Here is a 62,664-nt window from a genome sequence, read left to right as displayed (position 1 = left end):
AAAACCTGGACGTAGTCTCCGTGACGTCCCCGCAGACTGTCTAAAACCTGGATGTAGTCTCCGTGACGTCCCCGCAGACTGTCTAAAACCTGGACGTAGTCTCCGTGACGTCCCCGCAGACTGTCTAAAACCTGGACGTAGTCTCTGTGACGTCCCCGCAGACTGTCTGAAACCTGGACGTAGTCTCTGTGACGTCCCCGCAGACTGTCTGAAACCTTTGGATCAGATCTTCTACAGACTGCACTGAGCTGAAGGGAGAAAGTAGTTCCCGTCCTGACATGTTGAGCAGTGACGTGTCTCTCTGGAGGACGGAGCAGCTCCACTTTCTGTTGTAGCTTCAGCAGAATCCGACCGTGGGAAAAAACGGAGGTTTATTCTCAGCAGCTGATTGGCCCGTCTGCTGTCAAAGAGTGAAAATCTGCTGTTTCACTTTGGACTTACAGGTAAAAAGATCTCTGGGCATCAGGTGAAGACTCGGCTGTGTCTTTGCAGAAGTGAAGAGTTTCTTCAGATTCAGTAGAAAACCTTCAGCTGTGTTCTTGGAGAGAAATCTCTCATCCAGCCTCATTTGGAGCAGTGCTGCGTCCCTGAGGCCTCGTCCTCTGCTGCTGGAAACTCTCTGAACATTCCGACGTCTTCACCTCTCTGGATGTTTGTTTCTGCCCAGGTTAGCTCGTCGTCCTCGAGAAGTTCAGACTTTTTACCTCCTGACGTCTGCTGAAGGTTGAGACGCTCACGGAGGATCAACGTTCTTGTAGCTGATGTCATGAATAGACAGCTGCAGTATAAAACTATGAATAACGATACCCGACCTGGTCGATGTTGGTCGATAGCTGACCTGCACCGTTGGACGGAGGTTCTCTGGAGGTTTGAGCAGAACCGTAAACAACACAGACTATTAAAGTCACATTTCATGATGTGGCTGCTGAATCCAAATGGAAAAGGTCCTGCAGGGTCTCTGCAAACAACAGATGAACTCAAGTTTTCCACAGCGTCTCTCATCCACCACCTGCTGCTGTTTGATTATCAGCTGATGGAGATGATCATCCACCGCCTGAACAGTAACACAGCCAAAGCTCTGAACGTCGTGCAGGTAAGTACAGTTCCTTCTAAGAAGTCAGCTACACATGACTAAATGCATCAAATCAGCATTGTGTAACTCGTCGTCATCATCGTGTTGATGCTGCACTGACGGTGTCTCTGTCACTCGTACGTCCAGCTCGGCGTCTGTCTTTCAGCCTTTTATTTCACCAAGCTCTCACCAACCACTAAAAGTCAGTCCCACATTTACTCTTGTCCGGCGGCTTCTTGCTCGCTCACTCTCTCCTTTTCTCTTCTTAGCTTCCTCCGTCAGCGTCCTCTTCACTCTCTTCTCCTCTGCCATCATGTCCGTAGAAGCTGCTGAGCCTGGTTACATCGCCGCTCTGGTCCAAATCTCCTTTGCCGGGCTAACATGAGCTAACAGCAGCTACTGTTTACTTCACTGTCCATCAGGAAACTCTGTAAATCACAGATTTAGACAAAGGTTACACCGTGTTGCTTTAAATAAAATAAATTCTCCCGGTTGGTGACTTCCTGTCTGCGGCTCCTACAGAAGATGTAAATCTTTAAAACGTGTCACAAACATAAAGCTTAATCATTAAAAAAGACTTTGAGGCATCTTCTGAAACATGTTGTATTATTTACAGTATCACACACTACACGAGGCTTCCAGGGGCTCCTCTGGGTCCTGGGCCCCGAGGTAGCTGCCTACTGAGCCCGGTCAATAATCCATCAGACCAGACCTGCTCTCCGCCCTCGCTGGGTTTCCTCTTCTTCCTGTTTCTGTCCTTCCAGGCTTTCATGCATTTTGCACAGTGTTGTCGAATGTTGTGGAGCTGTGGATAGAAAGTGTGAGCTGAGCTCAGAATCAAAGTTTGGGAGTCCTTTAAGGGAAACATGTAAACATTACAGCAAAGAACAGGAGAACAGGATCCTATATGGACCCTGCACAGCTGGGACAGTCATACATTATGCTCTGTATGCTTTCCTGTCATATATACAGTATATCTGCTACAGTGTTGGATGTTGATGTCCGTCTGGGACAAAGTGTCAAATAATGAAGTAATAGGTAGCAGCTAAAGTAGCTAACTGCTAACAAGGAAAGCCACCTCTTCACCAGCTAACAGCAGCTACAGTTCAGGGCTGAAGTAGCTTTTGTTGTGGAGAAATCACTGAAGTCAAAGGTCAAAGGTGAGGAGTTCAGAAAGTGTTCAGGAGTCTCTGATGTCTGATGCTGTATTATTTATTGACGCTTGGCCAAGGAGAATTAGAGACACTCTCAAAGTTCATCAGAAGTGCCTGAGTCGGTCTCACATTCTGCCCAACTCATCCTGGTGGATCGACTTTAAACCCCAAGATAACACCACAAATACTACACGCCCAGAATGAGTCACAGAGAATGTCTTTACCCATGGAGGTGTTATTGTCAGCATGTTCTAGTCTGGAGACACAGATGTCTGTTTACGCAGATTGGACCGTCAACAACAAGCTATCTATTATGTCTATGAAGGCAGCAACAGGTCTCTGTGACCCTGGACACCACAGTGTGGAGATAGACTGGCACCTACTGTTCCCAACCAAAGCCAAACAACTAATACTGCTGAGGACCTCAAGGCCCACACGGGACCTCAAGGCCCACGCGGGACCTCAAGGCCCACGCGGGACCTCGTTAACCTCAGGAGAGGAAACTCCAGGACAGCATTATCAGAGCCACAAATGACATTTTGATGAGAGCATCATCTATTTGACTTTAAATGGGACCATGATTTACTAAATGAACTTCATGTCGTTTGGAAGAAGAAACTAAAAAGAGACTGAGACCATAAAGTGACGAGGAAACTGTTTCCTGGTTGTTGGAGACAGAGGATGAAGTGACGGGCATGGTCAGATAAATAAAGAGGTTTTTGAAGAGTGAATCATGTAAAGTGAGTCTGACGCCCACTTTAAACATCCAGACTGAAACTCGGATCTGATCTGGACTGTTCATGAAGGCTCAAATCAAATATGTGTGGGTGTTAATGTACAACAGAAATGATTCAGCAGTGATCCTCGGCTCAGACCTCCCTGCAGCGTCGCTTCAAGGCGCGCAGCCTCGTCTGTGAGATGGAGTTAATTAAGGTGAAAGTCGTGGAGGAAAGAGGATCAAGCCTCGGCTCTCGGCTGCTTATCCGAGAGGTGTGAACAGGTATTTACTCCAGCTGGGAGAGACGCCAGCCCAAGAGCTACCATGCTAACGCCGGATTAGCAGCGGGGCTCTGTCAGCCCGGTTTCACCGGGGGCCACGTCAGGAGCCGACGAGTCCACTCGCGTTAATGCGCAGAGAGACGACGGCGGCGTCGCTGGTGGTTCAGGTAAAAGTGTCCACGCTGTGTGATCAAACAGAACGCCTGTGGTTCGTTCAGCACATCCGACTCTGAAGGTTTTTAAAAGTCCTTCAACTGACAAATAAAATCAGTTTGAAAGTTTTTACTTTAAATTCAAACACGAGACAAGATGAGATTATCATTTATTAAAGTTATAAAGTGTGAGTGATTACAGTACACGCAGTAACTGTCAACATGTTGTACTAATACTGCAGTACTCTATACAAAGTACATTTATGGAAAATAATATTTTACAGTATTTTTCTTCGTTTATTTTAAAATTGTACACAACCCTGTGAATGATTAACAAATTATTGTTCCTCATTTTTCTTTGCAGAAATCATTATATTATTTATACATGTATTATTATTGTATTTATTCATATTATTTATTTATTGTATATATTTTTCTTTTTACAGTGCAGTCTCCAGTGAAAAGATGTGTAACAACAAAAACACAAAAATAATACACAATATTCATATAGAAATATAATATATTATAGCATATAATGTAAGTAAATAGTGCAACATGTTAACATAATAAAATATAAGATATTGTTGGATATAAGACATATTATAATGTAGTTACATAGTAACATAATGTAGACTGTAGCACAGAAATATAGCTTATAATAACTGTGGAGTGTTTCACATGTTTTCATGCACACTGATGAATAAATGATCATGTGACTTAAACGTTGGCCGTCACTTCCTGTGAAGAGCTGAAAACTTCCTTTAATGATCGACCACGCGCTGCTGAACTTCACATGAACTTTAAATAAAACGTCACCTCATCCGACACGAATCCTCTCAAAACTTTCTGGAAATGTTTCATTTCATTATTTCATTTTAAATGTTAAAATAACTTAAACGAAGCTGAATGCATTCAAAAGAAATTCAGGACTCGAACAAACTGAATGTGAAGCAACAGTTATAGTTACAGTTACAGTTATATAATAGTACTAATAAACTCAGTGTATTTATGCATTCAGTATGAATAAAGACATTAGTGTGTGGTCTATAAACTGACTATAACCTTTATGTGATTATCGTTTATATTTATTTATCTCCATCTGATCGATGCATATCAAAGTTTAACCCACAGGTTCATTAACATTTCTTCTCCACAGACATTTTTAGCATGAATACATTTTGTAATTCAAGTCAAAGAACGAATGATGAAACTTTGTAATGGTTGTTGAATTCAAACAGAGCTGCGACTCTGCTGAGGCAATAACCAGCTCAGATTTACATGACGGACAGACTTCAAATAATGACTGTCTTTGTCAATCAAGTGTCACCTTTAAAAAGAGCCTTCAGTCACATTTCACTGACAGGAAGAATTAAGTGGAGAGGAAGGATGAGAGCGGCTCAAAATGAAATTTTCCTGGGCGATATTATCATCCTCCTGTGAACAGCGTCGCTCCGCCGGCTCCAGAGGCTGATAACAGCGACTCCTGCTTTTTAAAGAGGCAAGACGACGAGCAGAATACAACCGACACGGCCGCTCTTAATTCATTTTATCTGTCGGAGCCGTGGTTTGAATTCGTGTGTCGGGCCTCTCTGTGTTTCTCTTTGCATGTTCTGCGCCTGTAAGTCGCCGCTGAGGGCTTTGTGGAGGATTTAGTTAAATTATACAAATAGCAGCTGATAAAGACGCTCTGCAGAGTATCTGCAGCTTTAAGAAGTTAAAGAGGGAAAAGGAGATGGACTGGAGACGGATGGGAGGGTGGAGGTGGAGGGTGGAGGGTGGAGGGGGTTTGGAGCAGAGTTGACTTTGAAGAGCAGCTGGGAGATTCGGTTAATCCACTTGGCAGATTTGGTGGCACAAAGAGAGAAGAGGACGAATCCAGGCCGACTTAGTGAGGACTCAAAGATTACCACCTTAACAACTCATTACCGAGCTCCGGGCTGTCTTAAAACCAGTGAACAGAGTCAGTTTGAATCAAAGTTAGAAAGTTTGTGAAAAGATTAGATTTCAAACTTTCATAGAAATACCTGAAAACTACTGAATACACATAAACAATGTTTATTATAGAATTAATGTTAGTTATGAAGTTCGTCCCCATCACGTCATCGCATCAGTTTTTAATTTCAGGCTGAAGACTTGACTTGAGGTTTATTTGTGTGACTTAGTTTGAACTCACAATATACTTAAAGTACCCAAAAGTAAAAGTACTCTTTGTGCAGAAAAGTATATATCATATTATTTGAATTATTGATGCAGTAACGTGTTCATCACTTTAATGTTACGGATGATGAAGAACGAGCTCATTTTAACGACGTTAAGTCTTAATTTAAAACGATATTATTAAATAACATTTATTTGTTTTTTATTTTCATATTTTTAACTTTTCATTAAAGTTACCAAATATATATAATAAATATAAAATTATATATAACATATTGAAGTACAATTTTAATCAAAATATTAATACACAATTAAAGAAGTAAAGTACTTTAAACTTGTAAGTACAGTGAGCTGTAGACTGTAGGTTTACATGTTCACATAGATTACTGGTGATTATTGGTGATTATTGGTGATTATTGGTGATTATTGATGATTATTGATGATTACTGGTGATTATTGATGATTATTGGTGATTATTGGTGATTATTGATGATTATTGATGATTATTGGTGATTATTGGTGATTATTGGTGATTATTGATTCTTGCTTCGTGTTTCTGATGAACACAAACATCGTTTGTTCTCAGAGGATGAAAATCGGTCTCCATCAGTTTTTGGCTCCAGCGCTCGGGCCCCATCTGCAGCTTTTTTTCCTGACTAAATGATTTAGCGTGATTCTCGCGGCAGCACATGTTGGAGTCGGAGGTTTTGGAAGCAGTCTGGCACCATGTTGGTTTTCCCCCGGCGAGCTTGGCGACTAATGTGGCAGAGAGAGAACAGGATGGACGGGGCGGAGGGGGTTTGAAGAGGCGGTGAGGGGGTGATGCTGGTTAGCAGCGTCGCCTCCTGCAGCCAAAAGCCTCGTCCACATCAGTGATGATGAAACCGTAACGTGCAGCATACGGACACGGAGACACATGAGGGAGCTGATTGGTCACTGATCCCTCATCAACTCTGTGTGTGTGTGTGTGTGTGTGTGCACATGTTGTGGGGACTGTATGATTGATTAGATTGATTACGTGGGGACGTTGTGGGGACTTTTTTGGACACCACTGGTCTCCATAAGGTAGATCAATACATTTTGTGTTGTAGACTTGGTTTAAGGTTAAGTCTTCAGGAAATGAATATAAGTCAATGTCATGTCCTCTAAAGGTAAAGCTTGCAGACAAAACTCTGTTTACAGTCACATGACAATCATTGACTTTTAGACTTGGTTTAAAGTCAGAATAAATGTTCTGAGTGTGTCTGATTAAAGAAAAGGGTGTTAACAACCACTCAGCCAAATTTGAATGATTAAAAATATCGACAGGTTTATGACATTAGGTGTGAAGATCAGGTAAAAATTAATTCTCAGCTCCAGGACTGTGGGGGCGTGTCCTCTGAATGTGCCTCAGCGTGTCATCGAGCCACCCTTTAAGGACCGCCCACTAAATCCTGAAAACTGTTTGAACCTGTAACTCCACATCTCAGTGATAAATCGTTCAAAGTCTTTTCACGTGTTTTCAGCAACTACTGTCCAACATATTCAATGTGTTTGGAAATAAATCTCAGAATTGACTTCACAGTGACTTTAAGGTGAGGTTAAGTCAATGTAAGGTCCTCTGAAGTGATGGAAACATGACTGTGTGTGTGGACTTGTATTACTTACGTTCTGGGGATATGAATTTGAGACCACAGTCACATTGTCGGGACTTATGTGACTTATGGGGACACAAGTAACAACATAAAGCAAATCATTCAGTTTTTGGCTGACCTGTGTAAAGTCTTCAGGAAATGAATGTAAGTCAATGAGACGTCCTCTGAACTGATGATCAGCGTCTCCACAATTCACTTCATTTGGTTCAGTAACAGAGACGCTGATCATTTTCCTGGGTGTTAACTTCCTGTTCACACATTGTGTTTAATTATTGTTGTGTCACGAACACAAAGCTCATTAAGCTGCATTCAGACGGGATTTATCTCTCTGCAGGAGCTCCACTGATTTTAATATTAACGTGTGCTCGTGCTGAGTTTGGACGCATGTTTTGGTTCTTAAATTTGAAGAAGTTTAAACAAACTTTTCTTTTTTTTATTTCAAAGTGGATCTCTGAGAATTAAAAAGCCCGTCAGTGACAAAGCTGATTGATTTTCCTGCTGCAGACTCCCGCCATGCCGTCGACGTCACTTAACGACTAAAAATATAGAATATCATCAGACGCCTCCTTTAATTATACAGCTGCACTGATGGAAACGAGACGAAGGCAGCATGAATAAAACACGGAGAACGTCTTTTATAATCAAGCAGACAATAGACGTTTTTCTTCATTCACTGGATCAGAAACAATAAAACAGAAATACAGAGTGAGACAGCAGCAGCGTTTCATATCACGGCGTCTGCCTGCTGTCTTTAAGATGATGATGCATTCAAATAAGAATAATTACGACATGTTTTAGTCTCAATGGTTGAATGTTGTTTAAATTCAATTTCTCTTTATTGTGAAGTTTGTTTTTTGTTCACATGTGCATGAGGCTGCGCCTCACTTCCTGCTCTGTGTGCAAACAAACACGTCTGTCATCTCAGTTTGTAGTTTTTAACCCGAGGCGTAACTCCATGTCTGTACACAGAGAGAGAAAAAACTTCACGTGTTATGTTCGTCAGATTTACAAAAATAATTAAGAATTTGTCACTGAGGCGTTTCAGAGTTTAAAAAGCTTCTTTTTTCTCTGGTCGACCACATTAGTTACTGTCAACTGTAGTTTGAATATTTCACGTTCACCATCAATAAAATGTTTCCTCTTTCATAAATGTAGTTCGAACAGTGTGTGTGTAACCTCAGTGTTTAATTTGCACTACTCATTTTAAATGTATTTTATATTAAATATGTTATTCTATTTTTGCTTTCATATCGTTTTCTATTTAAAAAGATCTTTGTCAAATTACTGTGCACACATTTAACTTCTTTGCACAATCGACTGTAATAATTGAAATGCAGATTCAGCTCATTGGTTCATTTTAACGCTTACTGTGTTTACCGTGTGCAAACAATGATGTTGAATTAAATGAGATTTACAAGAAGGCACATGTGATCACTACATATTTACAAAAATCAGAAATCATGGTTTGTGTTCTCTCACATTAAAAGTTTCGTGATCACGATGCGTTCATACTTTTATTCAGAGCGGATCATCAGCTGTAAATGAACTCTGACATTCTACATATTATGATAATTAGGATCATCTTATTAATGTGATTATTCCGACTGGACTCTGCTGGTCTGCGTCGTCTTTCTCTCTTCTGCTGCTGCGGCCGTCTTCAGCCTCCTGCAGATATAAATTACATCCATTGAATTATAAAAATATCCATGTTTCTCAGCAGACAGACTTTCTTTTCCTCCAACACAATTAATATGACGACTTTGAAATAGTAACCAGAGTCTGACTTTCTTCCTTTTTAATTTTTTTTTTTTTGAGTCCATGTCTGATGTCACCGGTCCATTTTCCAGTTTCGCCGTTGCTTCCGTCCGTTTGCAGCAGAAGAATTAGCTGCGGGAGTCTGAAATATGAGTCCTGTAATCACTGCGAGGGAGGAATGAGGCCGCAGAGTTCACAGCTTCTTAATTAGTTTGCAGTATATGTGTAATTATTTCTGCATTTTTAAATTCACTTAAGGCGCCGCTCCCCTCTTCCTCTCTCTTCATTTTTAAGGATGTGGTTCAAGGATGTCCTGCAGTTACGAATCAATCCCACATTAGGCCTCAGAAAGCTCCAAGTAATTACACTCTTATTTTTTTTTCTTCCACTGAGGAATGAACGGACGTATGGATTTAAAACCAGACGCCGTTTTTAGATTTTCACTTTCTGTCTCCATCCGTTAAGAGTTTCTGGACGAGCTGCAGAGTTCAGCTCGGCATGCAGTGAAACATATATACATATAAATATATAGATATATACGTAATGACAGTGAAGTGAACATGTTCAACATGTTCTCAGGTCAATGAGCTCTGATAAACAGAAGACGGTGAAGTGAGTGAGTTTAAAGACTCATGTTGGTGACTGTTTATCATCAGTAAAATGTTTCTGCTTTCATAGACTTCGTGTAGATGTGTTGAAACTCGTCTCTGCTAAATGTTGACACACGTTTAATGTTGAATTTACAGGAAGGATAAATGTTTAAAAGTTGATTTAGCATCATTTGAAACTCATTTCTCCTCCTCCTGTATCTTCACACTCGTCTTCCTCACGCTTCTCCTCTGCTCGTGATGAAACTTCCTCCTCTCTTCTCTTTCTGTTTTTCTGTTCATTAATAACTGGCTCAGAGCGAGCAGCAGCTCCTGCAGCTCCGTACAACAACAGAAAAACACAAACAGCAAAACAGAAACTCTTATTATGAAGTCATATGAAGCTGCAGGCGCTGTGTGTGTGTGTGTGTGTGTGTGTGTGTGTGTGTGTGTGCTGTAAATGTAAATATAACAGGATGTATTGTGGAGTTCGTATCAGGTCGATATCTCTGGTCAAACTTTCTTTTCAGTTTTGAAATGAAACATTTTGGCGTCCTGCAGCTCAGACTGAATGTTAAACACGTTTATGATCTGTGATTTAAAATAAAAATCGTTTTGTTTAGTATCAGTAACTTCATCCTGTGATTAAGATTCTTAATTGGACACAAACACAAGACGACTGAGCATAATTAGAGCAAACGGACCTGAGACAGACAAACGCTGTGTGTGTCGTACACTGTGTACTACACTGTGTACTACACACACTGTGTACTTCACACACTGTAGAGAGAATTACAAAATAAAACAGGAAACATGAGACATCTTTTTCTTCTAACTGGTCACATGAAATGACACTGAAACAAAACGCAGACGGACTTTTCATCTTAAATTCCCAACGTAGATAAAAAAGAACACAAACTGCAGAAATCATCTTTGTCTGTCACCAAACACACTTTTTACAAGATAATCGTCATCATTTAAAGTAATCAAGTGATCCTGGATAATAAAACTATAATCTAAGTACACATTTTGTCAAATGTAATCTGTCTGATTAAGGTCTGACTGTAGATTATCCTGATGAGATGTAAATATTCTAACGAACCCTGTTTCTTTGTTCACAGTCGGTTCATACTGAAGTCGAACAAATATTTCATTTCCTCAAACAAACAGGATTTGTTGGGGACTATTTTCAGCAGTGGATGAATCCACATTATTTCTAATGGAGCTCTCTCAGGCTGTGACACACTGACAGATCTGTGAGTTTATTTTCATCTCAGAGTTTTGGTTGGACCCGTGTGCGAGGTGAGGTTCATCTCTCACTTTAACCTTGGACTTCTTTGTTTCCTCCTCGTGTCGACACGCTGACTGTAATGACGCTGCCAGTCATGTTTCCATCTCAGAAATGAAAAAACATGGACGGACACAATCGGTGGAGGCAGGGCGGAGGTTTTTCTGCTGCGCTCACAGAAATCCGTCTTTCTTCATGTCGCAGTAATCTCGTGTTTTAAAGACGTCCGTCATCCGTCGGAGGACGTTCCTGCTCAGACTGTGTTTCCCGCTCAGGAAGGATTTGGGCGTCACACACAAATCAATTTATTTCCTTTACACTCTTTATTATTTCTTATTTTTCTAAAGTCAAACTGACAAACTGTCACATCCGTCTGAAACTTTGAAGGACTGCAGAGTCATCGACATTTCTAAAGTGTAAGTTTTTCAAAATAAAACACTAAAGTTTTTATCTGCATACATCCAACCACTAAAAGTCAGTCCCACATTTACTCTTGTCCGGCTCCTTTTCTCTTCTCTTCACTCTCTGCTCCTCTGCCATCATGTCCATAGAAGCTGCTGAGCCTGGTTACCTCCTCTTCTTCTTCCTGGTAGTCCATAACGCCTGTTGGTACAAACACTCAGTTCGTCAGCTTGGCGGTGAGCTCAGAGCGACGGGTACCCGTCGCTCTGAGCTCACCGACGAACTGAGCTAACAGCAGCTACAGCTGTCAGCAGTTTACTTCACTGTCCATCATAAACTCTGTAAATCACAGACACCAACGCCGCTCCCTCGTGCTTAATGTTTGTCAGTGTTTTCACACTGAGCCCATTAGTCCAGCTCCTGTTCTGGCACGACACCGCCTCTGCTCCCTGTCAGCATTCCCCCACGACCTGATCTGATGAGTTTCTTCAGGCAGCAGAGGAAGTTTGGGTTCATGTTTAAAAGTCAAGCTGGAGGTGAAACATTGAGCATGAATTCAGAAGGACTTATCGCCACGTTCCCCATAGGGCTGTGCAATGAATCGAATTTTGATCACGATTTCGATTTTGATTTTGTTGTCAAACGATCTCAAAAATCATATAATCGAGTTTAAACGATTTATTTTCTGAGAGACGCGCATGCAAGCGAATGAGACGAATCCGACGAGAAGCAGCAGCACATAATGTGCAAGATTTGCTACAAGGCAACAGATGCTCCTCTTGGTAACGTCACAAATTTATTCAGGAATCTCAAACAAAAGCACAAAGTCACTCACGACGAATTAATAAAGAAACAAAAAGACAAAGCCAGTGCCACAACCAGCAAGACGTCAACGCAAACTCAGTCATCGATCACAGACACATTGTTTAATGCGACTCCTTATCCGACAAGTTCAGAGACATCAGGCTACGTTTACACAGAGCCGCGTATGTTGAGAAACAAATATTTCCAAAATAACATCGTGCACATAGCATCGTTTTCAAAAAAGTTTTCGTTTACATCAACCTGCATAAATACGCCATCGAGCACCGTCATAACCATGCCAAGCCTCTGGGCGGCTGCTTCATGATCATCGTCATAGCAAAAGGTAAACACTGGGCGCACTTTTAAAACTCGATTCGTTTTCAGAGGCGAATTCACCGTTTGCATGTAAAAGATACAAACGAAGGGAAATGTCTCCGTTTTTTAAAATACCCGTGTACGTGTAAACGGGGCCTACCAGCTGCCACTGGATATTTCTTAGCTAAAGATATGCAACATTAATACAGTCGAGGGTTTGAAGAAGATGCTGATTGCTTATTGATGCTTATTATTATATTTATTTTGTTCTATAAATACAGAGAATTTGCAGAGCAGCTGGATCCATAGTTTATTTTGGATACATTTATGTTTTTCTATGCCTTATTTAATGTTCCATAAAGTATATTTATTTTATTGGTTTAATGCTTTATACATTGCGAAACAGCTGTAAAGAACATATTTGTAGCCTAAATTTATTTTTAATTTGAATATTTTGCATAAAGAATCAATAACAGAGTGTTTTTTGAGAGACAGAAATGCTGAATAAATGCATTGTGAAAATCGAAATTAATCGTTTGAATAATCGTGATTTCAATATTAACCAAAATAATCGTGATATTGATTTTTCCATAATCGAGCAGCCCTAGTTCCCCAAAACTGTCTTGAGGTGACAGAGGACAACAACAAAGTCCTGTGGTACAAACACTAACACTCCCCCAGCGCCCTGAGCTCAGTGTGGCAACAAACTGAGATAACATTAACCTGAAAACATTTTCTTATAAAATATGATCCAGTTTCACCAGAATCAGTGAAATATTTGGTGTGTGTGACTTATTCTAATGCTGGTAAACACACATGGACCCAGATGGAGCGCTATCACCTGTTTTGAACACACATCCCGGCCTTATGTTCACAAGCGTCCCCTCTTGGATTGGTCCCTGTGTGTTTGTACCTGAAATGTAAATGCGTCCCCAGCTGTCTGTGTGCATATTGAAGCTGCAGACTGACAGAAGGTGAGTCTGATATTCTGCAACAGATGAGAAAGTCGCCGCCTCGCCGCGAGATGTGTGTTTTATCCAATCCTGCCATCACCTCCAACAACAAATAATACCTGAGCCTCGGCCACATCAGCAGCAGCAGCCACCAAATCTCATTAAGTCAGAGATGGCAGAGGCAGCAATTGTTTTTTATGTCGTCGTCCCTCCTCACACACACACACACACACACACACACACACATTTTTCCCTTTGCTGCAATGTCGGAGCATAAAAATAAAAGCCGGCCGAACCTCCTCCTCCTCCTCCTCCTCCTCCTCCTCTTCCTCCTCGTGTGCCGCCTCTGGCTCTGCGGCGGGACGTTCTCATCAAATCATTACTTTTATTAACGGTCAGATGGTTTTTTAATAGAATCGCTTTATTATGTCGTTTCTCATTTTCGCCCTCACGGTGAAATCTCATCCCTGCCCTTCGTTTTGTTGATGTTGTTCTTTTCTCTTTTCATATTTTTCTGGCGTTTATGGCTGCAGGGTGTCGACGCTGCCAAGAGAAATTTTTACATTTTGGAGGACGCCGGAGGAGGAGGAGGAGGAGGAGGAGGAGGAGTGAACAGGTTATTGGTTTCTGTTTGTTTCTGATAATTTGTTTTTAGGGAACATCCAGTCCTCTTTCTCTCTCTCTCTGTGAAGTTTATGTGATCCATCCTGATGTTTCCCCCTCCAGGATTTTATCTCTAAATCCAGGAAACATGTAACATGTCAGAATATTTTCAGGCTATTATCTCCAGGATGCAGAAAACAAACATCCTGAAGCAGCAGCTGCAGGTGAGCTCGGTTTATCTGACGAGCCGGAGGACACAGTGAGTACTTAAAGCCGTTACACCTGCACCGGATGTGTCACCGGTAGGCCGCGCCGTGCCGTAATGTGAAGTAACGTTTAATCTGAGAGGAACACGGCTGAGTCGGGAACATGTCAGCGTCAGCACATTCACCACAAATTGTTTTTCTCGGAGAGCGCAGCAAACATCCCCCACAGGTGTTTGCACTTCTTTTACCTGATTAGAGCTCCACGCAGGGCGGAGAGGGTGCAGCTCCTCCACCCACACCTTCATCTTTAGAAATGATGAGTGTGCTGATGTTCCTGTCTGACATGAAACAGTTTGAATCAACAAATAAATCATGATATTGTTAAGACTTCATTCATCCCCAGAGGGTGAATTCATGAGAGACCCACCTGTAAATAAAGTCATTTAATTACATTGTCTTAATTGAATTACTGTGAAGGACGTCACAGAGACTACATCCAGGTTTTAGACAGTCTGCGGGGACGTCACAGACAATTAAAAATATATGAAAGTCATTTGAGCTAACAAACAATGGACGCTCTCATCAGGAGGAGCGACGGCTCTAATTGGAGCGCAGGCTGATGATGTCTGTCCGGAGACGGATGACTGTTAGCTGAACTGGCAGGTGGTAAAACAGCAATTATAAAACTAAACTTTGTTGCTTCTCAGAAAGCGTGTCTTATTTGTAACGAGTGAAGTGATAAAAGAGGAAAATAATTGGATTTTTTCCCCCTTCTGCCGTTCTCGCCCTCCAAGTCTTAAATGTTTGGGGAAAAGGATCTTTGAACAAAGTTTATTTCATTCTAACCTTTGATTAACGGTTTCCCCACTCGAGGCCGCGCTGCAAAAGAAGCAAATTATTCTCAAGATCAAGCTTTTAGCCGTCTCATTATCTATTTGCCATCTCTCCTCCAGACTCGAAATGATGTGTCGCTCCTCAAAGTGGATGTGCTCGCGTCTCTTTAATGCTCGTTCACAGGCTGTTGTGTTTCTTCTGTCTTCCTGTCTGAACAACAACAAGGCGGCTGGTGGCCAATTAGAGGAAGTGACCGACCCTGCTGACGCGTGTGGACTCAGGCTGACCCGCCATCAGAGAGTTCTGTTAGGTCCAGTTTTTAAAGTCAGAACACAGTGCTCTGTCGTCTGGCTCTGCCTTACTGTCATTACAGAGCCGAGGTCAAAGGTCGGGTTCTGACTTAAGTTTGTGATTTTGTGTTTTTAATCATCTTTATTTCTCTTGAATCAAGTTTAGAATTTAAAACTTCAATTAATATTAAATTACATCTTGTAACTGCTGCGAGCAAGCATCAGCGTCTAACAATGAACACGGCGACAGAACCTCTGAACCAGCAGTGTCCAGTCTAACAGCGAACACAGCGACAGAACCTCTGAACCGGTAATAAGTTAATAGTTTCATGTGGTCGTGCTCCAAACCTTTCACAGATATTTTCCTGTCACAGTTTATATAAAGTTGAAACATGTTCATACTCTGTGTTTAGTTCAAAGTGTGGCAGCGTTTAGGCGGTCGCAGCGTTCCGTGTGTTCCAGATCAATAACGCTCAGCCGGCTGATCCTGACGAGATAAACTCGCCATCTGTGAACTCGGAGCGGCTCTGCAGATAAAGAGACTGTGACCTTTAGTGGAGGAAACACTCTGTCAGTGTTTGTCTTCATATCTGTGAGACACGGATGTTGTTTTCTCTGCTTAGAAAGAGAAAAATAATTACCGCCGTCGTGGCTCAGGGTCACACGCCGGCTAAACGCCGTGGCTTTGTCGAGCGTTTTAAAGCTAATGTTTACCGAGGCGGAAGGTCGCGGCACCCTGCTGGTTTCTGCGAGCGGGAAACTGACAGTCAGCTGTGATGAATGAAAACTAGCGGGGAAACTTTCAGCCTGTTGGAAGACTCTTATTGACACATTCATCATATTGATTAGTTGTTTGTAGATGGATAAAATAAAGCTTCATCCTAAATTATTCACAATATTAAAATCCATAATTCTTGAGTCTAGCATTGTGATTAATTAATGAGCGGCTGGGTGTGAGCTGAATACTCATCGTCTCAGACCTTGCTGCAGGTAGCAGCGGTGTTAATAATTCAGAGATGAAACTGGCAGAGTGAGAACGCTCAAATAAGAATAATAAAACTCTTCATTTCTATATCCCAGAGTTTCTTCATGCAGCTGCAGGTGAGGCGGCCGAGGCCTCACACATCATATCGCTGCAGATGAAATATTAAAGAGCAAGCTGGGATGAACACCCGGCTTTGTGTCAGCGCAGAGCGAAGCTGCCGGAGGAAACAAAGATGGACGAATGTTTGGAGAGCTGAAGCTCAGAGAGACGAGCACAGTGAAGAGTCCTGATTCATCACCGAGTGATCACATGATGTCTGCTGAACGTCGCAGCGGGAAAACTACAACTACAGAGAAAACTACAACTACAGAGAAAAAACTACAACTACAGAGAAAACTACAACTACAGAAAAAAACTACAACTACAGAGAAAAACTACAACTACAGAGAAAAAACTACAACTACAGAGAAAAAACACCCTACAGAGAAAATAAAACCACAGAGAAAACTACAACTACAGCGAAAAACTTACAACTACAGAAGAAAAAAACTACAAACTACAGAATAACTGGTTCAGAGGTTCGTTAAGCTGTGTTCACTGGTTAGACTGGACACTGCCCGGTTCAGAGTTCTGTTCATGTGTTACTGTAGACTGGACAATGCCTGTTCGAGGTTCTGTCGCGTTGTGCAGCTGTTAGACTGGACCTTGCCGGTTCAAGTTCTGTCGCTGTTCGTGTTAGACTGACACTGCCGAGTTCAGAGGTTCTGTCGCTGGGGTTCGTGTTAGGGACTGGACACTTGCGGTTCAGAGGTTCTGTCGCTGTGTTCGCTGTTAGACTGACACTGCGGTTTCGAGGTTCTGTCGCCGGTTCGAATGTTAGGCTGGACACTGCCAGGTTGATAGGTTCTGTCGCTTGTTCGACTTTAGGACTGGGACCACTGGCCGGTTCAGAGGTTCTGTCGCCGTGTTCGATGTTAGACTGGACACTGCCGGTTCAGAGGTTCTGTCGCTGTGTTCACTGTTAGACTGGACACTGCCGGTTCAGAGGTTCTGTCGCCGTGTTCACTGTTAGACTGGACACTGCTGGTTCGGAGGTTCTGTTCGGTTACAGAGTTTCCTGGTGGACTGGTGGTAAGTAAGTAATCAGAACTCTACTTCCTGTTTCATTTCCTTAAACGTCATTAATGGGTCGGTCCTTCCTCCTCCTGACGGTCGGATTTGAACAGGGTGCGTTTGATTTCTCTGTGCACGCCAACAAGCTGCAGCCACATGACATCAAAGTGCGAAGGACAGCTGTCCTTCCTGTTACACTGCCGCTTTGAACTGTGGGTAATTGCTCTGGGAACAATGTGAGGCTGAGCGGCGCCGGGCGAAGGCTGCAGCCCACACACAATGACGCACGTGAGCGCTCGACACGAGTCGTGACCCGGCTCGATTTCTGTCACAGCGATGACAAAACACACACACACGGCTCTGTAATGAAAATTCTCATTATCCCGACATTATCCCTCCGCTGTGTCTGCTCAACCTTCTGAAGGCACCCTGAACACAGTCTGAACCCCGATGGCCCGCCGACTTCCCCGGGTCCCGCCACTTCATACGTCCCCGGCATGATTAAAACGCCTCGTGGCATGGCGGGCAGCTACAACGAGGGTGACGCGCCTCAGAGCGAGATTAAAAGGCCGTTTGACTCGGAGGAGCCCGGCTGCCACCTCAGGTGTGTTTTTAAGGTGAGAGGCTGTCTACGAGGTTTGCAGCTCGCTGTTTATCCTCCTCCAGCTCCGAGGAAAGCCTGTCGAAGTGTCGCCTCGCTCGCAGCAGCAGAGCGGGACAGCTCTGAACTGTTCTCAGAAAAACATCATCTCTAACAGCTGCAGGAAACCCAGTGTGTGTGTTTCACCTGAACACGGCTGATTTTTCACCCAGACTTCTTCTTCAGTCTTTAAATGTGCAGACGTGTCTGTGGGCTGAGCTGACTGTAACTTTGAGTTTTTGCTGTGGTGACACTGTAAAAATGACTAAATTAACTTTACTTTAGAAAGTGGCAGCGTGCAGGTGAAGTTAACGAGTCTTTAAAGTGTGATCTGAGGTGCTACGCCTGGCTAACAGACGGAGCTAACAGGAGCTACAAACAGGAAGCACTCCTGACATGGACAGGTGTGTTGTACAGGTAGCCGTGACCTTTGACCCCTCCTTTAGGTTCCAGAGGTTCCTCTGCAGAGCTTCAGATGTTTGTGTTTGTCTGTCTGTTGGTGTGTTTGCAGCTGAACATTAACTCCGCCCGTCTCACACTTTCCAAGCGCATCTCTGCGGAAACACACCCGCCCGCCTCCCGCCAGACTCGATCCATTTCTGCTGCTGGCGCACAGAAAAAGTGAAAAATGAAGCAAACATTTTGGCTCCAAACGTCCCGTATGAAACATCTATTTGCTGGATGGCTCGTGAATTGAAAGCTTTAGAGTTCGGTTGTCTAGCAACTGTGGGCTCGGTTGCCAAGCTCGGCGTTACAGCCAATTATGGTGGGCAGGAGAAATCGGTGTCGTCCTTTTTATTTTTCTGTCTGTCTTTTCTCCAGAAGCAAATCAGCCTTCAGTGGAAGATCTAACAACACTGTGGATATCTCAGCTTTTCACCAACATGAATGGAAAGTGATCAAAACAGCAGCACAGTTCAAATCATCACATCTTTACATGGACTCCTGTGAGGCTGCGTCGTGTCTTATCATAGCATGAATCAGACCTTTAGATTCATGTTATGTCAGACGCCGCTCCGTCACGTTGGCGTCACGTGTCTCCTATTATCATATTCTCATTTTCTCCAAACACCATCCAGAAGTTTTGCTGTGAAAAAGAGGCAGAAATAGGAAAAGTGCAAACAATCCCAGAGTTAATGCAGTTTTTCACAATTAGATTTGAGCAGACGTGTCTTGCAGCCCCACCTAGCTGCTGGGGGGACACTGATGAAAACTAATGCTGTGATTCTGCTCACATATTGCCACCTGACTATTAGATTCTGCCCTTTCTCTTGTATGGGGGCCAATGTGCTTGTTGGTTAACCCAATTAGCTTTTGTGTGTTATTGCTTTACGTTCTCACCCAGAGGACAGTTTCAATAATCAGCTGAGGAGGAGGAGGAGGGCGGGGGTGAGGAGGGAGGTGGAGGGTTTGGGTGGAGGAGATGGGCCCACAGGGCCGTGAATCAGCTCTGTAGCGCAGAATGAGGCTCTGATTAAAGAAACACTGCGCATCTTTCCTCTGATAAACTAACTCCTGCTGACCCACACTGACCTGTGATCAGGTGACCCACACTGACCTGTGATCAGGTGACCCACACTGACCTGTGATCAGGTGAACGGTGTCTCTGTCATTCGTACGTCTGTTCTCACACTATGTAACTTTGGGCTCCGGGTCGGGAGAAGTACGTAACGCTTTACGGCACTAAGTCACACAGCAGCAACTATTTCACTGGTTCTGGTGAAACTGGATCATATTTTATGGAGGAAATGTTTTCTGGTTTTCCCTCTGATGTCCTCCGGCTGCTCCGCCTCAACTCTCTGTGATTTACAGAGTTTATGATGGAAACATTGATCAGCAGTGAAGCGCTAACTGTGGTTAGCTCGGTCAGCCGTGTAGCTAACTGAACTGACTCAGCCCGGGATGCCAGGAGCCAAACCCGGCTGCTGTGTTCACTGTTAGACTGGACACTGCTGGTTCAGAGGTTCTGTCGCTGTGTTCACTGTTAGACTGGACACTGCCGGTTCAGAGGTTCTGTCGCTGTGTTCACTGTTAGACTGGACACTGCTGGTTCAGAGGTTCTGTCGCCGTGTTCACTGTTAGACTGGACACTGCTGGTTTAGAGGTTCTGTCGCTGTGTTCACTGTTAGTCTGGACACTGCTGGTTCAGAGGTTTGGTCGCTGTGATCACTGTTAGACTAGACACTGCTGGTTCAGAGGTTCTGTCGCTGTGTTCACTGTTAGACTGGACACTGCCGGTTCAGAGGTTCTGTTGCTGTGTTCACTGGGAAACATGCTGCAAAACCAAAACTATGAGTTAAAAGAGCCAAAAGATCAACAGCTAAGTCAGGATACAGGTTCACATCACACATTTGAACCACAATTGATCAGAAAATATTGATTATTGCAGCTTTATTTGATGAAACCTGTCAGCCCTACTACAAAGTCAAATCAGTACTGATTATGTTTAACCCTGTTAATGATAAATCTGGTCTGAGCCGTCCAGTAATTACAGCTTTAGTAGAATAAATCCTAACACACAAAATATTCATTAGATTAGAGACAAGGTCAGAGTTTTTATTTTTAATTATGAGCACAAACATACGAATGAGTATCAGAATTAACAGAATAATTCACTGCAGCCGAGGCAACAAACAACAACTCCTATTATCCCTCCTGGGTTTTTTTCAACCTCCGATATTACAGTGGCCTTTTGTCAATAACACACACACACACACACACACACACACACAGGTCCACTGTTCAAAGTCATGGTTTGGGCCCAGAGGCAGGTCACCGGAAACTGCTCTGTTCAATAAGTTATTAATACTTGATGCTGGTGGCCGCTGTGCATTATTTAACAATAATGATAACGTCTGTTCCATTATAGATTAAAGGAGCTCGCCGCCTCCCTTCCTCCCTCCTCCTCCTCTTTTTTTTTTAATCAGGTCTTTCAAAAGACAAAAAATAGCCGCCCGGCTGCAGCGAGGCCACCTGACTGTGAGACACAGAGGGACGAGGACACGACCGACACCCAAAGGCTCACCTCGAACTCAGAGGGAAGGTTGAAGCGAGCTGGCTGCAGCAGCAGAGACTGTATATAAATACATATGAGTGAAGTGCTGCAGTCAGGAATGACCGAAATCCCAAACAGACACGTCCATGTGAGCTAGAGAGGAAGTCAAGGATTCATGGGGGACAGCAAGACGTCAGGGACAATCTCCATCTGTCCTCTGTACTCAAGCAGCTGGACCGACGATGATGAAAAGTCATGTTTGAGGTGACGGAGACTGCGTCCAGGTTTTAGACAATCTACAGGGACGTCACAGAGACTACGTCCAGGTTTTAGACAATCTACAGGGACGTCACGGAGACTACGTCCAGGTTTTAGACAGTCTGTGGGGACGTCACGGAGACTCAGTCTAGGTTTTAGACAGTCTGCGGGGACATCACGGAGACTACGTCCAGGTTTTAGACAGTCTGCGGGGACGTCACAGAGACTACGTCCAGGTTTTAGACAGTCTGCGGGGACATCACGGAGGCTACATCCAGATTTTGGACAGTCTGTGACGTCACGGAGACTACGTCCAGGTTTTAGACAGTCTGCGGGGACGTCACAGAGACTACGTCCAGGTTTGAGACAGTCAGGTCTACATACAGACTGTTTAAACAGTCTACATACCTACACATCATTACATATCATTTCGTGGTTATTTATTGATATGGTATGGTTCATGATGATTTGACATCCCCGCAGACAAACACACAGACCTGTGAAGTTGGATGTGGAGGTGTTGAGCTGTGATGGAGCAGCTCGGCTCACAGAGATGATGAGCAGGAAATATGAAATGATTGTGATATCTTCTTCAAAGAGAAAATGGCTGTCGTCTTCTCAGCGGTGAAGTGTCACAGATAGCAGAGAGAGCCGGCCGGCTGGTAATACTCTCCGGCCAGAGAGGCTCATTACAGAGGAGGTGGAGGAGGTGGAGGAGGTGGAGGAGAAGAAAAACATGTCAGCTCTGTCCCTTTGTAAAGGTAAAAACTCAGCCGCTTCCTCTCACCTCTTTTAACCCTGCGAGTCGTGGTCACCCTCTGCATGGCGTGAAGTGCAGTAATTGGCCTGTGTGTCGCGCTCGCGTGAGGCTAACGTCAGCCTGGCCCTGATTTGTTCGGTTTTATTCCACCGCAGGCGGAGAATTGAAATTCGTGCCCTTCCTCACCAGTAAAAGCTTTTTTCTCTGAGGATTAACTGCTGCCGGCTCCGTTATTAAAGAGCGAGGCCTCGCTCTGAAGTTGGGAACTGTTAACGTTATTAAAGTTATTAAAACTTGAGACATTCCTTTATAACACCAATGAAATGTAAACAAACACTGCATGAGAATAAACTGCTGCTTTCTGTTTCACTGTCTTCACGGGGATGTCAAAGATTTATGGGTCTGTCATCGACTGTGAGGTGTTTCCTGTCTGATGCTGCGTTCACATGGAGATGTATACATAGGTCCATAGAGGTGATGCATGGAGACGACCAGGACCCACTGAGTCCAAACAGAGTCCTGACCCGGAGCCCAAAGTTACTTTGTGCTGAATTGAATTAAGCAGATATAAAGTTCAACTTCTACAACATGAAGTGAACTGAAAACATCACATGATCATTTACATAAACAGTTAATTATTAAACTCATTACCTTCTCTGTGCTATTGAGAGACATGTAACAGCTTTGACAGCTCATCTCTGTCTCGTTTAAAATAACTTTTAGAATTTCTAATCACTGAATCTGTTTTTAAAAAGTACAAAGCCAACCTAATGTAATCTTCCTTTGTAGATACTGTGGAGTATTTTAATGATGTATCATATTTTAGAACTTAATTTGTGATTTGGTGTAATATTTTTTAAAGCATACAGATGCAGAGCTCTGTTCTCTCGTGCTGTCAGGTGATATTGGACTAACAGTGGAATAATCCAGGAGTTCATTTATGACCCGCCCAGCGTATGAAGGTGTATGAAGCCGTATGAAGCCGTATGAAGGCGTATAAAGCCGTATAAAGCCGTATGAAGGCGTATGAAGGTGTATAAAGCCGTATGAAGGCGTATGAAGCCGTATGAAGGCGTATGAAGGCGTATGAAGCCGTATGAAGCCGTATGAAGGCGTATGAAGGCGTATAAAGGCGTATGAAGGCGTATGAAGCCGTATGAAGGCGTATGAAGGCGTATGAAGGTGTATGAAGCCGTATGAAGGCGTATGAAGGCGTATGAAGGCGTATGAAGGTGTATGAAGGCGTATGAAGGCGTATAAAGGTGTAGTATGAAGGCGCATGAAGGCGTATGAAGGCGTATGAAGGCGTATGAATCCCTGGACTCTGCAGGAACACACCGGGCAACTCTCTGTTCAACTTGAGTGCAGCCAGTTCTTCCATTAAAGGCCTGTGTGCTGTTTGCTCTATAATTACTACAGCAGCTCGGAGCGGTCACTGCTAATGTTTAGAGTGTTAAAATGGCTTAAAAAGAAACGTACAGTGAGCTTGTGCTGCTGAAACGACCCTGACTCACATTAATAATGCACCAGCAGCACAAACGACTGAAAAGCGAAGACTTTACTGCCTCTTTGTATTAGTTCAGCTTTTCCTGGCTGCTGGATGAGGACACAGAGGAGTGTTAAAGGGAGTTAGACGTCCCTGGCATCATCGTCCACATGTTCAAAGTTTAAATTTGATCTTAAACGAACAATAAAAGTTTCCATAGTTCACTGATGTTGGTGAAACTGGATCATATTTTATGGAGAAAATGTTTTCTGATGTCCTCCGGCTGCTCCGTCCCAACAACCATCCGCAACAGGTGACCTTAACGACCACAGGTGCCCTTAATGACCCACAGGTGTCAATAACGACCCACAGGTGTCCTTAATGACCCACAGGTGTCCTTAATGACCCACAGGTGACCTTAACGACCCACAGGTGACCTTAACGACTACAGGTGACCTTAACGATCCACAGGTGACCTTAATGACCCACAGGTGACCTTAACGACCCACAGGTGACCCTAACGACCCACAGGTGACCTTAACGATCCACAGGTGACCTTAACGACCCACAGGTGACCTTAACCACCACAGGTGACCTTAACGATCCACAGGTGACCTTAACGATCCACAGGTGACCCTAACGACCCACAGGAAAGTAGTAAACTGCTGCCAACTGTAGCTGCTGTTAGCTCAGTTTATTAGCTGCTGTTAGCTCATGCCTGGTGCCTCGCAGTGCCACAGTAACCTGCAACGTTAGTTTGTGTTGCTCACTGTTTGTTAGCAAGGGAGATTTGGATTCGGTGGTGTAACCAGGCTCAGCAGCCTCTATAGACATGATGGCAGAGGAGAAGAGAGTGAAGAGGACGTTGTCTCTCTTTTACAGAAGCGTTGGACAGACCGATGAACCAATCATGGTCTATAGAAACAGTGGATTGTGTGCAGGTGTAGCTCTGGAAACTTAATGAGACTTTAGTTTGACAACAGGACGGTTTAAAAATAGCAGAAGTGAAACGTCTTTGAAAGCTGTGAAGAGAGAAGATGGCGTCTGTCTGAAAGCAGAGAAGTCTTTGTCTTCAATCGAACAGAAAGAGGCAAGCAGAAGACGTCGCCGTGAATGAAAAGAAACCCTTCAGACCTCTCCACATTCCCTTTTTTCATCATCTGTGAAGTCAGACAGTGAAAGCCCAATCAGAGGCGGCGGGGTTAAAGAATAAATTCAATGAAACAGAGTCACCATAAACACAACAATTACTCCTGACAGCGCTGATGGAGAGGCAGGAAGACACAAACGAGCAGCTGTTGGGGCTGCGCTCACGCTCACTTCCTGTTTGTCTTTGCAGTTAAAGTACTTCTTTCTTCAGCTGAGGTCTATTCAGCCTCTGTGGAAACGGGCATTTTGCCTTTTGTGTCTTGTTGATGACTTTGGAGGCGAGTTAATGAAGGGCGATGCTGAAGGCAGAAAGCAGCAGATGAGGAAAAATAAAGACCAGAGTGGATTTTTTTTTTTGCAGCCAAACGCAATTATGGGCTGTGGATTACTGCTGAGGGAGGCGAGTGTGTGTCGATGTGTGTGTTTCTAAAGTTGGCGCTGTTTTGTTCAGGTTTCTGAGCTCTTTAGGAAAACCATCCTGTCCCCGAGAGTTTCAACGTTTCAACAAATTCATTTTGACGTTTTCCTGTAATGATCCAACACGGAGACGCCGGATAATTTAACCACGCTGTAGATTTATGTTGTGACAATCGACTCAGACGAAACATGGCGACATCGCGATCGTCTGATGATGACTTAGCTTTTTAAAGTTGTCTTGGTTCATATGCAGATGACTGTCCTTTATCTTTCTCTGACCATCCTGATTCCTTAGATGACCTTTGACCCCCCTGCCGGTTGGTGAACATTGACATGTCGTGATGATGTCACTGGATTTTAAAATCTGTTCATCAGTCAGACGTTAGGTAATTGAATTGAAGTGTACTGACACCGTAAACGCTTCATAACTCCCCTTCAAACGAGCTCAATGATCCTCCTCAGACATACGGCGGCTCGTTGGGGTGTGACCCGCGATCAGTGACCCTGAAGAACAGGGCGAGGCTCCAGGTCTGCTCGCATGTTTTCCCAGCATGCAACAGGGTTATCTGGAGGCCGCATGCCGCCTCTTCTCCGTCACTGCCAGTTACTGACTTCATAGATTTACTCTCACTGCTCACTCTCTCCTTTTCTCTTCTTAGCTTCCTCCGTCAGCGTCCTCTTCACTCTCTTCTCCTCTGCCATCATGTCCATAGAAGCTGCTGAGCCTGGTTACCTCCTCTTCTTCTTCTTCTTCTTCCTCCTGGTGGTCCAAAACACTGCCCCGGTGCTCTGAGCTCACAGTCCAGCTAACAAACTGAGCTAACAGCAGCTACAGTCTGCAGTTCCAGAGAGAACAGTTACATCATGTTGATTTGTATGAACAGTTTCCTGTCAGGTTGGACTTCTTTTACACTCACATACATATAATGAGCCCTGTATGGTACACTGTGTGTGTGTGTGTGTGTGTGTGTGTGTGTGTTGGCTGCAGTAATGAATTAAACAGCAGGCTCATTACACACCTAAACGCACACACACAAACACACACACTCTCCAAACAGCCTCCAACAATGAATCCCATTCAGTGTTGATTTAATCAAACTCCGCTCGGCCTTTCGTCTTTTGTTCTATGATTATATTTTTCCTCTGCGGTGTGAACGGCTGCAGGCGACCGGCGGACGGATGGAGAGAAAAGCCGCGGTCAGATAAATAAACGGGATGAAATCATCTTTTGTCGCAGATTAAATAGCAGCTACAGCTCGACGGCTTCTCATTGTGAGCTTTTTATTTTTGATTCATTCACTTCAGCTCATTAATCGTTGATGACAGAAAATTACAGGCGTCGTTCATTAAAGAGGGTTTGAGGAAGGAGAGGGCGTTCAAACAGCGAGTTAACCCTGAAACAAACACAACAAGGTTCACTCAGCTCGAACGCCATCATCGACAAAGCCCTGTCGTACTGCGGCATCATGGGACGTGAGACTGGTCCAGGATATGTTAGTGTAAAAGAGGCTAACCCACGATACGTCCTCTTCACTCTCTTCTCCTCTGCCATCATGTCCATAGAAGCTGCTGAGCCTGGTTACCTCCTCTTCTTCTTCCTGGTCGTCCATAACGCCTGTTGGTACAAACACTCAGTTCGTCAGCTTGGCGGTGAGCTCAGAGCGACGGGTACCCGTCGCTCTGAGCTCACCGCCAAGCTGACGAACTGAGCTAACAGCAGCTACAGCTGTCAGCAGTTTACTTCACTGTCCATCATAAACTCTGTAAATCACTCTGCCATTATGTCCTAGAGGCTGCTAACGGACAGTGTGCAACACGAGCCAACGTTGACTTTGAAATGGAGTACGCCAACATCGGCCGACACCCAGTACAACACAGTTCAAAGTCAACTCTAAAGCAGGGGTCTCCAAACTACGGCCCGCGGGCCACATCCGGCCCGCCTAAACAATTGGAGTGGCCCACTTAACAATCCCAAACAATCCCGCTAAACATGGCCTATTTTTCAAAATTGCATTTTCCTATTATAAAATATCCACACTTAATGTTTAAGCTTGGCACTCTAATTAAAATCTACCTTATTTACGAACTGTTTCCAGTACTAGCTAATTTTCATCACAATTTCACACAATGGTATACAGTGGTTCCTCGTTTATCACGGGGATACGTTCTAAAAATAACCAGCAATAAACAAAATCCGCGAAGTAAGTTTTACAATTATTATCCATGTTTTAAGGCCGTAAAACCCCTAACCACACACTTTTATACACCTTTTTACACACATTTTGTACAGTACTCCCTTAGTTAATCAGGATGCAGAACACAATGCGCGTTCATACTGTACAGTATGCTGTAAAAAAAAAGCATGCAAAATTACACTAAAAAAATCCGCTTAACAGCGAGTCCGCGAAAAGTGAACCGCGTTATAGCGAGGGCCGACTTTATTCCGACGTGACTTTGCTCCTGATCAAGCGGCCAGCGGCATGGGCAAGGCGAGCTAACGGAAGACAGTGCAAGCAAAAGGCAGTTTGTCTAATCTAAAAATACAGTGGCGGTTTAACAGAATTTAACAAGAATTTAACAAAAATCCCCGGCGCTGGCTGGCCTCCGCCGGGCGCATTTCCTCTGGCTCTAGTTTGGCTTGGAAAGGCTCGGGGGCGAAGGTGGCTCACGGCTCCGGCTGCGAGCTTTACAGCGCCCTCCCGCCCGGACCTCGACGCTTCCCGGGGCCGTGGACTTGCACCTAAAACACACTGCATGCGGAACGGCGCCGTTTTAGGTGTTAGTGCTCACTGCGCCCTCTCTGGGGCGCCCCCAGCGCAACTGTCGAATCGCAACTTTTACTTCCTCCCGCAACAAAAATCGCAACAAAAATGTAAAAAGCAACTTTCACCGTTTTTTTGAAAACCTCATGCAACATCAGGCCGCAACTATTTCAAAAAAGGCCGCGAAATCCTGGTGGGACTGATATCATTTCAGTTATAGACTGACCCCGGCCCCCCATCACAGAAAGGCAAGCTGATGTGGCCCGCACCAAAAAAAGTTTGGGGACCCCTGAGCTAAAGCATGACAGATATATTTTAGCATATTGTGGTTTTAGCTGGATAACGTTAGCCTGCTAACTAACGTAGCTAAGTCTTATGTGGCTAACGTAATTCAGAGCTGATCTGGCTGTAAATGGTTTGTTACTTTCTTGACTGGCATTGCGAGGCTGCACGCATTAGCTGACAGCAGCTAAGAAACTGAGCTAACATTAGCTAACAGCAGCTACAGCTGGCAGCAGTGTACGTCGCTGTGCTCTTTAGCCTCTTTTAACTCCTAGTTTTGGTTTTGCAGCATGTTTCCTGTCTCGTTTAGTCTCGGTGTCTCCAACAAGAGTCGCTAATCTTTTGCACGTTAGCATCATGTCGCATTCAAAATGTGCTAACGTGCTAAATATTAGCATGGTAGCAGGTTAACGTGCTAAGCTCACGTGTTCGGCTCCAGGATGCAGTCCGTAATAAATGTTAAATGTTCCGTATTAAACAATATAAATCAGCTTTAATGGCTTCCCTATAAACACAGCACCAACATACGTGTTCACATTAATCACACGTATGTGTCGTTGTCGGCGTGTGAAGTGGACTCGCTGGGTTTCATTGTGTATCCACGGCAGCTGAATTTTAATTAGCGCCACATTCTTGAAGATCCACATTTTAATGAACAAAACCTCGCGCGTGTCGCCGCCGCCGCTCCTATCAGCTCGCACCGATCGCACATTAGAAAGAGGAAACTTAATTAAAAAGATATCACAAAAGGCTGTCGGGCTAAACTCGCCTTTTCAATTACACTTTCTTTGTAGGTTTAAAGCTCTCAATCAGCAAGTATCCCAGCGGCCGCCTCATCCTGAGCGCTCGCTCGCTATCTGCTGTTTTCCTGCTGATGGTTCAATGACCAGAGATCTGCAGCTGGAAACACTGTGTGTGAAATACAGTGTTTACATGACGGAGCAGCAACGCTATGAATCAAGGTGGTGTGTATCGCTGCTTCTCTTCAACTTAATATGTTCTATAACAACACCATTATGCGAATGATATGAGGAAGAGGTGCACGAGCTGAATTTGTGTTTTTACCGTTGAAACTGTTTAAAGGTCCACTCACACCGGAGGCGTACGCGTCGCGGAGCGTCTCAGCAGCGTCTCTCCGTGCCACGCCGCGAGCATTCCATAACGTTTCTATTTTTGACACGAGCCGCTGCTGAACCTCGTAAATTTAAACCAGACAGGAAATCCCACACAGAATCAACGTAATAAACTTCCGCCCCCTTTCAAAATAAAACACAATACGCAGTTCATGTAGCTTATCACAACTTCACATCAACGTTACGTCATGACCGGTGGCACCAGGTGATCAAAGATCGATCAAAGTGTCTCAACATGGACGACGAGAGACTGATTGTTGAAGTGGAACAACACACAATCATTTATGACACAACAGATGCTTTTTAATCTCCTCCACCTCGGAGAAGCAAAGTCAGCTGTTTGTTGTTGTTTTCTTTATACACAGTTAATCGCGGGGTCTCACGTACGTCCAGGATTCTCGCGTGGTCCCGTGAGCCAACACGTGCCCAGTGTGAGTTGACGCCGGGTAAAGGACGCAGCTAAAACGCTGCTGTAACGCCTCCTGTGTGAGTCCCGTGTAAGACTGCGTCTGTTTCCAACTTACACCTGTAAATATGATGCTGGGTTTTTATATTTAACGGAAGTTTAATTTTTTTTATTTAAAATGTGTGAACATCTGTAGTAAATTTGTAATTTCTTTTGGTTTCTAAGTTAAATTCCAAATGTTCTGTTATCAAGCATCAACCTCCATGATGTGAAGTGAAGCCAAAACCTGCAGTTCCTCTAACGTCCACTTGAGGCTGGCTCCAGAAGTGAGTCAGTCTCCATAAGTCCCCATGTCCAAATGTCCAACTTCACAGCAGAAATAAACATGTTTACAGCCTGGTACAAAAAACAGTTTTGGTCTCTGTAGCTAATTTCCCCGTTCATGACAACTGTACTGAGGGTGAATTTATATACAACTCACCTGTTCACATTATATTAAGGCTTAAAGTTATGCAGGGTTAAGAGCGGGGACGCTTTGATTGACAGGTGGGTGGCTTGTTTGAGGCGTCATTCAGCTGCCTCAGGTCCACCGATGATCCACGCCTGATTTTTATATTAGAGGCAAGACTGCCAAGATGGAGATGACCAGAGCTCTTCCCTGCGGGGACGTCAAAGACTACGTCCAGGTTTTAGACAGTCTGCGGGGACGTCACAGAGACTACGTCCAGGTTTTAGACAGTCTGCGGGGACGTCACGGAGACTACGTCCAGGTTTTAGACAGTCTGCGGGGACGTCACGGAGACTACGTCCTGCTACTGATCAATGTCTCCATCATAAAGTCTGTCAGTCACCTCGGTGCTGTAACGTTGCTATTGTTTGAACCCGGTCCGGTCCAGATTAATCAGCTGAACTCTCGTCACTGATCACAATTAAGAGATGAGAAACTTCTGAAGCTTCCTTCACTTGTTTTCTCTCTCTCTCTCTCTAACGAGGCCTCTCTCGTCCCTTCGTCTCACCTCTCTGATATCCTCTATCTGTGTCTGAGTCACACTGGGATAATTGTGCACCTATAATGGAGAAATTAGTCGGCCCTGAAATGAGCTCCTCTCTCTCTCTCTCTCTCTCTCTCTCTCTCTCTCTCTCTCTGAGAGGCTGAACGCCGCTCGCCTCGCTCTGCCACATCAAACCCTGACGAGCTGCAGAGGAGGAGGTGGAGGAGGAGGTAGAGGAGGAGGTGGAGGAGGAGGTGGAGGAAGGATCACTGCTGCGAGGCATCCTCCACAAATCAGCTTTCACTCTGCAGCTTCCTATCTTCCTCTTCCCTCCACTGCTCCTGCTCATATTAGAATATGACTTTAATGTCACACTGCAGGTGTTTTATAACAAAATGAAATAAAGACAGAGATGCTGTCGTCTGAAGAAAGTCTTCATTTGTTCGTTTGTATCAAACGTGCTGAAACATTTTACCCTCTTGAACCTTCAGATTTCCTCCACGTGAATATTTAATATATTTATGCCCTGATCGGCTGAACGACGACGATCCACGCGGCGTGGAGCATCTCTAACGTTTGTCGCTCGACTGTGTCGTGTGTCAGATGCTTTATGTTATTTCCATAAATCCTGGAATCCAGAATCCAAACCCGGCAAGCAGAGGTAGTCTGCTGTGTTCACTGTCAGAATGCTGGTTCGGTTCTGTTCGGTCCGGCTGCTAGCTCACAGTGCTACTGTTCATTTAGTCATTTAGGAAGAAGAAGTGTCTTTATGTTAATCAGGTTGGTGTTTGTCTCTTTGTGCTTCACTAATCCATAATTGGTTTCAGATTTTTATCCCAGTCCGTCTCTAAAAACTGAATTTCTCTCTTAAATGTTTGGCTGATTTTATTTGGTCATCAAACTGAATATACATCACATACATGAGCATATAAAACAGAAAGAAAGATTTACTCTGCAGCTTTGGTCTCTATTAGATTTCATCATTTCTATCAGTACTGTTGACAAACTGCAGGTCAGTGCTTCACTGAGTGGAGATGCTGAAGCTGAGTTTAAAAGCAACGGACAGCAGGAAGTACAGACATTACAAAATAAAACAGGAAACATAAACTGTGGTGGATGTTTACAGCTCGGTGAAGACATAGAAACATAAATACAGAGTTTAAGTCTGCAGCCAACGAGTAGACTATGTTCAGAACTAAATGATTTAATACTTTTGGCGGCACACAAATCATTTCTCTTAAACATTAGAATCAAAATAAATAAACGTCAGTGGGAGAAATCTGAACCTGCTGCATGTGTCGGTCCATGTACAGCGTGTTCAGAGCAGCTGATGGATCCAGTGAAGCAGATTTATCTGTTCAGGCAAAGAATGGAGATAATAATCATCTCCGAGAACTAAAAGTACGGCAGACTCTGCACAAACGTTCAGCTCAGCACAATAACACATCAAACTGTCTTCACCTCGTCAAGTTCTACAAACCTGCGTTCAGCTGGAGAGAAGCTCTGCAGCAGCTTCATCAAACCAACAGAAGAACGTCTTCTAAATGGACCGCGTCCACACTCACACTGCTGAGCCGCATTATACAGAGACACTGACTGTCCCCTTAAAGACGTGAGGCGTTAAGTAACAACCAACATTAAAGACAACTGCAGAGACCACGTCCAGGTTTTAGACAGTCTGCGGGGACGTCACGGAGACTACGTCCAGGTTTTAGGCAGTCTGTATTTGAAAGTGTAAAGGTGTGCTGTGACATCACTGATGTGTATTTGAAAGTGTAAAGGTGTGCTGTGACATCACTGATGTGGGCGTGGTTTGTTCCTCTGCTGTTTCTTTCTTCACTTGTAGATTTTTGTGACTAAACAGCAACAACAACAAAACTCTTTCTTTCTTTCTTTCTTTCTTTCTTTCTTTCTTTCTTTCTTTGTCTCTCGGCTGTTTCCTCTCCACTCCTCCTATTACAGAACTCTCCCAGGATGCAATGCAACATTTGTCTCCATTAGTAATGTAGGTTATGAGGAGAGAGCCGTGCATTGTGGGTAAAGCCCCGATGAAAACTTCTTGGAAGCTTCGTGCAGGATCCAATTAAACCTGGCAGCAGCAGTGTGAGAGCGAGGGAAGCCGCAGAGAGAATCCCCTCGCCGCTCGGAAACAGCTCGCACTGCTGAGATCAGCAAACACGATAAATCACAGCGTCTGAGCATCGATTAGCTCCAGCCACCATTATTCTGACCGCGACTCGGCGAGCAGGGCGCGGTTACATAATCAGCTCCGCCGGAGAGTTTGAGTCCACGTGAAGACACAGCCGGAGAGAGGGGAGATAAATACAGAGCTAAACAGAAGAGTGTGTGTTACAGGACCGACACACACAACCACCTCAGAACCAAGAACTAACACTCACACAACTATATCACACCTGACACTTCCCCAGCGTTTCTGTAGCGTTGACAGAACGTTCCAAAATAAACATACAACAACATATTATAAACATGTTGAAGTGTGCCGTCCCTTTAAGACATGACGTTTGAATGATTCATCGCGTGTCCGCAACAACATGAGATGGAGGACGTCACATGTCTGAAGCTGCAGTCTGCTGACCTGGACTTCACCTGAGAACCAAACCAACACTACAGCACAATAAACTGTCTGAGCGTTATTTTAGCGTTAGACGAGCGTTATTTTAGCGTTAGACGAGTGTAGGAATGAGGTGAAACGCCTGCAGGATATAATAATAATAAGACTAATGATAAGTAACACTAATCTGAAACGTGTTGATTGGAGTCACGTCCTCTGTACTCGACATGTTCTGTGTGAAACTCTCACTTTGTCTTTAGCGTGTTGTTTAAAGTGACGAGGACACGCTGTCACTTTTCCAGCAGAGTTTGTTTGTGTCGGTCGGCGTGGACGTTCTGCCTGCTGATCGTGGATATAGATTGAACCATAAAGGTGTGTGCGAGTGTGTGTTTGGACCCCCTCCCCGTCCTGACAGACCGTTGTGTCGCTCCACCAGCTGACGGGTTCAGCTTCCCGCTCAAAGACGAACCCCTGAACAAGGGCGAAGCGTCGCCCCATTTTAATCTTCCTGCGTGCTCTCGTCGCTCGCAGATGAACAGATCTGCAGCGACGGCGTCACGGCGAGCTGCAGCCATGCGTGGACGATCCTCTCTGAAACATACTGTATGTTAGCATGCCAGTCTGAGGGATTATGATGAGGGGTCACTGTCAGTGTTTGTCAAGTGTTTGTTCCTGCTGGGTTGGACAGCGAGCGCCCATCCATCAAAGAACACGGGGACACCAAGAGAATAAAAGAAAGATCATTAAAAGAGACATTATCGAAGGAGAACAGCTGACTCCAAGAGACACTTTGGACAGAAATGTTAGTTTGTTTTGAGACTGCAGACAGAAAAACTGAAATTATAGATTTACTTACTACATAAATTACTTCCTCCGTATTTTATGTTTTCAAAATGATTTGTCAGCTCATTTAGGACGTCTTAAACCTGGACGTAGTCTCCATGACGTCCCCGCAGACTGTCTAAAACCTGGACGTAGTCTCCGTGACGTCTCAGCTGGTTCCTGAAGAGCTGTTGTGATGCTCACGCCACACCAGACCTGTCCACATACTTTTGTCCACACTGCTCTTACAGCTTTTCTTCTTTGGGGGTGAAATGCGGCTTTCTGTGTGTGTGTGTGTGTGTGTGTGTGTGTGTGTGTGTGTGTAACATACAGATGCTGTTATTAGACCTCTGAGGATGAAAACAGGATGTATCAATCTGCAGGAACAGAGCTCGCCACCTTTCCTTTTCTGCCGCCACCGCCAACTGATGGGGCCGGTGGCGTGAACCCGTTGACAGGTCAATTATTCCCCCGGCTGAATTACAGCATGTAATATCTGACCCAGCAGAGGGAGCAGAGATGGAAACACCCCGTGGGTAAAATATGCCACTTCCTATATATTGAACCCTCCACCTCCCGTCCACCTCCCGTCCGTCCACCTCCCGTCCTCCTCCCGTCCTCCTCCCGTCCTCCTGTCCCTCCTCTCTCCTCTTTGAAAAGAAATCAAAGTTCACTCCTGGATTTACCGTCTGACGGCGTGTTCATGAGCGTCAAACTCTCATCAGTCAGCGTCGTTGCTGCTTTTCTGTTTTTCTTTCAGTGTTTGTCGAGTCGCAGCGGATGATGACGGCTGCAGGCGGAGAGGTCGAAGGTCGGAGGAAGAAACAAAGAGAAGTGATTGTTCTGAGATGTGTCGCCCGTTAAGCAGAGCCTGAAAACCATGATGAAGAGAAATAAAATAAAACATTAAAACAAAAAAGTTCAAAAGTTTTAGTTCAGCTCCAAAATATGCTAAAAAAATTAATCACATATTTTAAAAATGTTTTGACAAACTGGACGTGTGTTTGAAACATGTGGCTCTTTAATAGAAGACGCAGATGGAAGTTGCATTATGGGAGATGCAGTACCTTGTAGTGTCCATAGAGGCTGCTGAGCGCGGTTACATTGCCCGCTCACCCAGCTCTGGTTCTGGCACAACACTAACTCTGCCCTCTGTCAGCATTTCCCCATAAAAAAACCTTGTCATGGTCGTCCAAAACCCCTGAGCTAACATGAGCTAACAGCAGCTAACAGACTGAGCTAACATGAGCTAACAGCAGCTACAGCTGTCAGCAGTTTACTTCACTGTCCATCATAAACTCTGTAAATCACAGAGAGTTGAGGCGGAGCAGCCGGAGGACATCAGAGGGAAAACCAGAAAACATTTCCTCCATAAAATATGATCCAGTTTCACCAGAATCAGTGAAATAGTTGCTGCTGTGTGACTTAGTGCCGTAAAGCGTTACGTACTTCTCCCGACCCGGAGCCCAAAGTTACATAGTGTGAGAACAGACGTACGAATGACAGAGACACCGTTCAGCTGATCACAGGTCAGTGTGGGTCACCTGATCACAGGTCAGTGTAAAAGTGAAAAACATTAAATCTGGATACATGAAATTGAAACACCACAGCTGATACACTGACTGCAGCGTTTCCTGAAGTGTGGAAAGTTTCTTTGTCATGAATAAAGTGGAAAAAAACAACAGCTGTGTTCAAACTAAAAGCTGACGTCAGCTCAAGAAACTCGTCGTGAACTCTGAAACTCCTCCAAAGTCAGCGGCGGTCCTGCAGCGCGGCGCCGCGGCCCGGCTGACCGCTGACAGTTTGAGGGGTTCGGCATGGTTTCCCAGGTAGGACAGGCTGAGGCCGGGGTGGAGGCGACCGTGTTGGGGGTCAGTGTGGCCAGCTGGGAGGAACAAAGGCTTCAGATGGTCGATTATTAAGATTATTTATTTATTTCAGTCTCCTGTCACTCGGTTTACAGAGAGGAGGAGTCCACGAAGACACTGAATCATTATTATTAAATTCAAGTCGTTTACACAGTTGTATTTTATGTTTATTATTTCTTCATTTGCATGTTAAATAGTGGCACTAGTAATATGACAGACGGTGAACATGAAGATGATAAATATATAAAAGCAGCAGGAAGACGTTCCAAACTGAAACACGATGCTGGACGGATGAAAAGTCTCCGTCCTCCGTCCTCCGTCCTCCGTCCTTCTCTCTCATTTCATTTGAGTGTTTCTCCCTGAGTCACTGCGGCAGGTCGAGGCAGAGACGTCGTCTCCCTGCAGAGTTCATTTAACGGCGGTCATGTTTTTAAAGCTCCTTCAGAGCAGCCGTGTGAAAGACTCAGATACTCTGCCAGCCTTTCAATGCAGCCGCACATTAACAAGAGTGTGTGAATAATGAGCGCCGCTCTTCTCTGCAAACACAAACCAGGAATTCACGTCAAAGACTCAGCTCCAGGTTCAGCTCCAGGTTCAGCTCCAGGTTCAGCTCCAGGTTCAGCTCCAGGTTCAGCTCCAGGTCTCAGTCTTTAAACTCCCTGAAGGACCTGTGGCTGTTCACTGAACATGAATATCACTCTTCATCTGTTTCCTACAGATACTCATGAACCTTAAATAATATCACAGCAGAACATGTGATGGAGGAGAACATACCTCAGTACTGACGATCACTGGCTAGATGTTGTTAGTGCTGCGTCATGTTTCAGGTCCTATAGATGTTGTTGTTAGTGCTGCGTCATGTTTCCGGTCCTGTAGATGTTGTTGTTAGTGCTGCGTCATGTTTCAGGTCTTTCTCCTCTCTGCTGTGTTTGTTTGGACCTGCTCACCTTCACAGGTGGATTGTGGGTCAGTTTCTGCTCTGAGATTCACTTTCAACTAAATAAGAAGAAACTGTGAATTTAGAGACGAAAAGCCTGGAGGCGTGAAAACAGGAGTGCAGTGTGTAGAGATGCAGCCGTGGACGTTCAGTCCATCTCACGCTTCTTTTCCAATCACTCGTGAACAACACCCCGAGATACTTGAACTCCGTCGCTGGTGCAGCAGCTCACTCCAGCCCAGAGGGTGTGATTCAGGTTTACCGTTTACCGGCAGAGACTCAGACAGGTGCTGACTCTCTTTAAGTCCACTGATAACAGCTTCAGTGCTCTTTGTTTTTTCTTTCTGTTGAATCAAACTTGCTTTAAAAAAGAGTTTAGAGACAGATGAAAGCAGCTGATGTTGGACGTCATCACCAGGCTCCTCTCACCGCGATACCAACGAACATGAAAACATTTCAAACATACACCCATCATGCATGTTAATGGACACCGCAGAGACTGTGTGATGAGTAAAATAATCAGATTTCACGCGTGTTCGTCCTGACACGCTGCATCACGAGTCGATTTAAACGCAGCTGCAGTGATGCTGCACTGACCCATTTATGTTAATGTATTTATTCTACTGCCATCAGAGCCACAAATGAAGATTAATGACACAAAAACAGAAGAAGAAATGTTACAGAGCAAACCTCCATCATTACAGTGCACTGTGTGTGTGTGTGTGTGTGTGTGTGTGTGTGTGTGGTTGGAGATAATGGTTGGGGGCTGCCTCTTTAGCTGCAAGCAGGAAACCAACAGCAGAGCGTTTGCACTCATCGAACACACACGGACAGTAATAACATGGACTTTACACTCTTCTTTATCTTAACACACACACACACTAAAAAAAAAACAGTGGTGGGTTAAAAAGTCATTCTAGTCCAAGACAGACACGTAAAACACTGAAACGCTCCGACTGGCTATCAGGCGACATGTCCGTCCCAAGCAGTTCCTCTAACGTCCACTAGAGGCTGGCTCCAGAAGTGAGTTAGTCTTCATAAGTCCCCATTTAGAGCACATGTTCAATGAAAACATGAAGACTTGCAGTCTGTGTAATAAATCCTCTTTATTGACTGAGACACAAACTAAATGTTGTTTCTTCATTGAATCTCACATATGTACAAGAAAAGAATGAATCATCTCCTTATTGATTCTGATCATACAAACTAAAGTCATCATGAGCAGTGATAGCCTCCATGGCTAAACAGACACAGGAAGGAGCGCCACCTACAGAAACTCAAACATTTACACAACCACCAATGAGAAGAGGGCAAAGTACCGCCCACAGTGTTTGATTGACAGGTGAAGAAATGCCACAACAATCAGCTGTCAGCAACAATGATGGAAACAAAACAAGCTGAAGACATGAAACACAGAATTTAACCCTTCAATGACTTCTGTCTATTTGACTTCACACAACTCAGCAGAGGATCCAGAATAAACATAAAGTCCAGCATAGAGAGGCTGAGTGAACGTGGTCTGGACTCTGTGGAGGAGAGTCATGGTTTCAGAGACGCTGTAGAAGGACAGAATACCTGCACTGTGATCCAGGTACACTCCAACTCTGGAGGACCGAGGACCTGAGACGGGAGTTTGGACTTTGTTGTAATAAAAGTTATAACTGTTTGTGCCACAATATAACGTCCAAGATTTGTCATTGTGTCCAAATCTACATTCATCTGATCTCCCTGCTCTGCTGATATTCTTGTATGCGACTGCTACATGAACTCCTCCTCTCCTCTCCACCTCCCAGTAACAACGTCCAGTCAGTCTCTCTCTACTCAGGACCTGAGACCAGTCAGTGAATCTGTCTGGGTGACTAGAATAAGACTGAGGTTGTCTCATTCTTGTCACTTTTCTGTTCCCCTCAGATAATAACAGCTGTGTGTTTGCTGTGTTTGGATCCAGTGTGAGTTCACGTGAATATTTTAAGAACTCAGCTCTGGTCTTGGGCTCTGGTTCTGGTCCTGACAGTGAAACATGGACTTCAGTGTCTGTCAGTGAGATGTTTGTCCGTTGGTCCCTCAGAACGTCCTGTAGTTTATCTCTGAGCTCTGACACAGCAGCTGTCACATCCTCAAAGTCCCTCAGAGGACGGATATTGATGCTGGATGAGTCTGTAGATTGGCTGAGTCGTGACAGTGAGGGGTAGTTGTGTAGAAACTGGTTGTGGTCCTCTGTGTGTGAGAGCTTCTCCAGCTCAGCGTCTTTCCTCTTCAGCTCAGTGATCTCCTGCTCCAGCTTCTCCTGAAGATCTTTGACTCGACTCACTTCAGTTTCCTGCTGGGATCTGACCTGCTGCTTCACATCAGACCTTCTTTTCTCCATGAGACGGATCAGCTCAGTGAAGATCTTCTCACTGTCCTCCACTGCTTTATCAGCAGAGCCATTGATAGCCTCCACCTCCTGTTGGAGCTCCTTCACATCTTTCTCTCTGTCCTGGATTCTCTGCTGGATGTTTAGTCGACTCACCTCGAGCTCTCTCTGCCTCTCAGTCCTTTCTGCTGCAGCTGAGACTGTGTCGTGGCCTTTATGTTCATCCACAGAGCAGAGATAACAGATACACTGCTGATCAGTACGGCAGAACATCTTCATCACCTCATCATGACGAGAGCAGATGTTCTCCTGGAGCTTCTTGGAGGGCTCCACCAGCTTGTGTTTCTTTAATGGAGCTACATCATGATGAGGCTGGAGGTGTTTCTCACAGTAAGAGGCCAGACAGACCAGACAGGACTTCAGAGCTTTCAGTTTTCTCCCAGTGCAGACATCACAGGCCACATCTTCAGGTCCAGCATAGCAGTGATCAGCAGGAGCAGCTTGGAGTCCAGTCTTCTTCAGTTCCTCCACTAAAGCTGCTAACATGGTGTTTTTCTTCAGGACAGGCCTCGGTGTGAAGGTCTGCCTACACTGAGGGCAGCTGTGGATTCTCTTCTCATCCTCTCCATCCCAGAAGTTTTGAATACAGTTCATGCAGTAGCTGTGTCCACAGGGAATAGTCACCGGATCCTTCAGTAGATCCAGACAGATCGGACAAGAGAAGGTTTCCCGGTCCAGTTTATTTCCTTGCTGCGCCATTTCTCCTCTCCGCGTCGACGACTGTCTGAGTTTGACTTCCTCAGAAATGAAACTAGTTTGAGCTCTGATCTCAACAACATGCGGCCTGTCAGCTGACACGTCAGCACATGTTGGTTCCACCCATCTTCAAACTGTAGATCTGAGGGGGAGGGAACAAGGAAACATGAGCAGAGAGGAGCTGGCTGTGTTTGAGAGCAGGAAGAAGAGGGAGGGCTTATCAAGAGCTGAGTCATTCCAGGAAGAGGAGCTTGTAAATGATCTGTAGAGTTCATACACTTTGATCGCTGTGAAGAAAATAGTTCATGTTAAAGTTTCACCTGGAAATGAGTCCAAAAGAAACCAGAAGACTTTTCTAAAACACGGCTGATCTGAAGGTGAAATAAAGGTAAATCCTCCAGTCAGTGACAATCATCAGCCCAACAACCACTAATAAAGGCAATCATTTCATCTTCTTCATCTTCAGTGATGAAATCCTCGACTGTCTGTAAAAGGTGAGCTGTCAGAGACGAGGACTACAAACACAGGAGCATCACCAGCTGCCATTTTGTCACCTTTGTTCTTTTCTTTGGAAACCAGTGAGTTCAAATGTATTACACACGTTTACTGTAAATATTATACAGTATGTAAAGTAGTTCAAGTTTGCACAACCACAAACCTATACAGCAACAAGACTCCAGAGGGTGAATTTATATACAACTCACCTGTTCACATTATATTAAGGCTTAAAGTTATGCAGGGTTAAGAGTGTGGATGGTTTGATTGACAGGTGGGCGTCATTCAGCCGATCGATGATCCACGTCTTTGCAAATTTTTAGATTAGACTGGATTATCTATCATTGTATGAAGTGTCACTGAAAATAAATATTGTTGACATGACGATGAACTACAGTTTTCTTTCTTTGATTTGAGTCGTTGACTTCACACAGTGCAGATGTTGATACAGTGACAATGCTGCTTCAATATATTATTATATAAGTATAATGCAACTCAAACACGAGGATGCTGCGAAGCCTGAACTGTCTCTATCCGGACCTCCTAAGATCAGAACTTATTATTATTATTATTATTATTATACTACAATACAATCATAAATTTAGCAAATAGTGATAACATCTCTTAATACTTCATATGTAGAGGTGAACGTGTATGCATGAGTTCCATCGTGTGGATGAAGCAGATCTCATTAATGCTGTTTGAGGATTTTTTACAGTGTAAAAATAATGGCGTCTAAAAATAGAAGACATTTGGCCCGGCGCTGGTAAAACGCCTCCTTTTAAGTGAATCCATCTGGGAGGCCGGATTCTGCTGCAGTGTGCATGAAGAACAAAAGAGGTCCATGACGAGCGATCAGGGACCTCCAGGAGCCACGGCCTGCTGGGACTGATCCCAGAATGCACTTGGGTTGGCGAAGGAGGGGGGAGTTATGGGAAGAAATGTTGTTGTTTTTTAGTTGATGGCCAGCTGCTGAGAGCGGGAGGTTTCTCTGGGAAAGAAGAAGAAGAGTCTTCTGCCTTTTTTAGGGTCTGAGTGGAGAGGCCCAGTGTGAGTGTGTGTTTATGTGGGAGAATATAAATGAGCTTCTTCCCACGGGACGGCGAGCTGTGCCAATTATTTCTTCTTGGGAAAACACTCGTGGAAAAAAAGATGGAGAGACAGACGGAGAGGGAGGCCGAGATGAAAAGAGATCAAATTTGGCCTTTTTGTTCCCACTGATTCGCCGCAGAGCGCGGCTTTGTGCCGCAGCAGAACACACTCTTTGGGTTCATTACTGTGATGGGAAGAGATGATGCACTGACACACACTCACCCCCCAACACCCGCTGAAGTGTCCTCGAGCAAACACAATGACTCCCATTGTACGAAGCTCCTGACCTCTGAGCTCCCCGTGTAGGAAGAAAGAGTCTAAAGTCCTCCATGGACACGCAGCAGCAGCCGTTAATAATAACAGTATTAAACTCTGTGGGTGTATTAATAGAGCCACCGTCACATCTGATTCTATTTTTTGTCCCGGTGGCCCAAAAATAATTTCCCATGCAGACCTCTGACTGCAAACAAGGCCAGCTGCATCTGAGCCGGGTTTAAACTTTAAAGAGTCTCTCCCAGATTCATGAAGAGTTATTTACACGCGCCATGTCATCTGAATGTAAAGTTCACGACCTGACCCGGTTGTATCTTTTGTCATCCTTGTTTTTGCTCTGTACAGTTATCAGTGACTGATGCGTGATTGCTTCCTCATATTTACGTGTCTCCTGTGAGAAGAACATGTTGCGGACATTGATTGGTGTTTAAGCAGCTAAAGCAGTCCCGTTGACTATAGAGCGGTCCTGTTAGCTGAGATCCAACACCATTGAGACCAGTTAAAGAACACAGTGCAGAGGTGGTTTTCTTGGTGTCCTTCCATAAGTAAACTCTGAATGCCTGCGTTGGTCTCAGACAGTATAAAGGATGGATGGTTTCAGTTGCTGGGTCTGGCTGCCACCATCCTGATCATTTTAGTGAAGTGAATTCGAGCTGCAGTGATTTGTTGGGCACTAGGTGGCGTAACAAACAAAGTGTACGTTCCCCCTCAGACGTTCCCTAAGTAACCATCAGCTCCATCACCGTCGCTCTCACCTGGAAATAATGTGGAGCAGTCACAGTGAATCAAAGAGTGAATCAAACCTTAATGATAATGTGATTTCCTTGAAGATAGCGATTTATTGGAGCCAATGTAAATGTGATTTATGTGGTGTGGCGCGGTGAATATGATCCCACATCATTTATCTTCAAGTGTGACTATTTTCCATCCATTAATTCTGCAGGAATGAGAAAACAGTCTGAGAGCGAGGAATTAGATCGGAGTGTCAGGAAGCAGCCGCAGCAGTGGGGGGTTATGGGAAATAACATAGGCGCCAAAATGGTTCAATTAGCCTGTCAGTTTATGTCTTAAACCCGAATAATTTTTTCATAATGTGCATAGATTATTGTGGTTTAATGCCTGCACTGATGCACCGTGGGTAACATGGAGGAGATGTTGCAGCATGAAGCCGAGCGGCTGCTCACACAGGAGGGGGCGGGGCGGGTTCAACTCCACCGAGGATTACTAAACACTCTACAGCTGCAGGAATGTAAATTTAATCTGCAATCTTCTTGTTATCCAGCCATCAAAACCCAACTGCAACACAGAATGTATCGACTAACAAACGTTGAAGTAACATGACTGCAACGCTTTGCCACCACCAACAACTATTTCACTGATTCTGGTGAAACTGGATCATATTTTATGGAGGAAATGTTTTCTGGTTTTCCCTCTGATGTCCTCCGGCTGCTCCGCCTCAACTCTCTGTGGTTTACTGAGGTTCTCTTTGGGAGTGACCAAGATGGATAGGATCAGGAATGAGTCCATCAGAGGGACAGCACATGTTAGAGGTTTTGGAGATGAAGTCAGAGAGGCCAGACTGAGATGGTTCGGACATGTCCAGAGGAGAGAGAGTGAATATATTGGTAGAAGGATGCTGAGTTTTGAACTGCCAGACAGGAGGAGGCCTAGAGGAGGTTTATGGATGCAGTGGAAGAGGACATGGAGGTAGCTGGTGTGAGAGAAGAGGATGCAGAAGACAGGGTTAGATGGAGGCAGCTGATTCACTGTGGTGACCCCTGATGGGAAAAGCCGAAAGGAGAAGAAGAAGATGATGGACAGTGAAGTAAACTGCTGACAGCTGTAGCTGCTGTTAGCTCATGTTAGCTCAGTCTGTTCACCAGGCTTCACTGACTGTGAGCTCAGAGCACCGGGAGAGTGTTAGTGTTCTGTACCACCGGCATTTTGGACCACTGGGAAGAAGAAGAAGAGGTTTTCAGGCCCAGCAGCTTCTATGGACATGATGGCAGAGGAGAAGAGAGTGAAGAGGACGCTGACGGAGGAAGCTAAGAAGAGAAAAGGAGAGAGTGAGCGAGCAAGAAGCCGCCGGACAAGAGTAAATGTGGGACTGACTTTTAGTGGTTGGTGAGAGCTTGGTGAAATAAAAGGCTGAAAGACAGACGCCGAGCTGGGCTGACTGCTGCTGGACTAGGCAGTGATATCAGCTGCTGCTGGGACCTGGATGATGATTGGCTGCTGGGGACCTGGATGATGATTGGCTGTTAACACAGTGGGTGTTACCCCGAAAATACACAGCATGCAGCACGGCTGCGTACTCTGCCATCCGCAAACTCACACATAATCTGTTTGTGATGCTCAGGTGCGTCTCCGCGGCCACAGAGCGTCGCGAGAACACACGAGATCTCGTGAATTCACGCATAATCACGCGATATTTCCGGCTGTAGTCTCTCTGACTCCTGCGATGACATTCCACGCCGCATCTTTTTTCTGGTGTCCTTATAAAAAGGATGTGAGGTGTCATCAATGATTACACCTGAAAACCCCTCACCTGTTGACTTCAGGTCGGCCCCGCCCATTATGACGTGTTCTTGTAATGAAACTCGATCCACGGTGATCACAGAGTATTTTATTTTGAAAATCAACCAGGGTTTTATTTTGTATTTTGTAGCTGATTTCCTTCCCCTCACGGTCTGCTCTGTGCTGAGTTTATGCTCCGTGCTCCGGCTCCGTGAACAACAGAAGCTCTGTGTGTGTTGCGGAGGGTGGAGACTGTGTGAGCTGACACACTGACTAACATGGAAACGGATCGTTCCACATCCAGTGTGTTTTAGCCTTCACTGTTTCCACATTTGCAGCGATCCTCAGCATCAGTTAAATCTTTAAAGAGCCGGCTGACGTTCATGTTTCCGCTCTGAACAGTTTGACATGAACGCAGCATGATCCTCGACCGGACGCGTCCTGTTGTGGTGAACACTCGTGTCTTTAATCGTGCACTCTGTCGCCCACATGCTCTCAGAGTACAGTGGAAATGATTATATCACATAGCTAATTTATTGTCTGGGCTTTTAAAAGTTAGAGAAGCTTCTCACACACACACACACACACACACACACACACACACTTAATCGATGTTGGAGCTTTTAAAACTTTGAAAAGCTTCTTTTTGTTTGGAGGCATCGTGCTTTGTGAGCGGCAGCATCAGCCTCGGGCTTCACTTTGTAAAACAAGCCGCTCCCTCCGTGACCTTAACCTGCAATATTTACCCAGAATGCACAGAGTTTGCCACAATAATAAAAAGTAATCTCAATCCAAATGTCAGAGGCGGCGGGTGGAGAGAGGTGGAGGAGGTGGAGGAGGTGGAGGAGGTGTCTCTTTTAAACGGAGGAAATGGTTGTTGGAGCCCGAGGCGAGTGTTTGTGGCGCTGAGGAAGTGAGACGTGTGTCACCTTTAATGAAATGTGTGTTCTCATTATCTTCAACAGGAAGCTGTGTGTGCAGGTAACTGCTCTTCAAACTGAGTCGGGCTGAGGACTCACCTGGGCAGGTTTGTTAGAGCTACAGCTGCTACAGCACAAAGATCAGGGAGTGTCTCTTTGGCTGAAGCAGCTAACGAGAAGACATGATGGGACCCCGTTAGTGCGTTAACCTGCTGGTAACCAATCAAAACACGCGTTTCAAACTGTAAACCTGGAGGTCCAGTTGGAGAGTGACGAGAGCTTTGTGATGTAAGAGGCTCAAACTGCAGCTTGTAGAGCTTTTATTGTGAAAGGCTCACCTGTGTTTAATCAGCAGCCTGATGAGCCTCACCTGTCAGGTCACAGACTAACACACCTGAGAGAGACCGACTGCAACAAAACCTGAAGAGGTGTTTGATTCCAGTCAAAGTTTCATTGTTTCTTCTTTGTCTTGAATATTTGTGTTTGTATGAAGGGACGGTACCGGCTCAGCTGTCAATCAAACACTGACACTTATTATTTCTGATATTAGACACCAAACTGAACTGTTGAGAAACTCTGTACATGTGACGTTCACACGTATTAAAGGGATTCAAGACAGTAAAATACAATCTGATAATTATTATACTGAAAAAAAACAAAGATCCATCACACCTACAGCGAACTGCAAATCTCAGCAGTGACTTTTATTTCCCAGATGATGATGTACTTTTCTTTCTTATTACTTTTCTTTTTTATTTCAGTTTTATCTTGTTATGTTTATCTTGTCAGCCAGCAGCTGATATCACTGCCTAGTCCAGCAGCAGTCAGCCCAGCTCGGCGTCTGTCTTTCAGCCTTTTATTTCACCAAGCTCTCACCAACCACTAAAAGTCAGTCCCACATTGAGGCCCCGTTTACACGTACAGTGGTCCCTCGTTTATCGCGGGGGATACGTTCTAAAAATAACCCGCAATAGACGAAATCCGCGAAGTGAGTTTTACAATTATTATCCATGTTTTAAGGCCGTAAAACCCCTAACCACACACTTTTATACACTTTTCTCAGACAGGCAACATTTTCTTACATTTCTCTTATTTAAACTCTCAAAGTTCAAACTTTCGCAGATTTAACAAAAATAAGTACGATACTGTTTTAGTAAATGAAACCAGAGATCAAAACCTGATTTCAAGCCCAAACATTTTTAACAAATTTAATTTTAATGATCAATCTACGAGGTCTGACACATCAGTGTCACAGTTCCTCTGACGGTGCCGAACACAATGTGTGTTCATACTGTACAGTACACTGTAAAAAAAAAAAAGCAAAATTACACTAAAAAAAATCTGCGAAACAGCGAGTCCGTGAAAAGTGAACCGCGTTATAGCGAGGGACGGCTGTACACAGGTATTTTTAAAAACGGAGACATTTCCCTTCGTTTGTATCTTTTACACGCAAACGGTGAACTTGCCTCTGAAAACCAATCTTTCTAAAAACTAGAGTGGAGATTCTGGAAAACTCCGGTTTTGCGTTTGTGTGTAAATTTTAGGGTTTAGAGTTTTAGGCAGCTGATGCACAAAAAGTGCGACCAGTGTTTACCTTTTGCTATGATGATGATCATGGAAGTGTTCAGAGTAGCAGTCGCATTTCTTCTGGTGCAAACACTTTTCATGTGTTTGCATTTGCATACACAGCTGATGCATCATGTCGATGACCAAAGACGAATGAGGGCTCAGAGGTCAGCACTTCTCCGACCTCTTCTAGGACCCAGTCGCCGTCCCCGCCGGTTGCTCCAACGTCGACCCGGGCGGACTGCTGTCTGGTGGGATAATTTTGATGCCGCCTATAGGCTTGGCGTAGTTATGATGGCGCTCGATGGCGTATTTATGCGGGTTGATGTAAACGAAAACTTTTTTGAAAACGATGCTATGTGCACGATGTTATTTTGGAAAACAGAGGGAGGGAAATATTCGTTTCTCAACATACCCGGCTCTGTGTAAACGTAGTCTTACTCTTGTCCGGCGGCTTCTTGCTCGCTCACTCTCTCCTTTTCTCTTCTTAGCTTCCTCCGTCAGCGTCCTCTTCACTCTCTTCTCCTCTGCCATCATGTCCATAGAGGCTGCTGAGCCTGGTTACCCGTCGCTCTGAGCTCACCGCCAAGCTGACGAACTGAGCTAACAGCAGCTACAGCTGTCAGCAGTTTACTTCACTGTCCATCATAAACTCTGTAAATCACAGACACCAACGCTGCTCCCTCGTGCTTAATGTTTGTCATCAGTGCTTTCACACATAAATGAACCAAACTTTCTCGCAGACCTCCGAGCTCTCGGCCGTGAAGTGAGGAGTGTTTTTTTTCTTACTTAGTTTCACCTCCTGCCAGCAGCTCTGTGAGTCTCTCTCTTCAGAGGCAGAAGAATCATAGAAAAGGTCACGGGTTGCACGATTGGCAGCTGGTATTTGCGCCGCAGTCAGCCTCCACCCCGTCCACGCCGGCCCGACGTGTTGCCGCGAGCCGGCGCCGTGACACGAACAAGCGCTGACTGCTGTACGCAGTGTTCTCCTGCCTGACAGGCGGCGCTGGGGGTTTGGAGGACCGTGTCATTTAACACAAAACGCCGGCGCCTTCACTTCCTCTCAGCAGAGGTTTGAAGCTCACATCACATCGAGCTGCAGACAGAACAGAAAGAGAGAAAAGCACTTTCAATTACTGACTGAATGGCCAACGATTAGAGGCTGTCCAAATGCATTACGGGAAATATCTGGAGAATTGATCATCGTCCTGTGTGCGTCAGACGGTTATTTTTACCTGTTTTTCACAGTTTAACCGCTCTGTGATCACAGGAAATTGTTCATTTCATGTCGAAGGTTCAGAAGATGTTGGACGGTGAAATCTCTTAATAACAAGTTTGAAGTCTGGAGTGTTCCTGGGCCCTAATATCCTTTATACAACGGTGGGGTTTAAATGCAGAGCTACCCGATGGGCTGGAGCTCACAGACGTCCAGGGCTGGATTCTCTGAAACTTTGAATGATGTTCTGGATCCATGGTGAAATCATGAATTCATGAAGTCATACCAGATCCTGTTAGCAATGAACCTTGTGTATATTTAACATGAAGGTTTATGAGTTTGAGTCTGACTGTCTAAAACCTGGACGTAGTCTTCGTGACGTCCCTGCAGACTGTCTAAGACTGGATGTAGTCTCTGTGATGTCCCCACAGACTGTCTAAAACCTGGACGTAGTCTCTGTGACGTCCCCGCAGACTGTCTAAAACCTGGACGTAGTCTCTGTGATGTCCCCGCAGACGGTCTAAAACCTGGACGTAGTCTCCGTGACGTCCCCAAAGACTGTCTAAAACCTGGACGTAGTCTCCGTGACGTCCCCGCAGACGGTCTAAAACCTGGACGTAGTCTCTGTGACGTCCCCGCAGGATGTCTAAAACCCTGGACATAGTCTCCGTTGACGTCCCCGCAGACTGTCCTCTAAACCCTGGACGTAGTCTCCGTGACGTCCCCGCAGACTGTCTAAACCTGGACGTAGTCTCCGTGATGGCGTTGGGCTTTATTTCATGTTTATAGTAAATGTGGGGTGTCATTGATTATCAGCGTTGGAGTCGTAGGTAAATGTTTGGGGTATCAAGCCAAGCTCGGATAAAGATTGGAACCTTTTTCTCAAATGTCAGATAAGGAATTTCCCAGCATCCTCTGCCAGCACATTCCTCGCCTCCCTCAGGACGTTCCTCTTCCTCCTCCTCCTCCTCCTCCCCTCACTCTCCTCCTCCTCTCTCCTCCCTCCTCCTCCTCGTCCTCGTCCTTGTCCGTCCCAACGCTCGTCCTGACATTTCTTTTCTCCGCTTTCCTTCCTTCCCTCTCTCCTTCCTCGGGGCTTCTCGTTCTCTCCAGCCCTCGTCGCTGCTCCCTGCCCTCACAAATGTCATTCCCGCCGGCGCCGACCGAGCAGGCGTCACTGTCAGTGTCTTTCAGCGCCGCGAGGAGACGCCGTATCCGCGGACGGGACGACACATTGAGGGGGGAAGCTGAGCCGCGTGCTTCAGATCGCCTGTAAAACTCAATCAAACCACCACGCCTCTGAAGAGGCAGGGAGGAGGCAGCGGTGGGAGGGGGGCAGAGGCGTGGTGGGGGGTGGTGGTGGTGGTGGTGGGTGTGGGGGTGGTGGTGGTCGTTGTATGAACGGAGAGTCAAACGAGAAGCAGCATGGCAGCTGGCGACCGGCCTTTTAACATCAACACATCCTCCCAGTAAACAAAAAGAGACAAATGTTTGGTCACATTGAGATGGCACACACACACAAACACACACACACACACACACACATGCACACACACTCAAACACACACACACACACCACACAACACACACACACACACCACACACATCACACACACACACACACCACACACTCTGTGTGAGTGTGTTAAACGGCTATTTGCTCTGCCTGCCTGAGCCAATGGGATTCAACCAGCCGTGGAGGTGTGGCACACAGCGAAGCTTCGACCACGATTAGACGAAGAGCTCAGAGCTGAGCCCAGGGATTACCTGTGTGTGTGTGTGTGTGTTGTGTGTGTGTGTGTGCGTGAACTGCTGTTACTCCTATGTCTCTGACATTTTTCACTGATTCAGATTCTGAATTTAAACAAGATGAAACATTGAACATCATCAGTTAACCTCTAATGACAACACAATGATGACCATGTCCCCGCAGACTGTCTAAAACCTGGACGTAGTCTCCGTGACGTCCCCGCAGACTGTCTAAAACCTGGACTAGTCTCTGTGACGTTCCCCCGCAGACTGTCTAAAACCTGGACGTAGTCTCCGTGACGTCCCCGCGGACTGTCTAAAACCTGGACGTTATCTCCGTGACGTCCCCGCAGGACTGTCCTAAAACCTGGACCTGTAGTCTCCGTGACGTCCCGCCAGACTGTCTAAACCTGGACGTAGTCTCCGTGACGTCCTCGCAGACTGTCTAAAACCTGGCGCGTAGTCTCCGTGCGTCCTCGCCGCGTCTAAACCTGGACGTAGTCTCCGTGACGTCCCTGCAGACGTCTAAACCCTGGACGTTAGTCTCCGTGACGTCCCCGCAGACTGTCTAACCTGGGACGTAGTCTCCGTGACTCCCCACAGACTGTCTAAAACCTGGACGTAGTCTCCGTGACGTCCCCGCAGACTGTCTAAAACCTGGACGTAGTCTCTGTGACGTCCCCGCAGACTGTCTAAAACCTGGACGTAGTCTCTGTGACGTCCCCTCAGACTGTCTAAAACCTGGACGTAGTCTCCGTGACGTCCCCGCAGACTGTCTAAAACCTGGACGTAGTCTCTGTGACGTCCCCGCAGACTGTCTAAAACCTGGACGTAGTCTCCGTGACGTCCCGCAGGTTTGTGAAGAGTCGTTGTGACGCTCAGTGTGGTGGCTCTGATCGTCTCCAGCTTGGCAGTCCAGGTAAAGCCTGGTTACGGTTGTCCGGCTCCGGTTCTGGCATGACAACTGCTGCCAGCCGCAGTTCGTTGACTGTTTGTACCTCAGCTGTTTTGGACCATCGAGATTTAAACCACGGTACGCTGGATGAATGGAGATCGGGTAACGTTGTGTTTCCTGTTGTCTCACTGTTACTATGAATAAATACTGTCGGCCAGACACAGAGACAAATGTTTCCCTCCTCTCCTTCTGTCGGGGACCCTGAACGCCTCGCGGCAGCGAACGCCTCCTTCATGAACTGTGAGCAGGAAGCCCAGGTGGCGTCCGTCTCGAGCCTCACGCTGTGATATCCGTCTTCCTCCCTCCCTCCATCACTCTTCCTCCTGTTGTGGAAAAATAAAACCAACTGTGACTAACGAAGTAAACTCCTCACCTGAGTCGACGGGCCTCCTGAGCGCCGAGCTTCATCCATCCAGAGCCGGACGTCACCGAGACAAACAAGACGGAGAGCGATGCTTCAGCTGCTGCGTGACAAGCATGACCGATGACGGACGAGTGGACGCTCGGAGGATCCACATCCTCGTTTTTACCTCTCACAATCCGACGATGAATGGATGTGATTTGTTAGAAAACATTAGAAAAGTTGGTGAGAGGGAAAGTTGTCAGAGTGAGAAGCACCGCTGGGATTTCTCTTCTACCTTTACCTCCCTTTTTTATTTTAGCTGTCAATCAAATCAGAGCTGGAGGTGAGAGAGGCGGGAATCTTCTTCTTCTTCTTCTTTGGTCTGTATCCAGCACAAACACATGGCAGCTCTCCATACATCTGAGAGACTCTCCTGGGAATGAAAAAACAAACCGTGCTGGGTGCCGACGGCCTTCGACCCCCTGAACGCTGAATCAGCATTCACGGGACGGGAGCAGATCAGGTTGGAGCTGAAGTGACCGTCTGCCTCGCCTCCAGCTGCTTCCATCGCAGATCACAGGCTGCCGGATGGATAAGAAGCTGCTGTCTTTACATCATCGACTGTATCAACAGTTTGTGAGAGGCACTGAAGGAAACAAGTGGCTCTGGATGTTTTACAGCAGTCTGCATCTCCACACTCAATGAACACAAAGTTTTCTCCTTGCTGAGATTGTTTCGCTGTCGACAGGTTTGTTCATATGCAAAAAGAAAAGTTCTGTTTCTTTTGTCCCTGTTGGTCTCTCAGGCTGAATTATATTTGAGCTGAACTCCAGTTTGTTCCCATCGATGTCCGAACACCTGCAGAAACTATAGACCAGGGTTAGTTCAGTTCTGAGAACCTTCGCTCACAGCATCATGTTTAAGTTGCAGTATCATTTAGTTCTATTATTGTATATTACAATTATTTTATATATATTGAAGCAGGAAATGTAAAATAAACTCAACATGTTTCTGGCTCTGCGGTCCGCCTACTGACCTGCTATAGACTAAATCTTAATTCGTGGACAGTTTGCTGTGTCATCGTATCTTCCTGCACGGCAACATTTGTGACGTGAACGGAAATAAAAGAGAATATTTAGATTTGAATCCAGTAAATGTACTTCACTGTCTGCCTGTTATTTCCTCGCTAACACACACACACACTGATTTATTATCAGCACCTTCTGTTGAAGCAAACGTGTGGACGTTCAGTCAGGTAGGTTGGACTGACCGGACCGGACCGGAGCTGGGTCTGATTGTATTGAGCCTTACGGAGAAGCACGGGGCCTGGTTCACGTGGTAACATTGACCTGTTTGTTCCTGTGTTCTCGTCACATGACAGATCTAACGTGTGTGTGCTGAACACGCTGAAGTTATTGACTCTCAACAGGAAGTGTACTGAGTGAGTGTTGAGCTCTAACCTGTACAGTAACACGGTGATCGCTCATTATCCTGAAAACTCTGGGCGTCTCTGCTCTCGCTGACACGAGGACACTTTCACTCCGTAATAAAGCTCATCACGGCTGGTAATTGCCCCTCATTACCTCGGCATTTATCTGCCTCCCATCTCCTTAACAGGATAAAAATCAATCAATGGGCTGCTCGTCTTTTTGCTTCGCTGCTGCAGCCGCAGAGAGAAGATGGCGAGTGGCAGCGGCAGCGCTGGCGACGGCGGGTTATGAGGAGTGGATTAGGGCCGCCGCCCGGAGCTGCTGTGATGACACCATACAATCCTAATGGGCTTCTTCACGGCGCGCTCACCTAATCACCCATATCAAAACCTCTCACAGTCGAGCCGCAGCCTCTTATTTATTTGATTTCTCTCACATTAAATTATATAGGATTTAGAAAAGGGATTAATTTTTACCCTTGTAAGAAGCCTTAGCCACTTAATTAGGGCTGAAAATAATACTGCAATTATTTTTGCAGAGGTTGAGAATGGATTTTTTTTATGGCCTCAGAGTATTTAGTTAATTATAATGTTGCACTCTGACTGCTAATTTCTCCTCAAACTTTTTTCTGTTGTTGTGTGACTGAAGAGTTTTTTCCACTGAGCGAGCGAGGCCATTGTTATGCAGACTGTTGTTTATCAGTGCTGCTGCTATCAGTAACACAGCTCATCATTCACTGCCATATTGTTCCAACAAACAATGGATCTGTGTTCGCAGCGTGCCGTACAGAAATCTGATTTACAGATCAATGGACTCGATGGTTTTGTCTTCCACACAATGAGCCGTGATGAGACTGTGACAAGCTGAAGGTGGAACAATGGCAGCCGGGAGTTTTCTACTTTACCTGTGTGTGTGTGTGTGTGTGTGTGTGCGTGTGCGTGTGTGTGTGTGCGTGTGTGTGTGTGTGTGTGTGTTTGGCCTTGCAGCTTCACACACAACAGATCCATTCAAAATGTTTCTACCAAGTTTAAACCCAGTTTGAAGGCTCTCATTGTGGCATGATGGACGCCATCTAGTGACCATATTTAGACGAGAGCATGGAGCCGGTGGGGGACGTTGATGGACATGTCGCTTTGCTAAAACTAAACAGTAACTGCTTGTTGTGGAGAAGTTGCTGAAGTCAAAGGTCAAAGGTCAGGAGTTCAGAAAGTGTTCAGGAGCCTCTGATGTCTTATGCTGTATTTTTTAGACACTCTCAAAGTTCATCAGAAGTGCCTGAGTCGGTCTCACATTCTGCCCAACTCATCCTGGTGGATCGACTTTAAACCCCAAGATAACAGCACAAATACTACACGCCCAGAATGAGTCACAGAGAATGTCTTTACCCATGGAGGTGTTATTGTCAGCATGTTCTAGTCTGGAGACACAGATGTCTGTTTACGCAGATTGGACCGTCAACAACAAGCTATCTATTATGTCTATGAAGGCAGCAACAGGTCTCTGTGACCCTGGACACCACAGTGTTGAGATAGACTGGCACCTACTGTTCCCAACCAAAGCCAAACAACTAATACTGCTGAGGACCTCAAGGCCCACACGGGACCTCGAGGTCCACACGGGACCTCGTTAACCTCAGGAGAGGAAACTCCAGGACAGTGCTAACGGACTGGGAGCTCCCAGTACCAGCGGCTACAGTTAGGGGCTAAAATAGCTGCTAACAACAAAGAAAGACATGTGTCCATCAGGAAACTGAAACTGAAACTGACGCCATCTTGGGGTTTTTGAACCAGAAGTGACCATATTTGGACGAGGGTTAAATAACTAAATAGTTACCTGCTAACGGACTTTTTCATTTTCTGAGCTCCCAGTCCAGGCGGAGTCAGCTCATAAGACTGCTAAGTTAAATAACAGCAGCTTCAGTCAGGAGCTAACTCTGTAAGTCAGTAAAAGTCATCAGTGATCAGTGAGCATGCTCAGTCACTGGGCCGCCTGCAGCTGTACATACAGACAGAAATCAGCTTTACAAGCTGTTATTACTGTTGTTATGGGATTCTCTCAGCAGACGAAGCCAGCTACTGATTTAGATAAAAATACATTCCTAACATGAGCTCATCAAAACGGTGCAAGAAACCTCAAAAGCACTTTTGATGAGGCGGTTAAAAGTTTGATCAGAAGTCCTGGAAGAGAGTGAATAACGGAACATTTTGATCCGACACATGAAATAAAAGGTGGAAAATAAACCGGGACAGAGTTTCTTCATACGACATAAAAGAAGAATCAAATTGTGTCTTTGCAGCTCTGAAGTTTGGGATGTTTTTTCTTTTAAATCTGCTTCCAGGTGTTTGTCTGCATAAATGAATAAATGAGGTTTCTCTTTGAGGTAGAACACATCTTTGAGTAGACAGATGAGTGGAAATGGCAGCTTTAATTGGCACATCCGACTGTTTTTGTTCTGGATTGGCAGTCGAACGTGATGGAGTAGAAAGCGTCTCCGACGTGATGACGGGTTGATGTGAAGCCAGCGGTGAGTCAGGCTGGGAGCTCGGTCCATTACAGCTGCTGTTCGGAGACAAAATGCTGCTGTCAGGTGAACAAAAAACCTGGACCGCATCAATCAGAAACCTTCACTGACTTCATGCTTTCTAAAGCTCGGCTGCTCTGTGTGCATCTGACAGCAGCTCAGCAGATCTGTTTGGTCAGCAGCGACTCTCCTTCAGCTCCACACAGCTCGGAGACGTTTGGCTGGACGTGCAGGACGCTCATGTTCAGACTCTGAAGCTGGAAACAGACCTGACAACACATGCAGCTCGCTGTGCACTCACACTGATTGCATTATTTAACACATCTTCTCCACTTGTTCGTGCACAGGTCAGAAAAACTGAAGAGAGAACTGAACAGTGGTTTCCAATCATGACAAAGACTGGTAATGGTTTGAGTTTGTCCACATGAAGAGACGCTCAGTATACAAAGAGTTTACAGACACAATTAGAAACTAGCAGGTGGAGAAAGTGGAGTGACAAAAGCAGAACTGAAGGAGAGAGACACACTGTCCACATCAATCCAAAAGCAGCTCCGAAAAAAAAGAGCCACGAAGAACAAAGAGTCCGTTAGTGTAAGTGCTGCTTGTTGATGGCAGAGGGCAGAGGATGAAGAGTGCTCTGAAGGAAAGAACAGACTGTCTAAAACCTGGACGTAGTCTCCGTTATGTCCCCGCAGACTGTCTAAAACCTGGACGTAGTCTCTGTGACAAACATTGTCATGTCAGCAGTCCTGCAGGTAGTAAAGACGTACATGCTGGTGAGGAGGCGGTGTGAGGTGATGAGTCATTGTAAGAGTGTCTGTCTGTCTGTCTGTCTGTCTGTCTGTCTGTCTGTCTGTCTGTCTCTTCGTCTTTGGGCTGATTTATTTAAACATCGTCTGTTTGGTTAAAACGTTTCGTAAGGCGATTTAAAAAAAAATTGCGTTTGTGCAAAATTGAGCTTCACAAATAAAGTTGAAACTGAACTTGAGCGCCTCGAATCATGAAAAAAAACTATAAACTTTGATTTGCAGTTGTTTTGCTGGAAGCAGAAACACAGCAGCTATTTTCTCTGATATGTATTTTGGAAGTGATACAGGGAAAAATGATCGGGTGTCAGAAAACTGATTCAACAGCAAAACAACAACAACAACTGAGCTTTTCACTTCATGGAGGGAAAAATAAAAAACCGAGAGACGCAGGTGTGTGTGTGTGTGTGTGTGTGTGTGTGTGTTTTGTTTTTTGGGTTCTGATGCTTTATATGTTTTCATCTGCTGCTGATCCTGACTCAAGGTGATAAACATGGAAATAAAAACCTGCCTTTGTATGCTTTCATTTCCTGTTTTGAAGCAGCAGAGGGAACACTCACGGCTAAAAAACCAAGGGCACATCACACAATGATGATGTGCTCAGAGTGCGTCTGACATCCCATTAATGGCTGGAAAGCATTTATTATCCACAACTAGATTTTTAATAAACTTTCTAATGGGAGGAGTTTGAAATAAAAAAAGTGATTCATACACAGGGAACTCTTTTCAAGGTTTCAAACCGCCGCCTCCATCAACACTCTGTAATTAAAAACTAAAAAAGAAAATAAAGTGAAAGACAAACAACAACGAGGATGTGTGGACACACACACACACACACACACACACACACACACACACACAGACATGCAATATGCAGATGAGTACACACCTGTCTTACCTGGCGTATCCTTCACTGATGGCTGCCGTCATCTCGTTTGAGCAGAATGACACAAACAGAACTCAAAGTCTCTTTTCATGTTTTCTCACAGAAACTTCTTCCTTAGCTCATGCTGCCCTGTGTCGTGCCAGAACCGGAGCTGGGTGAGTAGGCACTGTAGCAGCCTCTATGGACATGATGGCAGAGGAGAGGACAGCGAAGAGGACGGTCACTCTTTTAATTCACAGGAACTTACAGAAGCTCTGATTTAACTGGACAAATCGGTCTGAAAAAGACAGAAATCCATGTGAATGTCACGTCATAATGAATAAACAGCACTACATGCAAACATAGAGGAAACCTTCAGAGAACTCCCATCAAACATTAAGGAAATATAAATAGACATTAATAAAAGATGTTCCTAAATCCTGGAGCCCACCGTCTAACCACAGAGAGACAGACAGGCAGACAGACAGACAGACAGACAGACAGACAGGCAGACAGACAGGCTGACAGACAGGCAGACAGACAGACAGACAGGCTGACAGACAGACAGACAGACAGACAGACACAGACAGACAAACAGACAGACAGACAGACAGACAGACAAACAGACAGACAGACAGACAGGCTGACAGACAGACAGACAGACAGACAGTCGGTTCATTTCCAGCGTCCAGCTGAGCAGCAGCCGCTCCGTCTTCCAGCTCCTCTCACATTATTTTATGGCACTGGGCTCGGCGGGAGCAGAAAGCCTCAGAGCCAAACTGTACCTACTGCTGGATGAATTTCCAGCTCTGAAAATATTACATTTCCTGTGTGCAGAGATGGAAATCAGTATTCTAACCCAAAGCAAAAATATGATTAATTGCTCCCCGCCTGAGTCCAGGCATGAGGGTAATAAGCCCGACTGGAGGAGTTTCTCTTTTCAAGCTATTCAGCTGTGCTCGCATATGTGCAAATACATTTTTTTAAATGTATGCACTACATTAGAAATATCCACAGAAAATTGAATTTGGATAGTTACATGTGTAAGTACCAAACTCATTTCAGATGAGGCTAAATGAGAGCAGAAAGCAGCGCCGGCTCTTTGATACGCTCAACAAATATCCTCCTCGGCTTCTGACGCCAAAGTCAGGGAATCTTTTCATTAGTTTTGGGCTCTGACACGCGCTGGAATAAATGCACCTTTTCTTTTTTTCCATTGTAATGTGTGTTAAATATTTCAGAGATTTGGACCTTTTCACAGAGCGAGCGAGGAAGATGGAGTGCGGTGGGAAGGAGAAAGCGGCGCTGTAGCGTTGGCGTCAGAGAAGAAAAGAAAACGCTGAGGCGAGATGTTGAATGTTTTCCTCATTGTGTTATCAGAGAGAAGACAATGTGCCGGATGTTTGGCTGTCAGGGAGGCTGCAGATCTCTGAGATTCAGAGCCGAGGATGAACTTGGAGACCTCCTGAAGACTGCTGCGGCGGTGTTTGATGAACCATCAGAACCGGCAGCTGGTTCTGGTTCCGCTGATGTTCAGAGTGCAGCCTGTAGCTGTGTGTTTGTGGAGTGAGTTCAACACATGTGGATAAAGTTGGATTAACTCCTGCGTCTGTTACAGCTGAAAAAGATCTCGTCTCTGCTGCAAGCTACATTACTGCTAGTAACATAACACATGTAGGCACCAGGTTTGGCAAGAATTGAGCTGAAGAATGGTTCTGGTTCTGGAGAGCAGTTTGGACTGAAGAAATAAGGCTCTTACCCTTTGACATTTATACGTACCAGTGATGCGCGGGTCCATGTTTGATCGACTCGCACCGACCGACGTTTTAAACCAACAAGCCCGAACTCGGACCGCAGCAAATAATTGTGAAATATTGTACCCAACCCGCTTCCTGACCTGCATCTTAAAAAGTAGTCTATACTTTCTCATCTTCGCGCCAGTTATTCAGCCAATACAGTCTGTGCATTACACAGAAAACTTTGTCTACATAAGTTACAAAACTTTACTCGCCACCTTCATTTCAAACGACCCGACCGACCGCGACCCGAATATCATTAAAAATATTGTTTGGTGACTCGGTGCACCCGCTCAATTTGGATCGACCCGTGCATCACTGATACGTACGTATACATACGACATGACAGCGCCACTAAAGTGAAGCCTAAACATCTGGATCGCCCCCTGGTGGCTGGCTGTGTTCTCGTAACACTGATGTTTGTTCAACTTTCCAGATAAGTTTGGTTCTGTCACGTCTTGATTGACAGCTGAGCTCTGCTGCTGTCTACACTGTAGTCCACAGTCTTTATAGACTCACTGATGATTTATTTTCATGAATAAAAAACGCTTATCCACATCAGGGTTGACACTGTGCGACAGGCGAGGTACGCCTGACAAGTCGTCAGTCAATTTAAGGTCTCCATTTAACCTGCATGTGTTTGGACCATGGGAGGAAGCCGGAGAACCCGGATAATCAAATCAAACCAAATTTTATTTGTATAGCCCAAAGTCACAAAGTACATTTGCCTCTGTACAGGGAGTGACGCCCTCTGACCTCTGACCTCTGACCCTGGGTAAGACCACGCAGACACACTTCCAGTCTGTGTACTGAATAACAGGACAGTGAGACAGATAACAGTGTAAAGAAGGCAAGTGTAACATTAGGAGGATTTTATTTTTGTATTTTAGATGAATTTCATGCTGCTGCATATTTATGAGGGAAAGGTCTGTGTGTTGGTGTGTTGGATATCAGCCATCGGGCCGGCGCTCGCTGGATTATTTACACATTCGACCTCCAACCCAGAACAACAACGAGCAGCTCAGCGTCGGCTGCTCGCTCCGCCCGGCGCTCTGCAGATTGGACGATTACGGGTCGTGACACTGACGCTTTGGCGCTAACGTTCATCTCACATCTCCTCCGAGGTCAGAAATAGACTCCGCCATCGCAGCGATTCCTTCCACATCCAGAATATTTGACATTTCCCTCCCACTTTCATCCTGTAAAGATTTGTATTATTACGCAGCGACAGGTTGGAGAGAGGAGAGCGACGAGAGCGCCTGAAAGAAGGAAAATAAGAAAGTTTCTTTATGTTCCCAGTGAAGGAATATTTCCCTCCGTTCATGCTGAAGAAATGCAGGGTCATGCAGACAGAGACACGCTGAGCTGCTGGTTGATATAAAAAGTGTGTGTGGTCAACAATTCAACAAAGGAACATTTGAAAGTGTGGAAACATTCACTGTTCGGGAACATTTAAAGATTCAGGAAACATGAATATATAATATAAATATATATCACTGTTACATAACGTTACGTCATGTTGCTTTAAACCTTAAATATATTTATTCAGACTGACGTCCTGCTGTTCCAGTCTGTTTGTCCACATATTCATATTTTTATAAAACATTTTTCTTTCTACTTTTTATATAGTTTCCTATTAGCACAGGTAAACTTTTTAACACAGTTATATATTTAATTTCTATGCAAATGTTTAATTTTCCTGTACATATTTAATTTCCGTGCATATGTCTAACTACTCTGCAAATGTTCAATATTTTAGCATTAAATTTATCTCAGGTTAATTTTAACGTATGGCTTCTGTGTTATAGGTTCTAATGTATCTATAAATATGCAGTGTTGCAGCAGGCGTAGTACTTCTTGCACAGTAACTTTCTTTTGGTGTAGTGTTTGTACCGCAGGCGTTTCGGACCACGGGGAAGAAGAGGCCGAGGGAATGCTGACAGGTCTGACCAGAATAAACTAAAATACAGAAGTTGTAGAAATAAAAGTAAGAAAGAAGAAACACTACAAAAATATACATTATCAATCATCTATCAGAATCTACAAGCGGGTCTAATGATGATGATGGTCATCCTCTGGGGACCTCGACACATCATTCTGTAGTTATTTTCCCAGTATTCGCAGCTCTGTGTGTCGGACACGTTGGATTTGTGCTGCTGGTACAGAATGAGAGTCAGTTTCTTTCTTTTAATTCAGCTCAAACTCTAATATTCAAAGTGAACGGCAGTCACATGGATCTTCATCTCTGTGCGATGAAGTAAATGTTCATTCATTGGTCGAGGAAACTTTAGCCTTAAATTATGTAAAAATCATCATGAACAGACGTTATGGAGACGAATGTTTTCTTAGTGGAGAGCGACAAATTAGAAAGTTTCCACTTTATTCCACCGAGTGTCTCAAGAGGAAGAATTATTCATGTTCATGTTCTCGTACTTCAGAGTTACCTACAGTTTTTATTTTTTATTTTAGGTAATTAAATTTCTTTTGTGCACAAAAACTAAATTATTGACTGGTTAAGAGTTTTCACTGGAACTCTTTACGAGCCCTTCTCAGCTCAAAGTGCTGAACTGACGTCGTTAAACTGTTCCAAGAAGCTGGAAACAAATCAAGCAAAGCTGCTCACACACACACACACACACACACACACACACACACCTTGACCCTCAGTGTGTGTGTGTTTGTGTGTGTGTGTGTGCTTTCAGCATGAAAACACACACACACCGTCTTCAGCGCTCGTCGTACGTCTGCTGAAAGTTGTGTCCGTACCCGACTGACAGACTTCACAGACGCTGCTTCACACGCCTCCATCCTCTCACTGTATGAATGAACCTTCAGCTGTACTCGAGTATTTGTTCTGATTACCAGGTCCCCAGAACCAGAACCAGAACCAGCAGCAGCTGATCTCACTGCCTAGTCCAGCAGCAGTCAGCCCAGCTCGGCGTCTGTCTTTCAGCCTTTTATTTCACCAAGCTCTCACCAACCACTAAAAGTCAGTCCCACATTTACTCTTGTCCGGCGGCTTCTTGCTCGCTCACTCTCTCATTTTCTCTTCTTAGCTTCCTCCGTCAGCGTCCTCTTCACTCTCTGCTCCTCTGCCATCATGTCCATAGAAGCTGCTGAGCCTGGTTACCTCCTCTTCTTCTTCCTGGTCGTCCATAACGCCTGTTGGTACAAACACTCAGTTCGTCAGTTGGGCGGTGAGCTCAGAGCGACGGGTACCCGTCGCTCTGAGCTCACCGCCAAGCTGACGAACTGAGCTAACAGCAGCTACAGCTGTCAGCAGTTTACTTCACTGTCCATCATAAACTCTGTAAATCACAGAGAGCTGAGGCGTTGAACTGTCGCCTTTACCTGATAGTCTGACCTCTTCTGTCTAAAACTAAGTGATGCTGGAGTGGATGAACACACAGAGTCCTCACAGTGATAATACTCATACAGTAACACACCTTGTGCTTCATTGTGTCTCCATCCTCCCTCCCTCCCTCTCTCTCTCTCTCTGTTCACGGCCTTATCTGCTCTCCACCAGGTTATTAGTTCCTTTGCCATCGCCATGGCAACAAAGCGCTGCGCCTGCCTTACTGCCGTCCATTATGTTTCAGAGAGAGAGAGAGAGAGAGAGAGAGAGAGAGAGAGAGAGAGAGAGAGAGAGAGAGAGAGAGAGAGAGAGAGAGAGAGAGAGAGAGAGAGAGAGGAGGATCAAAGCAGCTCAGTCACTACGGCGACGGACGAGGATGAAACCAACAGTGAGTCTCTTTCTACTCAAACCATAGTGGACCCCCTCTGCGTGTGTGTGTGCACGCCGTCCTGTCCAACAGGGGACTTTACCAGTGTTACACATTCAGCAAGTCAACAGGGGACCACCAAGTCAACAGGGGACCACCAAGCCAACAGGGGACCACCAAGTCAACAGGGGACATCCACCTTTCCACACAGATCATAATAATGCATCCATGCAGGTAGCATGTAACACATGAATGTTGCCCATAGCTGGAATAAAATATATTTATCTATTCTCATGAAAACATCGTGACAGTGTGATTTAAAAACGTTATTGATCAATCTGTTCCAAACAAGTCACAGGAAAATGAAACCACAATTAACCCGACGTGTACAAACTGGAATAAAAAGAGGAACCACAGTGTACATCCATGATTAAATATGAGCTAAAGTGTGACGTCAAGATTGTGAGCAACAGTCAAACCAATGTTTAAATTATTATTATTATT

At 45.0% G+C, this 62,664-nt stretch overlaps 1 protein-coding gene across 1 annotated transcript; it reads right to left on the bottom strand.

Moving 5' to 3' along the window:
* Positions 1 to 38,223: 38,223 nt before the first annotated feature.
* Positions 38,224 to 39,897, bottom strand: LOC104921455 (tripartite motif-containing protein 16-like). The gene has a single exon (XM_019261507.2). The coding sequence runs from the start codon at positions 39,895 to 39,897 to the stop codon at positions 38,224 to 38,226; it is 1,674 nt and encodes a 557-aa protein (XP_019117052.2).
* Positions 39,898 to 62,664: the final 22,767 nt, after the last annotated feature.

The sequence above is a fragment of the Larimichthys crocea genome, chromosome I (assembly GCF_000972845.2).
Source record: "Larimichthys crocea isolate SSNF chromosome I, L_crocea_2.0, whole genome shotgun sequence".
Taxonomy (NCBI): Eukaryota; Metazoa; Chordata; class Actinopteri; family Sciaenidae; genus Larimichthys; species Larimichthys crocea.
The sequence above is the reverse complement of the archived record's forward strand: the minus strand, read 5'-3'. Positions and strand labels throughout refer to the sequence as shown.

Bases quoted from the DNA above. Each gene is read 5' to 3' on its own strand.
- LOC104921455 (XM_019261507.2), bottom strand. From the start codon at position 39,897: ATGGCGCAGCAAGGAAATAAACTGGACCGGGAAACCTTCTCTTGTCCG.